General features: G+C 42.2%; 1 protein-coding gene across 1 annotated transcript; it reads left to right on the forward strand.

The window, feature by feature from the left end:
• Window positions 1-5,964: 5,964 nt before the first annotated feature.
• On the forward strand, window positions 5,965-57,501 carry ZCCHC2 (zinc finger CCHC-type containing 2). Its single transcript, XM_057699557.1, has 14 exons — window positions 5,965-7,336; window positions 21,024-21,135; window positions 23,806-23,882; window positions 26,134-26,205; window positions 28,955-29,067; window positions 35,111-35,205; window positions 37,704-37,787; window positions 39,282-39,339; window positions 41,326-41,461; window positions 42,539-42,603; window positions 42,988-43,082; window positions 47,190-47,318; window positions 53,010-54,506; window positions 55,432-57,501. Exons 1-14 carry the CDS (start codon window positions 6,392-6,394, stop codon window positions 55,497-55,499), a joined length of 3,546 nt encoding a protein of 1,181 aa, XP_057555540.1. The 5' UTR covers window positions 5,965-6,391; the 3' UTR covers window positions 55,500-57,501.
• The last annotated feature ends 14,588 nt before the right edge of the window (window positions 57,502-72,089 follow it).

Raw genomic sequence — 72,089 nt, forward strand, 5'->3', positions numbered from 1 at the left:
ACAACCTGACTCTTGAGACACCTTATGACTCTGCAACCATTTCAAGTTGATTCTCACCAGCTTCACTCTCTAATTTTTGAAAGATCACTATGTTGAGGTAACAGATTCAGAAGACCCATTCTTCATTAAGCGTCTGTGTTCCTTTTACAAATCGTATTATTCTATTTTATATACGGTTTTTTTCTTTTCTTTATATAAATTCATTCATTCATTCATTCATTCATTTATTTTATTGGCTGAGTTAGGTCTTCGTTGCTGTGTGAGGGCTTTCTCTAGTTGCGGCAAGCGGGGCTCCTCTTCATTGTGGTGCATGGGCTTCTCACTGCCATGGCCTCTCTTGTTGCAGAGCACGGGCTCTAGGCACGTGGGCTTCAGTAGTTGCAGCACATGGGCTCAACAGTTGTGGCTCACGGGCTTAGTTGCTCTGCAGCATGTGGGATCTTCCTGGGGCAGGGATCCAACCCGTGTCCCCTGCATTGGCAGGCAGATTCTTACCCACTGCACCACCTAGGAAGTCCTATATATAGTTTTAAGGGGACTTTGATTAATGGTTTGTCCCATTGACAAAACCAGTTAATTAAGCAACTTTAAATGTGCTAAACTCCATTCATAAATGTAACAGATTTTTTTTTTTTACTCATCCTGTGGATGTGTATTGTAATCACCCTTTTTTCCCAGTGCTTTTTGGAAAAAAAATCGCACCTAAAAAAAGGTGAAATTGTGCAATATTCACTCATATACCCTTCACCTAGATTTGTCTATTAATATTTTGTCACTTTTGCTTTATTTCTCTCTATATAATTTTTAAATAAAAAAATTAGGTTGTAAATCCCATGACGTTTTAATGTTCAGTACTTTGGCATGAACCAACTGAAAACATTTTTCTATACAACCACAATGTCATTATCTCATCCAAGAAAGTTAGTATTGATACGGTAACCATATCTAATAAGAAGTCTGTGTTCAAATTTACCTAATTATTCCCAAAATCTTTTAGAGTTTTTTAAACCCAGGATCCAGTCATAGATCATGAATTGCATTTGGTTGTCATGTTTCTTTGGCTTTCTTTAAGCTAGAACAGTTGCCTGCCTGTGTTTGCTTCCATGACATTGATATTTTGGATGATTCAGGCCATTGTCTTGTATAATGTCCGCCAATCCAGATTTTGTCTCATTTCCCCATGATTAGATTCAGTGTAGACATTTTTACAAGAATATTGCAAATAGTGTGTACTTGCAATGACATCCATGACATGAGGAGGAATGTTAGACTGTCTTATTTTTGGTGATGCTAATTGTGACCACATGGTTAAGGTGGTATCCATCAGATTTATCAATGTAAAAGTACCATCCCTCCCTTTTAATTAAATGAGGTGTTATTTTGAGGACCTGTTAATGTTTTGCTTCCCAACAACTTTGCATCCAGTGGTGAAAATGCCTGGATTGATTATTGCATTTGGTGGCTGCAAAATGATACTTTCCTTCTAAATTTTTCAGCTGGCATCTTCTATAAAGAAGAGCTTTCCATACACCCTCCTCCACCCCTTTTTCTTTGAGAATCCCTATGGACTTGGAGTCTTTTTTATTCACTGGCTCCATCTTACTCTTTTTATATTCAAATTCTGCTAGATTTGGACAGTGGGAGCCCCTTCATGTACCAGTTTTGTAGAGTTTATTGGCTTGTGTGCCCTTCTGACATATCCCAATCATTCTGGGTTTCTGAACCAATTGGTAAGAAATATGGGCTTTCCTGATTGGGTTACTGCTCACAATCCAAGGAGCTGGCAAAGGTATCCCCCAAGCCACGTAGGGTCTTTGGGAGAAGCCTGCATACTTGAAGAAAAAAAAATCAGGCTTCTTTATGAGTATGAAAAGGTAAGAGATTGTGATTTTAAGGTGGGTTAACAATCAGCAGCTCACCGATAATTTGATGTTTACTATATATTTAAAGAAGTACATGAATTCAGCAAATTCCACTCCAGAGAAAACTGCTGGAGCAGAGGTTATTTTTCTATATAGCAAGTCAGCCTTCCAGAACTTCAGGTCTCCCTTTCCACAGGTCCCTAGAAGGCAGTGTGGGTTTTTTTGTTTGTTTTTTGTTTTTTGGCTGGTGCAGGAGACAGCCCTTGCCTTTTTGAACGATTGGGCGAAAGGTCTATTTGCAAAGCTACCAAAGAGCCACACAAGTGCCTAAGGTCATCCAGTTCCTTAATTTCTAACACTAGTCAGTAGCCTGAGGATTTTCCAAACCAAACCACTTTAGAATCAAGTTTATTTCCGCACAGGTCACAAAGATTGGTGGATTTCAGGGTTTCTCCAAAAGTTTTGATGTACGAGTTGGAGAACTTGTACATTAAGTTGGTCAGTCTAAGTCCCTAAGAACTGTTCTGACAAGTGGAACCATAGATTCAGGGAGACTCTGAATTTTACCCAATGCTAGTCTTCCAGAAAAGTCGCCACACACCACAGTGTTGGGCACGGCCTTCCAGCTGAGCAATGAGAATACTGTCACAGCATAAATGCTGAGGATTTCTTTTTGTCTCAAATCTGTCATATTAGGTGTTTTTGTAAACCGTACAAAAACTTACCCTTTTAATTTTAAATATGCAATAATTTTTTCCCTTAAGTTGTATGTCAATGAATAATTTACCTGTGTTGTTTGCAAGACCTTTAGGCCATCTTATTAACTGTAATCTCTAAAGACAATTTAATATTTAATCTCAAAATAAATGCGTGATGTAACGAAAGGAAAACATGTGACCTAACTAAACAAAAATTTGTTCTTGAGGTACCTTAAACCCACGACAACTTAAGTGATCATAGCTATAGATTGTAAATACAATGACACTGGACACATGTTGGTTGCTTCCCCAGCATCCATGTTTCCCTTCTTTTCAACAGCCCTGGATTTCCTTTAGGGGATCAACATGGTTCTGAAGAAGCCACCTCCACTTCTCTGGCTCCAGGATCGATCAGGAACAGCATGTAACCTAAACCAGTTGTTACAATAAATCGCAGGACTAGCCTGGCAATGCTGGGACAGCAGTGTTTTCTCTTCCCTGCTAGAGGTGAAAACGGTTCAGGTGACCCCAGGAGCTGTTAGCAGTTACTTTTGGTTCCTGGAGCATTATTCATTCATTGTTTATTCAGCAAACATTTAGTAACAATTACTGTGTTCCACATGTGAAAATATGAAATTGAATAAGACATGGTCAGTGATGTTAAGATATTTATACTGTAATGGAGGAAACAGGGAGGTATAATGGGGGAGGGGGCAAATAGGTCAATGTTCACAAAGACTGAGAGAACATATTCCTGGTGTGGATCAGGTTAGCTGTTGCAGGCTTTCATCTGAGGTAGAAGTGGCCATATCTAGGCATCCTTTATGTGGAGTTGATATCGTTATCAGTCTGCCTTGAACCATCCAATTAATTGTGTGGTTTTAGTGAAATTTCTTGTAACTGAATTGCAAAAGGGTTGCAAAGCCTCCTCAATTTTCAGCCACTGGCTGGTGTCTTAATCCAAAGTATAACCTTCACTTGAAATCAGTCTTCTGGGCACATATATTTGGACAATAATGTCAGTAACACCATCTTTCATTGTTAAAGAGGCAAATAAAACAAAGTATATTGAATATGCATTAAATATCATCTAGGGACAAGACAATAGCACTGTGTGTCCTTAAAGATGTCTTTTACAGGATATGTTCCTCTGAAAGATCTGGATACAAACACATACCCACCATTACCACAGTAATACTATGTGGCCCATCTGAATGATTATATAGAAAATATATATATAATACCAGGGAATCTAGAGCAGGTGTTCCCAGTAGGTAGGCCCAGTGGGAGGAATACCTTCCTAGGGTGTCTTATTAGAATCATCGGCATAGTTTTTTTTCCCCAATAAACACACCTACACCTCATCCTGATATTTCTATCTGGGCCCCTCCCTGTTGTAGCACATTACTCTTCACTGAAGGTGTTCTTGCTCTCTCACTATAGGGTAGAAAAAAACACTGAGGCTGGGTCTAATGAATTGCATTATGGAGAGAGGAATCTGAAACAATGTACTGGGGCATAAATAGCAAATTGTCCAAATGATAGATAACAGATAACCAGAATCATTAAATCACTGTGTGTCATGTATGTGTAGGAGCTTTGATCATTGCGTTTTCTAATATGGGCCAAAGACAGAAAGACAAAAGTAATCATCATTGATTACAAATCTGAATTCAGACCCCAAATTTATGGATCAAGTATCTTGGAGAGTTCATACCAAACGACTTCTTGTTACCAAGGAAGAGGTAAAGACCATATGCCTGGGTCACTTAAAAGGAACACAAGATTTCCTGATCTAGACAGGTGACTTACTGTGGATCTGTGAATATCTAGCAAGATTATTATTGGTTGCCTAATGTATTTCACCCTAAGCTTCAGAAACATGGGAATAGATGAGATAGGACATGAGATTCCAGGGCAGTTGAGGTTGCCAGCAAAAAGGGGCAAGGATTGTAATAAAAGCCCTTGCAAAGTTTTCTCCTGATGGTAATGATTTCTACAACACACCAAAAGAACATAAGGAAATAGCAGATTACAAGAAAGAATGGCTTTTATTTTATTTTTTACCAATCTCAAGTGTTTTGAAAACAAGTGTCTCCCCATTTTATCACTCACACTGATTTAAGGTTTAGTTCAGCCTTTTACTGAATTATAATTAGACTCTTAGGGCATAAAATTGTGAGGTGAAGAGGGCTCAGGATATGCTCCCCCAATAGATGTCCAAATACTTTGAGTTTCGGAAAAAGTGATTCTTTTTTTACATACTGCCACCATATAGCTGTAATAGGACTTGCTAATTTAAAACATTAAGGATTTTTTTTAAAGCCCCACCTTTTAAAAAGTAATCCTCAAAAGATCCAGCTGGATCTTAAAAATTTAGACTCCATTGCTTTTTTTTAAAAAGCAACAAACAGTGAGAGAGAGAGTGAAAGTGAGAGAGATATTGGCGGTCTTCAAATCTTAAAAAATGAAACAAAACTTAAAAAAACAAAAAGTTGAAAGCTTGTCAGGTAGTAGCTTCAGTTCCTCGAGTCACAGGGAATTCGCACCAGCACCGGAATTCAAACTGTTAGCATCAGGCATAGAAACGGTTTGTAGCAAATAAAATAATACCCCAAAGATGGTGTCTTTGGGAGGCTTCTGCTAACTGTCGTGGAGATCATCTCCAAAGAGCGTTGCAGACCAGAGGCAACCGTTAGGCCAGGGGCGTCCACACCGGCGCGTCCCCCCTCGGCCCAGAGGCCGTGAACTCCCTCGGGTCGGGGCGCCCCCGCGGCCCCCGGGGTTGCGCCGTGCAGCCCGCCCTCCGCGTGGGCGCTCGCCCGGGTCCCCCAGCCACAGCCACAGCCCAGCTCCCCGACCCGGCTCGCCGATCCGCAGCCCCGAGAGTCGGCACACAGATCCCGGTAAAGTTGCGGCGGGAATTATCCTGTCGCCGACTTCCAGAGAGTCGGCCGGGCTGGGGCCCGAAGGGGCTCGGGTTAGCGCGCTCCCTCCAGAGCAAGCCCGGCTCCTGGGGCGCGTACCGCGCGGCCGCGAGGGGAACCCGGCAGCGCTGCGGGGCGGCGGCCCACGCGAGGAGGCAGAGCAGCGTCCGTAGTCAAAAGCTGTGCTCCGGCCCTTGGAAAAGGCGCAGTTCCCCGGTTCCCTGCTCACACGTGGGCCTCGCACGCTCCTCGCTGCGCTCCGGCACACCTAGCCGCCACCCACCGTCCCACTGCGTGCTGCCCGGAGCCGCAGGCAACCCCCGGACGTTAGGACCGCGCGGAAGCCGTCGAGAGAGAAGGCGGCTGGGGAGCAGTTGGGCGTGGCTTCTCGGAGAGAGGCGGGCCCCGGGGGCGGGGAGAGTACGCAACCATCGGCTCGGGCTGTTGATTGGCTGAAGTGCCTGCGCGGAGCCCGCAAGCGTCTCCTCTCGGCCCGGCCGTTCCTCCTCTTCTGCCAGCCGCTCGGTCCGCACCGGCTCGCGAGGGAACCGCTCGGGCACCGGCGCCCCAGCCCAGTGCGGACGACGGGAGAGAGGGAGGCGGAAGGAGGACGCGATCGCTCGCCTGCTCCCAGACGTACCCGGGCTCCCAGAGCCGGCGCGGAGCCCAGGGGGAGGAGCCGCCGCGGGCACGCCCCGCCTCCGGCCCGGGAAGACGACCCCAGCGACCCCGCCGGCTGGCCACCGCCCCCCTCGCCGGCCGAGACCCGCCCCCGGCCCCGGCCCCTCCCGGCAGCATGGAGGGGCCCAGCTCCTGACGGCCGTGCCGCCGCCTCGGCCCCCGCCCCTCCTCCCGGTCCCTCCCTCCTGTCCCCGCTCGCATGTCCGCGCCGCCTTAGCCGAGGATGCTGAGGATGAAGCTGCCGCTGAAGCCGACGCACCCCGTGGAGCCGCCGCCCGAGGCGGAGGAGCCCGAGGCGGACGCGCGGCCGGGCGCCAAGGCGCCGCCGCGCCGCCGCCGCGACTGCCGCCCCCCGCAGCCGCCGCCCTCGGGCCAGCCGCGGGGCCCCCCTCCGCCGCCGCCACCGCAGCCGCCGCCCCGGGGGCTCGGGCCGCCTGTTGCTGGCGGAGCGGCGGCGGGGGCGGGCATGCCGGGCGGCGGCGGCGGGCCCGAGGCGGCGCTGAGCGAGCAGGAGCGGGTGTATGAGTGGTTCGGGCTGGTGCTGGGCTCGGCGCAGCGCTTGGAGTTCATGTGCGGGCTGCTGGACCTGTGCAACCCGCTGGAGCTGCGCTTCCTCGGCTCGTGCCTGGAGGACCTGGCACGCAAGGACTACCACTACCTGCGCGACTCGGAGGCCAAGGCCAACGGCCTCTCGGACCCGGGGCCGCTGGCCGACTTCCGAGAGCCCGCTGTCCGCTCGCGCCTCATCGTCTACCTGGCGCTGCTGGGCTCGGAGAACCGTGAGGCCGCCGGCCGCCTGCACCGCCTCCTGCCCCAGGTGGACTCGGTGCTCAAGAGTCTGCGCGCGGCCCGGGGCGAGGGCTCGCGGGGCGGCGCGGAGGACGAGCCCGGCGAGCGCGGTGAGGACGGCGAGGAGGACGCCGAGAAGGACGGCTCCGGCCCGGAAGGCAGCGGCGCCGAGCCCCGGCCCGGCGGCGGGCTGGGCTTCAGGGCCCAGGAGGAGCTGCTGCTGCTCTTCACCATGGCCTCCCTGCACCCGGCGTTCTCCTTCCACCAGCGGGTCACCCTGAGGGGGCACCTGGAGAGGCTCCGCGCCGCGCTCCGCGGTGGCGCCGAGGACGCGGAGGTGGAGGCGGAGCCGTGCAACTTTGCCGGCCCCCGGGCCCAGGTAAGGCGCGCCAGCCTCCCCGCCCCGGCGGCCTCCCTTGTCTGGCTTTCGGACACCCCTCGGCCGAGCGTCCCCCGGCGCAGGTGGCTCGGAATCCCCAGCCCCCGGCTCCCAGCTCCGTAGTACTCATCCGCGTCGTGCTGGGCCGCTCAGTTCCGCTACCCCCCCCCCCCGCCCGCTCTCCCCCCCTCTCACAGACAGGCACCCGCCATAACAGAAAGCTCTAGAAGTCTCTTCCGTGCCGGAGTTGCCACGGAAAACCTGGAGCGTTCAGCCCGGTCCCCCTCTCGGATGAGGGGTCTCGGGACCTTCTCGGCTTTGAGCATCTCCAGGTGCTGGGAAGGGCGAAGCGCTAGGGGAGCCTGCGTGTTGGCTGCAGTCAGCCCCGGGCTGAGCCTTCCCTTTCCTGCCGCCTGGCGCTCTGCTCGCACGTTTTAAAGAAAGCTCTGCCTTGCTCCTCGGTGAGGCGTCCTGAAGCTGCGCTCCCGGCGTGTTGCCCTGTCTTTGACACAGAGGGGCTCTTTTTGCTGAGTGTATGCCTGAGTTAAAGGGGTCGTAGGGTCTTTTGGCTCCTGCTCAGAGAACTTGATGTTCCCCAAAAAAGAAAATCGGATGTGGAGACCCGCGAAATGACTCACATTAGGTAAGTCGTAGCGCAGGTTGTCTGGGTCAAGAAACCTCTCCTAGGGCGGTAGGGTATGCCCTTTACCTCTGGCGTGTCCTGCTTTCTAACGGGTTTGAGTCGTGCCTACACATTTGTTGGCCCGTTACTGAAGGCATAAATGTTTTCTAAAAAATTATTAAACGCCAAAATGTAGTAGACGAGAATTAAGTCACTTGTCGCAAACGGAAGAATTTTATGGGGCCACGAATGCAGTTTAATAATAATCTAGGCCCAATACGAAGTCCTTGAGCATGACAGTTTACTGGAGTAGTAGCTTTCACAGTAAAAAGTGTTAAATAAGTTTATTTTCGTGGTCCACAACAATTAAAAAGTACTTGGATGCCAGGTTTTTCATCTTAGGTGATCCCAGGGTGATATATAGGAATGGGGGATTTTTTTCACTCCTTGCTTGAAAGTTAATTCGGCTTATCTGTTTGTCATTCAATACCTTGGAACTAAAACTGGGCATTATATTTCTCTGATGGTTGCATGGACTCTATCCATAGAACCAAAAGAACTTGGGGGCTGGAAGGGATTTAGGGGCTCTAGGCTGAGCCCCTCCTTTTTAAAACGAGGCTTCTGTGAAGTGACTGACTCACATTTTAGGACTGACTTTATCAAATTCAGATATAGTAACGCTAGTATCCAGAATTTTCTTGGTGAGCTTGAAATATCTTCCAATGTCTATTTGCTGCTAGCGTGCAATTGTGTGTACTGATGGTATAAGCCCTTTCCACTCTTCAGCCTACTCACTAGAATAATTCCAAAAAACCTTATGTGCCCGTCATTAAATTTAGAGAAGCAGGTTTGAACTCAGAAGCAGTACTTATACATCTTTAAAATTTTTTTGTTCTTGTAATAGTATATATTGTAAAGATAACCTTAGAGTGTAGATGTAATGAAAACGTCCCACAGTGGAGCAGTTTATATTATTCCATTCGTATCATTCCAACAACCAATTTATGGTTTTAACTGCTAAGAGTTTTTTTTGCCTTTGATTTTTGCTTATAGTGCGAGTGTTGGAAGGTGACTAGACAAGGGGAGAGATGCACGCAAACCACAGTAATGAAATTTTTATCTTGACTGCAGTGTGTGGCCTTTTCTGGCTGGGAAGAGTGGACAAAGTGAGTCTGGGCATCCTGCCATTAATTTCAGTACATCGTTACTTCTCAGGCAGTGCCTTGTGCTGTGGCCATCAGTTGAAGTGGGAATAAATCAAAGGGGATACTCGCACTACAGGTTACACTGAAAGCTCTTTCTAGAGGTTGGTGGTGTGATGAACTTTTTTTTCTCCAGTAGTAGTTCAGGGTTACCGTAATAAATCATGTACGTCTTATTAAATTGTTACTGCCCCACACTTTCTGCTTGTTAGCGTGGACACCGAGGCCCACAGCTGTGGCTTGTTCTGGCCTTGAAGACATTTCCGCGGGTCTTACTGCTCCCAGGCTTTCTCTCTCGAGGCGGCTGATGAGAGTAGATTGATTTCAGTCGTGGTTCAGTGCGGTCCAACCCAGCTGTTCCGCGGTCTTGCGTCGTTGATGCTCTCCCGGGAGGGAGGGTCCACCTTGGAGTCTGCAGGGAGGTGCCCGAGGCTCGCGCCGGAGGGCCGCTCGGTTACGCGCCGCCGCCGACCGGCAGATGGCGATTGGGGGCGGGGCCTGCGGGGCTCCCCCTCCCCCGCCCGGCAAGATGGCGGCCGCGAGCCGCCACGTGACTGGCGCTGGCCCCGCCCACGGGGGGCTGTCTGAGGATGGGTTGGCTGCGCTTGGGGTCCATTTGGCCTCCGCTGGGCGAGGACGGGACGAGGGTCGAGCAAAGAACCGGTGGAGGGTGTTCTCTGGGAATGGCAAAGAGGAGTTCCTGTGGCAGACTTTTTTTTTTTTGCCCCCGGAAGTAACCTTTTAGACCCATACATGTGATTTTTTAACTGCTTAGAAGTAATTCTATTTCTTAACTACTGTCTTAAGTATCATCCATGCTAAATGGATGAAGTAGAACTAATTTTCTTTTAGAGTAATAGCATACTAGCGCAGAGTAGTGTTGCTGGCTCTTTCAAGACTTGTATCCAATACATAATATGCTGCAGCTTCTCTTTAAACAAAAAATTTTTAAAACTAATGACGTTAACGGATAGAACTTGTACTTTAATGCTAATTTTATACTAGTTATATGCCTTCAAGCAGACGAGGCTCGGCAGCTCTTTAGTGGCATACGGTGATTATGATGTTAATAGTTACGGTGACACGTCCACAAACTTACCACTGGAATATACTAAGTAGGTCATTTTAGAAAAATGAAGAAGATTCAACAACTATATTTTTATTTTTAAAAGTAACATTTCTAGAGTTTTCCTGCATGATTTGGATGTTCTTAGAGTAAATGTTACATTGGATTACAAGTTAAATGTTGGGCATTGCTTTTAGGAGCCTTGTGCATGAAGTTCATGTTCTTCACAGCTGTAGTGAACTGCCGCGCATTGGCATAAAGTTCCACAACTAGCCCAGTCGGCAGTAGTGGAAATTACTCATTAACAACGTCCTAGAAAATGTATGTGATTGATGCAGTTCTGTGTTCAGTTACCAACTGCATGTATAGCATAGCTGAAAAAACTGGTTTTAAAAATGGGCCCTTTATTATTAGGAACACAAACTAGAAACCGTGTGTTAGCAGTAGCAACAAAAAGTGAATGTATTTTTAAATTACATATTTAATAATTAAGTACTTTTAAAAGATACTAGTGTTGTATCATTGAAAAGGTGAAAGGCAGCCAAGCTTCCTACCTTCGCATGCTTATTAAAGACACTCTGTTTATGAAAATGGCTCCTCTAATTTGGGAGGCTTAATCCCCTATTAGCAACACAAAGGTGAAAAAAGTTAAAATTATTATGGTAATAGTGGTTAGTGGTTAATGTCCTTGGTATGGTCATGATTCTCTGGAGATTTCAGTATCCTCAAAACTTAGTTACTTGGCAAATAGTATTAATGTTTGAATTAAAGATAGTAACTGAAAACTTTTGATAGTGTAGTAGATAGTATTTAGTGTTATTTGAACTCACAAAGCATACTTGAACTCACAAAAGGTAAGTGGCCATGGGTCCTTTACTTAAAAAAAAAGTGAAGATACTAAAAAAGAAAGCTTTGTAAAACTGTAACTTTTTCATAGCATAGGTGCATTAGATATATTGTACTTGACAGAGCAAGTACCTCAACTCATTTTAATAACACAGATAATGTATTGGTAGTGTTGGGGCCTAAAGAAAGAAAGCTCTTTTCAAAAAAGTTTTAACATAAGTGCTCCTCTTATAGGATAACGTGAATGTGTATGTGGCAACCGGAATCCTAGTGAGAGCCCTGACTTAAAATGAGAGGGAAGGTTAGTGGTCAGGATTTCAGTTGTTAACTCTATTAGGCACTAAAAAGATGCTTTCCAAAAATGACTTTTAAAAAATTATGCTGTGCACAGCAATAAATACCTTTATTTAATTTGTTGTCCACCACTGGAAGATTTCACAGTGCATAGTATCTGTGGAGCAGCGGGCACTATCTGAGAAGGCTTTTTTTCACTCCTATCAGAGGATAATTGCAGTACTTCCATTAGATTGCAAGGATTAAATGAATGAGTACTTGTAGAATGATGTCTGATACATAGTCTTCAATAAAGGTTAGCAATTATTCGCAAAAGTTAAACCTTGTTTGGATGGTAGTGGTAGAGGTGTGTGTGTGGCATCTTACAAATTGAGAATGGGGAGTAGAACTAGCCATGACTTTTATGGGAAATTTTAGGTTGGTTTGGCTGCAGCAAGGAATAAAAGCAGTTCAGTTAATAAATGTCTTTTGGGAGAGGCTTTTAGAAGATCACAGTTAAGCAGTGATTATTTTAGTAGCAAAGGGGAGCTATTGGGTATCCTCCCGCAGTTACTTACGTTTCTCTCTGCAATGGTTTTCTTAGGTAAGAACTCAGGGAAAATCTCACTTATACCGTACGTTAATATACCATTTTTGCTGCAAGTTAACTAATGTAATATATATGCTTTAAAAAAAAAATTACCTTTTGTGGGGTTTTTTGTGAGATAGGGGACTGGAAGTGTGTTGTAAGAGGCTATCAAAGGCCTTGAAGAGGGATAGCCCTGTTTATTAGAGCACTAGAGTTGGAGGTTTAAACTCCAGCTCTGCCACTTGCTTTGTGATATTAACTAGGCCACTTAAATCCCTGAGCCTCAGTCTTATCTGTAAAATGGGAATAATAACTTCTTTTTAAGGTTATGGTGATTGAATTAAGGGGATAAAATGCAAAATAATTGTCTTGAGCACAAATTCTTTGAGAATGATGTGCAGGGCTTTTTCTTTTCCACTAAGATGCAGCCATCCAAGTTGTTACATCAGTTGTTTCCAGGAATAGGTTTTCTTTTATTTGTTTTAAACTTAATAAAAGTCTATATGGTATAATACTTTCTTATATTCTCTGTTACCATGCCTCTAAATTGATTGGTGTTCAGGACGGGTAAGTAATTAGGCTGGTGTGTGAGACACATTTGGGGCAGTTCTGTTAGTTCTTACATTGTAAAGATTCTGGTATGCTACAGATAAGCCCAAAGGAGGCATTTCTCTTGGTCACAGATCATTGAAATATGTATTTTCCCTGTATTGGATTTGCGGATGGGAATGGAGAAAATAGCTATTTTGAATTTGGGTTATCATAAACTCCCCTGCAACCATAATCTGCTTAAATCTTTTTCACATTTAGTTAAGATGATGTAAAGCTATTTTGTGGTTTTAAGTTATGTAATTTTTCATTTATTTCAGAGTACAGACTGGAATCCATGGATAATTAAACATTTTTATACCTTTTTCATAGAAGCTGTTAAATCAGCTGATGTTTAAGCCTATGTAATGTTTTTGTTCTTCTTAAGTAATATTAAGCTTAATTTTTTTTTTTTAAGAAAAGCAAAAGCCTGCACTACCTCAAAGCAGACTGAGCTCACTTTTATCAACTTTGTTTTCCATTATGGAGGACCGTGTTGTCACAGCGCTCCTTTTCCTCACAGAGAGCGCTTTGTTACACAAGCTGCCTTCATCCAGGCTGTGTAAACAGTCACTCCAGAAGGGAAGTGCCTAACCGGGTGTTTATGTTGCAGGTGGCAAAGCTGCTGGGTGCTCCGTAGTCCGTTTCCTTCTGTTCTTCCTATGCTCCAGGAAACATTTGGCTTTAGTGCCCTTCTGAATGCCTTAGTTCATTAGACATGTTTAATGCTCATTCAAGAAATAATTTGAGGTCAGATTTAGGTTTTGAAGAGGTCATTTTGGCAAGTTATTTGGTCTTTCCAAGTTTCAGACTGCTCACTATAGAACAGGGATCTCATCACCATTTATTGCGTGTAACTTCTGTGATGGTGAACGTGATAAAGTACATGAAAATGCTTGGTAAACACGAGTGAGATCGATCAACCCATCTGTCTGTCGATAGTTGCAAAAGTGAATGAACAGAAATACAGAAGCCTGAAGAGATAATAGGGGTTGGGTTACAGAGGGCCTTGAAGGTCAGATGAAAGAAAACGGGCTGCAATGGGAACAGTAAAAATTTGTGTCTCCCTGAAATGTTTACTGTCACTTTAAATTCATACCTATGGAAAGAATGCATCACTGATTTTTTTTAACAAAACTTCCAGACTCATCCAGTTTTCTCATTGGTACCATTATATTTCTAGTCACTGTGATTTGCTGATAGCCTTAATCCCCTCCTCCCTTCATATGCTGAATCCACCCTTTTCTCATCCTTGCTCACACCATTCTCTTTTGGGACTTTATCTCTGATTCCCTTGCTTTCAGCCTTCCCACCTCTTACTTGTTGGATACCACTGCCAGATACATCTTCCTAAAGCAGTGTTTAATCAAATCACGTTTTCTTGTAGTGGCTGATGGAATCTGGTCTCTAATAGGTCTTTGGACTCAGTCTTTCTCCCTCTCCTTCTCACGTCTGTTCTTTCATTCAAGGCTGACTCATGCCATCACCTCTTGCATGTTGTTCTTTAGAATTGTCCCTATGGTAATCTTCTCCTAAGAGTCTTTGCTGCCTCTGCATTCCAGTGGCCTGTATATTCTGTGTTACAGTTTTGGTGCTTATCCTATGATTCTTTTTTTTCCCTGTTTTTTTTTTTTTAATTTTACTTTGAATTATTTTTAACTTAAAATCCAGGAAGGAAGGTCAATTTTATAAGCTCCCCAAAGGCTTAGGCATCACATCCCTTTTTTTGTCAGCGTTGCATATATCATAAGTGCTCAGTCAACATTTCCTATGCTTAGGATATTTCAAAAAAATATCAAAACATAGGATATTCTGAAAAATACCATTATGATTAATTGCTATAAGACAGAGTGCATCAGGCAGTGATATTTTTTTTGGACTTGATGAATTACCAGCTACTTTATGGTTATTTGCAGCCATGTAGTATAGGCACAGTTGTTTTGGAAATAATAGCAGGAATTGTTTCATTAGGTAGAAAACATGGAACAGTATAGATTTGAACTGAAGCCTCAGTGAGTGACTGCTGAATAGTTGTGCTTATTAATTATTCTTTCAAAATCAGATCATGTGTACTCCAGTCCCTAAGTTAACTAAGCTTGTGTGTGGGGGTTGGTGTGCAAACCTATGAGTGATGTTTTGATAGGATGGAAAGAGCCACAGCTTACAAACTGTCATCTTACTGTTTGGGTAGTTGTAGTTATTGTTGTCTAGTGTTGATCTCCAGTCTGTGATTTGCTTAAGGGGTGATGGGAGCCAGATGTGGAATTGAGATAGTACCTTGCTTATGACCTGAAAGTTAAGGACTTTGGTCACTCAAGTGAGCAGTTTATAACAAGAATTGTGGGGTTTTTGTGTTTCTCGTGGGAATGTTTAAATTGGGATAGTTAAGAAACATAATGTTCCCTTAGTAAAATTGATTTTTGTGTTGGGTATCGAATGATTAAAATTGTCTAGTGGTCCTGGAAGGAACAAAATGGTTGTGTGTGAGTCAAAGTGCTGTAGTGTTTGGAGAAGACTTCCTCAGGAAAGAGGTCATCCATTTACAAGAAAGGGTGATGTTGAGTGGTTTTGTCAGTTTGGGGAAGATACCTGTTCTGCTGGGTGGTGTTAAACACAAGTCCCAATGCAGTGTGTCCCAACACTAATAATTACCAACCTGTAAATCACTTTCTGTCAAGGATGCTTCATAAGCTTTATAAGCTACAATTTCCATATGGTCCCAGGAACATTTCTCCACGGGGGGTGAAATGAAGCCTGTGGTTCAGCTAGAAATCCCTGCAGTGCCATTGGCTGTTAGGCTCCTGAGCCCAGGCTCACCTCCTACCAAGACCCTTTGGTGTCTCCTGTGGGGTGGGGCTGTGTAGGAGAGGACGGTTCGGTCGTGTACAGGCTGGGGAGGAGAGACACATCCTCTCTAGACCCTTTTATACTCATGCTCATGGGTGTTTTCTTTTCAACTCACCCAAGAACATTCTGACAAAGTGGGCATTTAAAGATCTGGGGGCTGCTAGCCAAGGGATGTAGCAGTTCTGGTTCAACCTCCTAGTTCCAGGATAAAGGAAGAGATCTTTCCCCTTCTGTGGTAGGAGAACAGAAGGTTGGTAAAGGAAACACAGATGCTGATGCTAAAGAAGGGGACACCCCAGCTTTGGTCTAGGCTGGAAGCCATTACCACTTACCCCCCCCCCCCCCCTTTGTAGCTCTGTGGTCCAATACAGTTTATATTCTTCACCAGCCCACCTGCCAACTACAGATTGCGCTATTGAGGTTCAAAGAGCAGAAACACAAAGGGTGTTTCATAAGGAAAATATCCAGGCAGGTTCTCGAGTAAAAACTGCTGCCCTCACTTCTTTCATTCTCCACTCCCCTCTTCCGCAGTAGGCTCTTATAGCAGTGTTCTTCTGCTTGATCTTCCCTGATTGTGCATCCTACAAGTTCAGTTCTGTAGAAAGATGATGACATCAACAATTTTAATGCTTTTTTATCTGTAATAAGTTGAGTTCCCCAAAATACGTACAAAGTTGCACTGAATCAAGTTTCCCACTCCCATCTTGTTTAATCCACCCAGTTCCAGGCCACGCCTAGTCTTCACAGGTTACCACTGTCAGTTCACAGATGTCATGTTAGGAAGAACTCACAGAGCCAGGTGTGGCCTATGGGCTGTGATGGCAAAGTGTATACACGGATTCAGTACATAGGTTAGCCCTTCCCCCCGCAATCAACAATTAGAGTGAATCTACCCATGGTTTAGCATAGTGCATTCTGTCACACTCGTCTTGCTGAATCACTTTATTCGCACATTTCTAGTTAAGCAGTAAATTCCATAGGTAATAAGTCCACGAACACAGCAGAAATCCATGGCATACTGTTTCTAAGCTGCTGTTCATTGGTCTCCCTCCTTTCTGCACTATTGGGTCAGTTTTGTGTTTTGTGGCATAACTTTGATACATTACCATCCATGTTTCTTCTTACACCAGAGCTTGCCTTTTATCAGATGCTATAGGTTGATTCAAGGTATTACTTTAGGTTGGGTTATACTGTTTCATTGAGTAAAGATGAGGCAAATGTCTGCTTTTCTACCACATCCTCTCAATTAAAGAGACCATAAGTAATTCTTAAATTTGTCTCAGCTTCTTCCCTCTTCTTCTACCAAAATAGATGAAATTTGACATCTCAGTGATGTTTCTAAGAATGAATCACTTTCTGACATTCAAAGGAAGACTTTCTATGAATCTTGCTTAAATAATAACATATGCTTTAGGTACCACCCTGGTTATTTAAAGAAGAGAATTTAAAATCTAGAACTGTAACAGATTACCCCAACACTTACTGGCTTAAAGCAACAACCATTTTATTATTATTTCTCATAATTCTGTGGGCCAGGAATTTAGACAGGTAACTGAGAGCAAGGGCAACTTGTCCCTACTCCAGGGTGTCTGGCGACACAGCTGAGGACTGGGGGCATCTCTCCCCACTCCTTTCTCTGCATGGTCTCTGGCATGGCCGCCTCAGGGGAATTGCATTTCTTACAGGCTGGCTCAGGACTCCAGGAGTGAGTATTCCCAGAGGCCCACTGCAAGCCTTCTTATATGGCCTGCCTTCAGGTTAGCCATCCTGGAACATCCCTTCCATCCCTTCCTACCAGTCAGGCAAGTCTCCAAAGTCAGCCCGGATGGTTGGGGAATTAGACCCACCTTTCAGTGGGAGGAGTATCAAAAGTATTTTTGGCTATCTTCAGTCTGCCACAAAAGTTTAATAGGGTGGTGGTGTCATATACTAATGTTAAATTCTAAATCTGATTTGATGAGTGTAAAAACTTCTGAAGTTAGTAGATTTAGTAAAACGCAAAGAAACTCAGTTTCTGCTTTTGTTTTTTTCTTAAAAAGAACGTCTTGGTATTTTAAAGTGTACAGCCTGTGTCAAAGGACTAGAGGAAACGTGTAGAACATTGGTAGATGAGCTAAAATAAACTCTACCTACAGTGTGACCTTTGTTAAAGTAAAATGAGACCAGTGTGATCTTTGTTCTAATGGTGTGTTTTCAGAGAAGAGTCTCTTTAGGACTGTCCAGTCACTTGACTATTTCACAAACTTTCCCCACATTTAGGAGATCTTAAGTATGTAATTGTGGTGGATCTACATATGTAAAAGTGAAATCTGAGCAGTCTCTAGAATGAACGAAATATATTACATGACACATGGATTTGAGCTAACCAGGAGCACACCATAGGTCAGAAAAAGCTTTATGTACTCAAATGAGTTCTAGAAAGGAGAAGGGCACACACATACTCATGTTCTTTTTGTTCCTGTGCATATTTTTGCCAGCTTAGAATTTTTAAACTTTGTCTTCTTAATCCAAGCAGAGAAAAATTCTCCCACTTTCCACTCGGTCCTGACAGTTTTTGTAAAATGCCAGTTGTGGCATGTCATCTGTGTTGCGTTTGCATAGGAATCTGAACTAAACAGAGAAAGTGGGCGTAATTCCTTCCTGCGTGATTCCACTAAACCAGCATTTCTCAGGTTTTATGGCTCCTTCCCGTACGCAGAGTGAAGCACACGTGAGGTGGGGAGGGTAGACGGCAGAACCGACAGTGTGTCATGCTGGGACCAGTAAATGCCGTGATTCTGATCTCTGTAGCTTGTGAGGTATTCGATTAAATTTTTGTTAAATTACTAAAGTTTAAAATTTTATAAATAGTTTCTAAACTTAGTATAAATGCTTTTATAACATTGATACATGCTGAGACTTGGTGTTGGGAGGGGGCAGAAAACTTAATTTTTAGATATTTCATGGGTTGATGAACTTAGGTCCTTGGATAGAAACTCAAATTCCATTTTTCTGCCTATGTTATTAAACCAGGAGGCTTTTTACTTGGCTGTTAAATTGTGTTCTTTAAAGTAACTTCAGACTTTAAAAATGTGATTTTGATTGTGAAGCAAATTACTTTCACATGGTTGCTTCAATATATTGGGTTGGCCAAAAACTTTTTGGCCAACCCAGTAGTATTTATGGAGGCAACATGAAATTATTATTCTTAATTTTTTTTATTGTGGTAAAATATATATAACAAAATTTAACCTTTTTTGGGCGTACAGTTCAGTAGCGTTAAGTACAGTCACCACCATCCATCTCCAGAATTGTTCTTTTATCCCAGACTGAACCTCTATATCCATTAAGCAGCTACTCACCATTCCCCTCTCTCTGAAGCCCCTGGTGACCACCATTCTACTTTCTCTCTGAATTTGACTACTCCAGCGTACCTCGTATACGTGGAATCGTACAGTATTTGTCCTTTTGTGCCTGACTTATTTCACATAGCATAATGCCCTCAAGATTCATCCATGTGTCAGTGTTATTCCTTTTCAACGCTGAGTAATATTCAGTTGTGTGTATACCACGTTTTGTTGATCTGTTCGTCAGTGAACATGTGAATTGTTTCCGCCTTCGGGCTGTTGTGCACAGTGCTGCTGTGAACGTTGGCGTGCTGGTTGTCCGAGCCTCTGCTTTCGGTTCTTTTGGGTATATACCTAGGAGTGGAATTGCTGAGTTGTGTGGTAATTTTGTTTATTTTTTTAAGGAACTGCTGTACTGTCTTCCACAGTGGCTGCACTGTTTTAGACTCCAGCCAGCAGTGCACAAGGGTTCCAATTTCTCCACATCTTCACCCATACCCGTCTGTTTTTTGGATAGTAGCCATTGTGATGGGTAGTGGTATCTCATTGTAGTTTTGCTTTTCATTTCCCTAATGAAAACTGTTGTTTCCTGTATATTTTGCGTTCATTTACATTTAAAGGTGAGTGTTATTTTTAACTTATGAACCACATATGGACAATGTGGAAAATATTCTATAAGAAATGGTTGACCTATTGAGCTAAACTTCCAGTTAACACAAATATTTGAGAGGATTAGTGCTTTATTTATATTGATTTTTGAAGTATTTACAGCAGTTTTAGGCCAATATGGTTGTGTTACTGTGTAGTGAATGATTACGTGGTTTGGGTTAGGAAATATGTGATTTTGCTATCGTTAGAAGAATTCCCATAACCACCTTTCTTTATTCAGTAATATTGAAGGTTAGTGAATGCCATTCGAAAGTTGGGTGTTGACTTAAGAAGTCTTTGCCCTCCTTCTCCTTCTCAGGTGTTTCTGTGTAGACAGTCTTTATTTCCTTGGGTTTCTAAAAGAAGACACACTGTAAGGCTGAAGCTTCACTCCCAGGAGTATCTGTCATGATGCCTCATTCCTATAAATGGAGCTGGCAGCTGGCAGCCCATGCTCATTGACAGGCCAGGATGCATGATTAGACTATAGAACAAACTATTTTAAATTAGGATTCTTGGAAAGTTTAGGGTCTTCTGTTTATTTCATTTCTTTATATAATTAAAAAGTTAGTAAAAAAAAAAAGTGTATTATTTATTGCAGATTTATAAAATTGTAATTAGTTCCTGTAACTGAGATAATTTTGGTCTAGTAATGTTTTGCAATTCTGAACATAAAGGGAAGGATAAGGTGTGAGTTGCGATAAAGAACTGTTATAAAGCTGTTTTAGTTTTTGGCTTACCCAGTGGGTCATAGTAATAATATATACATGATAGTGCTTGAATTCTGAGAGCTGTACAATTAGCATGCTCTTCATTACTCCAGGTAGTAGTTCTAGGGGTTAAGCTTACTCTAGTTCACTAACGGTAGTGACTGGCTGAGCAAACTCAGATTTAGAGCACCCAGTTGCTATTAGATGGTTTAACATTAATAGTAAACTCATTGTCCACACACATTCTTGTTTAGAATTGTGTATTGATGATACCTTTAAAAAAAAACTTTTCCTGGACTTCCCTGGTGACACAGTGGTTAAGAATCTGCCTGCCAATGCAGCGGACACGGGTTCGATCTCTGATCCGGGAAGATCCCACATGCCACGGAGCAGCTAAGCCCGTGCTCCGCGACAAAGAGTAGCCCCCACTCACTACAACTAGAGAAAGCTCGTGTGCAACAACGAAGACCCAACACAGCCAATAAATTAATTAATTTAAAAAAAGAAAAAAGAAAAAACCCTTTTTCCTAACAAAGCATCTTGTTAGACTGTCACTGAGACCAAGTAATGAATACAAATTGCATAATAATATAAAAAATACAAATGCCTTTACGTCTGGGGAATAGCATAAAGGGTACTGTCTTTTTATATGTGTTCTTTTGATACTGGTTCATTTTTGTAAAGAATTGACATCATTGGCAATTCTTAATAGCAATTTGCAGTGTGTGCCAAGAAAACTGGGACAGTAAATAATTGATAGAATATTGCTGTTAAATAGAGATAAATATTGATACTTTTATTTTCTGCTCTGACACTGTACCTTTCTGCTCTTAGAGAAAACCACCTGTTTTCTCTAAAAATTTTTATTAAAATTATTGCTATTAAAAGTTTGACCAGTCTGGTTTATTTTTGTGGTATTCACTGTTCTTAGTCTCTGGTATAGATTAATGTGTCCCTCTTTCTCCTCTAGAATGACTCTGCTCATGGTGATTATATGCGAAGTAACGAGGCCAGTTTAACAGAACAAGCCCCAATACCTCGTGATGGACTCACTGTGGCACCTCATAGAACCCAGCGAGAAGGTAGGCTATATTTTTCCTAAACTTTAAAGCATCTGTACATGAAACGATTGCAGAGTGCTGTTGACATTGATTAACTCACTCCTCTTTCCCCTTTTTGGAGTAGAGAAATCCTACAGATCCTGGGTTTGGCTCAAATGCCAGTCCTCCCACTTCCTTGAGCTGCATCTGGGATGCAGCTCTGCAGCCCCTGGCCCGTCCTAGCCCACGCTTACTTGTTTCTGCCTTGTGGTCCCTTGTCTTAAGTCTGGTTGCGTGCTTCTGGAGAGTAAAGACCTAAACCTACTCCAAAAGTATTAGTATAGTGCTTTATCTATAGAATGTACTCAGTGTCTATTGGAGATATCAGTTTTACAGAAGTTCACCGCAAGGGAGTGAAGGAATTTCTTATAAGCCCATGCTTCCTGCAATAATGCAGTTTTCAAGAGAACTGGGTGGGGGAGTGAAAGGACATTGCCACCTGAAAAGAAATGAGTTCAGATATTCTCTTCTTTTCACATCTGGGGAGTCCATTAACCTGTGTTGAGGGAAAATTTGAAATAGTAAATGTAGAAGGGGTGAAGGTTATACGGTAAGTGTCACACTCTTTGAATTGATGTCATTTTGTTTCCTTTTAGTTCCAGTGATAATCCTTTTTGTGTAATACATTTTTCTTCACAGAGAAATAGGTGTGAATGTTTACTGTTCAGAAAACGTTTACATAATTACCAGTTCTGTTCAAGACATTTTTTCAGGGCTTCCTAGGTGGCGCAGTGGTTAAGAATCCGCCTGACAATGCAGAGGTCACGGGTTCGATCCCAGCTCCAGGAAGATCCCACATGCCACGGAGCAACTAAGCCTGTGTGCCAAAATAAAAAAAATAAATAAATTAAAAAAAAAAAAAAAAAAGACATTTTTCCACCAGGCTCACTGAGCCTACCAGTAACCTAAAGCAGGGTTTGGTTTTTAAAAAAACAAAACTTAAAAAAAAAGTCTGCATCAAAATTGTAACAGTTAACTGTAAGGTGGTACTTACAGATGGTATTTCCTGTATTCTTAATTTTTAAACAAATAAATACACATAGTCCATGCTTTTCAGTTGTAATTTATGAGTGTTGGACAGTCTCCCGTTATCAGCCATTCCTCACCACATACTCTTTCGTCTTCCTCATCTTGATTCTGATAGATCACAGCAGGTACAACTTGACATCAAGGCTGAAGCCATAGCTGTGTTCCTGTACCCACACTGCCCCAGTGGTCCCCTTCCCTCAGCCCACTGATTTTCAGAAGTAAAGCTGCTTCATATTTTGGAACATTGATTAGTTCAGATTGTTTTTATTTAATAGCATCATCCTTCACATAATTTAAAAGAACAGCTTTTGGCAACTGCAGACTCTCCCTTCCCCACTTTGGCCTTTATCGTGCTGCTGCACTTGTGAGCATTTGCAGGCTTCTCACCTCGCTTCTGAGATTTTCTTTTGTCTCCATCCTCAACATTTCTCACCCACCAAGGGAAATTGGCCCTGAAGCAGGCCACCAAACACTATACATTTGGAAGGTTAACACAAAATCTTGGTAATGAATGGTATCGCCTTAGTTTATTATGAATGTCTGTTTACCAGCAAGTTTCTGTAATCTTATGTTTGCTGCTTTCTCAGTGCCTGCCTTCTGTGATCTATAGCAATCTTAATTCTTCCTGTATACTTTGTTAGTTTGTATAATTCTGCTTCGCCTATTTTAACTTCTTCCTTTAAAGCAAAGTGAGTCCTTCCCTTTTCTTCTCCATCTCCTGTCCCCTGAATCCAACAGTGACCTTCTGTTGAGTCACTTTCCTAACTTCTTCCCTGTGACTTTTATCATCTTCATTACTATTTCTTCTACTTATACCCTGAGCAGCAATCTTTTTTTTTTTCCTTAAGTCTTTATATTATGCTTAGTAGACTGGCTCTTTTCAATTAGTAGAGAGATTTATTTGCTAAGGTGATGACTTTTACTGAAGGATGTATGAAATGAGTAGTTCGGTGTTTTGCACCTCTGCTTACTTCATGAGTAAGCTGACCATCTTATCTAGTTCAATTCAGAGTAATTGTTCTTAAGCCACTAATGTAATTTATGACCATTATTTTATCTGTATAATTTGTGAAAAATTTTGCTGCAGAGAACCATCATAGTTCATTATAATGTTGTCTGTGTTACCATTATATGACATTGAGTCACATTTGAAAAAAAGTTTTTAAATTCTCAATTGGAAAGAAATTTTTATCAGTTTTATATTGCTTTTGAAGGGTTTTTTCCGCCAATTAAAAAAAAATGTTTCTAGTTTATACCTAATATTTATATATAACTGAATGACTCTAAAGTGCTGTATTTGTGGTAATCTGAATTAACAGTTTTGAAGAGTTCATCTAGAAATATAATCTTCACTGCAGGAGGCTTTTATTATTTATCTTTGGTGCTTAGCAGAGTGCTTGAAATGACTTCAGGCACTCACTCAGCATGCTCAGTGGATATAAAAAAAGAGTTACTTCGTGGATGGACAGCACATTGCTGTGCTTCTGAGTTTTTTTACTTTGTGGTTAAGGCTAGTAGTAAAAATGAAGATAAATAGCTTAATGGTTCGGCTTTGTCAGGTTGGGTGACTAAAATGTGTATCTAGTCTCTGTAGAACAAGTCAGCATGTTTTCTTTCTTTCAGCTGTACACATTGAGAAGATAATGTTGAAAGGAGTCCAGAGAAAAAGGGCTGACAAATATTGGGAGTACACCTTCAAAGTAAGCTACTCTCACCCAAACAGATATTTCATACTATGCTAAATGGTCTTTTGGAAAGGATGAAAATTGACCTTTGGAAAAACTAATGGCAGGTTTGCTAATTTAAAAAAAGCTGTACACATGTCTGTGTTTGTCTTAATTAAGGGAATGTACTGTTTTCAGTAGATACTGCATGGTTTGCCAAGTTTTAAAAATTGTGTCACATTAAGATTACTCTGATAGTTTTATTAAAAAGAAACAGAGCCTTAGATTTAAGGTCTAAGATGTATCTTTAAAAAGTGAAAGTAAACATTCACCAGTATTTTTAAAAATCAAGATCATAGGCATTGTCTTTTCCTGGCATTGTTTTCCCTGGTATTTTTCTCCTCCTCTTCTTTCTCTGAGGCTTTTAGTCCCTGGCCTTTGTTGCCTTGTCTTCTTATCTCTAATTGCTCTGCTTTCATTCTGTCCTTCACACAGCTGTCTGAGTAACTGCAGAGCCCAGCTCTTGTTAGTCTCCACAGCTCCTTTTTGCCTGTTGACTGCGTCCCCGTCTTTCTTCCTCCCTGCTTGGGCTTCACTGTCGACCCCTTCTCCTGAGGTGGGACTGCCCACTGCTTGAAGGCGCATGAAAGGACGCTGTGTTTCTATGCATCCTCACTTCACTTCCTCCCCGAACGTGTTGCTTGCCAGACTTCAGCTGTACTTGCCTCACGAAGTCATTTCTGATCCTCCAACAGAATGTCTTTTCATTCATCCCAGTGTACCATCATCATCCCTTTCCCAGATTCTTATACTTGGGTTACATGATCTTTCTTTCCAGAAGGCTGTCATCTCTTAGCGATCAGGAATCTTCATCCTCTGCATCTCACCAGATCTGACTTGCTTAGTGCATTTGTTGAATGAGTTTCAGGACTCTGGCTTCTGCCTTCTGTGAGAAATATCCTCGGTTTTCAAATTTTAAGTCCTTATCTCCACGTTTCACCTTCGTTTTGTAACACTTGACACAAGCCCCTCTGCTCTCTTCATTCAGTTAGTCCAGCTCTCCTTTTGTTGCTGGAGCTCTTAGGTCATTCCCTCCTTAAGGCCTGCATTGTCCCCTGGCTCTGCAACAATCTTCCCTCAGACCACGGCACAGCTGAAGTCCCTTCAACCCGCAGATGGGCGCGGCGCTCCCTCCCCCGAGGTCTTTCTTGGCACCTGTGTCGTGTGGTGCTCCCAGCTCCTGCTCCGTGCCCAGCTCATTTGGTTTGGAGCACTGATCAGTGATGGAACTCCTTATATATTCATTGGCTCTAATCCGACTCCTGCACTAGACTCTGACCTCAGCCAGCAGACTTTGCTGTCTTGTCCATCCTGTATCCTTTCCTAAGAACAGTGTCTGACACAGTAGCTTCTCAACAAACATCTGAGTAATTAAAAATCATTTAAAAGATGTGCCAGTTAATAAGGATACTTGTTTGAGGGTTGCTGGATAAAATTTTGTGTGTATTCTCAAGTGTCTGGTTAACTGTGGCATGATTAGTTGGTAAGGCTTACATATTAGCATAGTTCAGGTATTTACTCAGCTCAGATAATTGTAAAGTGGAAATTATTAGTGGGCCACCATCAAGTGCACTGGATTAAAAGTATCCAAGAAGTAGGTGGATAATAGATTTTAGTTCTGGCTCTTCTGCTCACTTAGAGTTTGGGTCTAAGTAAGTTAACCTTTGAGTTTTAGTTTCTCCATCTGAGCGTGGAGATAATGTCTGCCCCATCTACCCTAATAGGATTTTAAAGCATTGAGATAAAGATGAAATCTCTTCATAAGCCATAAATCCCCGTAAAAGTACCATACAGTACTACCAAAGAGGGGGACAGTAAACTCAGTGTTTCTCTGAAGAATGTATATTTAATAAGTTCCAGGAGAATATCTTTTTCCTTGGGGCATAGATCCGTACTGTCAAAGTGTCATTTTAGAGTCTGACAACTTCACCAAAAGGAATGTAAGGCATTTCCCTTTCTGAAAAATTACTAAAATATAGTCACATTTTTAGAAAACAGCTTGTTTTGAAAACCATGCGATTTGAAAGGACTTATTAAAAAAATTTGTGTCAATATACAATTAATGTGAACAATTATGAAGAAATTATGACAATACCAGATTAACTTTATATTTCTAATTGTTAATCTTGATAAAGTTTAAGTAAGATCATTTGTTTTACACATGGCTTTTTTTCCAGTCAGTTCCTGCCTAAGGAATAACTGTATAATGTGTGTTTCTTTTAATCAGGTAAATTGGTCTGATCTTTCAGTCACAACAGTAACAAAAACCCACCAAGAACTACAGGAATTTCTACTGAAGGTAACAGTATAGATTTTGTTGTTAAAATAATTTTTGCACAATATATAGAATCCAAAAACCTTAGTACCAAAACAAACACTAGAGAAATTAAAAATATGTATATAGAGGTTGGCTTACAACTCTTTATGAACATTAGCTATAGAAAATGTCATGTTATTCTAAACATAGATTTTCTTACCTTATATTACCAATATAAGCAATTGATGGTTTTCCATGTTAAAAAAAAGAAAAAGCAACCTTATTCCAAGTTCCTTGCTGAGTTGTATATTGTGACTGTGTGCCTGGCACCCGACAGGGTCTCTCTCTCCTCTGGATTCCCTAAGCTTTGGCTACTTTTTCTCTTGACAGGTTTCATTTTTCAGTCACACAATTTCTCTAAAAGCTTAGGTGTTTTTAAAAAATGCAGCCCCAAATAAATAATTTGCTGTTCAGAATCACAGTAATTAATGGTCCCACTGCTTAGCATTTGAATATAGTGTTTTTTTCCATTGGACCAATGCCTTATCAGGTTATATGAAATAATTGGCAACATAGTATACTTCTAGGAATGAATTGCCTATTAGAAAATATCCATTTAGGTTTACCATATGTCTTTTTTCCTGTTAAATCCTTTTAAAATCATCTACAATGGGTAAGAGCGTAAACTGTCCGCTTGACAACCTGTACATGGTAACAGTCTTTAACTTTTGTGGAGGCTGTTGAACTGCACTTACAGTTTGCTGTAATGTGAAAGAGTGAGCTTGATTGCGGTCAATGCTCTCCAATCCTTTTTTCTGTATAAATGTCAGCCTTTGTGCTCTACATCCTGGCCCTCTTCCCCTGCTGCTCCTTAATTAGCAGGTCTACCTGGCACCTGTGCTGTTCCTCCTTACCAGAAAGGAAGCTCCATGGAGGCAGGGTTTTTGTTTCTTCCTCACTGCCGTATCCACAGTGCCAGAAACAGTACTTAGGACAGGGTCGGAGTTTGAACTGTATGTTGACTGAATGAATGAATGCATTAATGAGAAGGGTTCCAAAAACTAAATTGTAATAAGTTTTTGTAGATGGTTATCCATGAGCCCTCAGTGTTTTTACAGAAAAGCTTGTAACAAGGTATAAATGCCTTCCAACGTACTGAGCTGGGGCTCTGGAGGTGGAGGACTGGGTATGCTGGGGCTCTGGAGGTGGGGGACTGGGTATGCGGGAACAAAGACCAGACAGCTGAGAAAGTTCGAGTGACTGGAATAGACGAGATGATTTAAAGCTATATTTTCAGCAAATATGCCTTCCTCTAGGACTGGAAATAGTCTGGAAATTGAAGATAAAAACCACTTAAATAAATCAGTTTGCAAATACCCCTGGCTACATATCTGCACGCTGCCCAGTCACATGAGCAGTCACTGACCAGGTGAAAATGTATATATATTCTCACCTTCCTGTGTTTGGAACAGCCATCAGCCATTTGGTAGTTGAAATAAATCTCTCCACTGAAGCTGGTTTTGGCCACGCACACGTATTCAGGAGAAATCGTATTTAAAATGGGTAATATGATATATGCCTAATGTTGTAAACCTGTATTAAAATAACATCAAAGTGTAAATATTGAAATGAATAGTCATTTCCTTGTTTGGAAAATGTGTAGATCCAGAATGTGTTTCTTCCTGTGAGTGGTCCAAGGACATGATCTGCATGGTGGGTGTGTGGCATACTAGCAGAGTGTTTGACCTTACCAGGTTAATCAAAGGACCAGGAGGAACTTCATTCTAACATCTTGATTCCATAGTCATAATGTGCCTAAAATAGTAAGACGCTACCTTTGTTAAATCTTCCATTTTTGAATTGTTGACTCAAAATAAAAATGCTTATTTGTCAGAAGAATACTTACTTTGGATTCTCCAATTAAAAATTAATATGTAAACTGACAAATTCATGTAGATAGTTACATTCTTGTGGCACCTTAGGTACTGTGTTAATGGTTCTACTCTTAATTTTAGTGAAAGTGCCTACAGTGCACAAGTTAATTGCAAAGACTAGTTATCAAAAGTCAAATTTAAAAGTTTGAATTCTTGAAAGACTTGGAAAATTAGTTTTATAAGGAATCAATTTATTAGGCATTTAAATAGGTAAAGTAGTTCATAAAAACAAAGTTTTAAGTCATTTAATTTAAAAATTTTCTTGGCCAGCTGATGATTCTTCTATGGTTTCTTGTACATGGCTCTGAGGCCACCTCCATCCCATTGAGGAAAAGGTTACTGAACTTTCAATTAATGTTTTTATGTAAGATTCAGAGTTTTCACCCTGTCTTTCACACCCAGGTCTTTATTTGGTGTGTGGTGTTGGCAGTCTGACATGGCCTGAAGTTCACATATAAAACAGGAGGCACAAAAGTGATAATTACAGAGACAGAGGTCACACTTTTCAGTATACTATTTGAGGATAAAAACCATACTCCCTATGTTCTGCAAAGTGCTCCATTTAACTAAAACCTTGGTGTGGGAGTCCTGGGAGCTGGGCGGGGCGGGGGGGGGGGGGCGGGGAGGCCTGGGACAGGAAGGAGGGGAGTTCCCACCCCCCACCCCCCACCCCGCGGCCCCTCCCCTCGGGACCCCACGATGCCCTGTGCGGTGCTGCTTCAGGCTGCAGCCCCTGTGTCAGGAAGATTTAGAAAAGGAACTGCTTTGGGATGATTTCTGAGCAGGAGGCATTTATCTTCCTTTTATGTTCCTGGTTTGTAACATATTTGCTAGTAAGTGCAGTTTTTCTCTCCTAGCTTCCAAAGGAGTTGTCCTCGGAGACTTTTGACAAGACCATCTTAAGAGCCCTGAATCAAGGCTCATTGAAGAGGGAAGAGCGGCGGCACCCTGACCTGGAGCCCATCCTGAGGTAATGGTTCACCAGTTTACCGCTGCTGCCCCAGCAGCGTCACAGGTTGGGTCCCATCCCAGGACTGAGGATGGAGTTCTAGGGGAGATCACGGGGATTCCTTCTCCAGAGTACTTTTCAGAGTGGACTTTTTATCCTTGTGTTATTTAGGCCTAGGCTAGTTAGAGACACCAAACTAATGTCTTATATCATTGTACGCTTCAGCTCTCTATTATCATAAAAATCTAAAAATATGCAAATATTCAGTGAAACCTCATTTTCACCATAAAATATTTATTGAAAGAGGCCCTTGTCCAAGAGCTCAACTTTGGAGATGGTTTTTTGTGTTTTTGTTTGGTTTTGTCTTTTTTTTTTTTTTAATAAATTAATTTATTTATTTATTGGCTGTGTTGGGTCTTCGTTGCTGTGTGAGGGCTTTGTCTAGTTGCTGCGAGCGGGGGCAACTCTGTTGCGTACAGGCTCCTCACTGCTGTGGCTTCTCTTGTTGTGGAACACGGGCTCTAGGTGCGTGGGCTTCAGTAGTTGCGGCACACGGACTCAATAGTTGTGGCTCACGGGCTCTAAAGCACAGGCACAATAGTTGTGGCACATGGGCTTAGTTGCTCCGTGGCATGTGGGATCTTCCCAGAGCAAGGCTCAAACCTATGTCCCCTGCATTGGCAGGTGGATTCTTAACCACTGCCCCACCTAGAAAGCCCTGGAGGTGGTTTTGAACTTAAATTATCAAGTGAGATTTAGGCTGGTGGGTGGGAAAGTGAAGGGTGGCCGAGGTGCAGGGTGAACGTGGTGGGAGAACAGACCTCACACGAGGCTTCAGGTAATTCAGCAGAAAGAACGAGTTGAGGTGAGAGGGTGGACTGTCCAGGTTGGTGGGTTTTGAGGTGATGTTAGAGGTGTGCAGTGTGGTTTCGGTAATTGTTGCACTCACCCCCCTCTGAGTGAGAACTTCTAAGAGAGTTAAAAGCTCCCCTTAGGAGAGAGAAAGTAAGGAATAATGGCCAAGGAAACACGTGCTGATTTACTGGAAACGTGCAGTTACCAATAAGTGAAATAAGTAAAAGCAGTGTTGGCGCCTGTGTGGCTTAGAGTCAAGGCTTAGGTGAGACTAGTCTGCCCTCTGAAGGTAAGCCGGCCCCATCTGGGAAGCCAGCTCGCTAGGCAGAGGTGGGGGTCATTTTGTGTAGTGACCTGCCCACTCCCAGTGAGGCCCTGAGTATTCTCAGGATGGGGTGGGGCTGGGGAGAAAACCAGAAATCCCGGAGGGAGAGTATTTTCATTGTGTAAAATGTAGGGGGTGATTGGAAGTAAACGAATGAGATCAGATAGGAGATGGAGGAAGTGAGGGACTGGCAAAAGGCAGCCGAGCAGAGAGCTGGAGGGTGCTGCGTCGAAGTTCCCATGGGGCAGCATGGGAGGTGTGGAGACTGAAGAGTGACTTGGAGGCTGGTGCCTGACGCGGGGCTGGGGTGGCAGGGTGGCAGCTTCAAGGGAGCGCCCCTCCCTTGCAGCCCGTGCATGTGGGCTGTGAGGAAAGCCAGACGGGTCTGGCAGGGTTTTAGAGTCAGGAGGCACAGGCCATGTTCACTGAAGGGCAGTTTCTCGGAGGGCACAGTGGGAGGGTCCAGAGAAAGAGGAGGAGAGATGGGAGGGGGGCTGGGTTTCTTGGGAGTGGTCGCAGAGAGAGCATTCCAGGGATGAGATGGGGTGAGGATGGTGAGGGAGCGTTGGATGAATTCCTGAGTCCCCTGTGCTGCTCAGACATTGGTGGCCCTATGCATCCCTGGGGAGCCTGTTAAAGGGCAGGTTCTCACTCCAGAGTGCTGGGCTGAGCACAGTTCTGGGATTCTAGGCTGCGGGAGGCGCGTGGTCCACAGAGCAAGCCTTCGAGGGTGGCGAGCACTCAGACCACCACATCGACAAGTGGGTCAGGAGGGGCTTCTGCAGCTGTGATGTGGGATGGGGGCGGGGGGAGGTGGCAGCAGGAGCCTGGTGTCTGTGCTGGGTGACAGCTTCTGGGGAAGGAAGTCATTCACCCACGAGTGATGGTGGTGGGAGGCCTGGCACAATGTTTCAGAGGGTGTACACGTGAGGGGTGGCCTGACAGGGCATGGAGCCCAGATGAGTCAGGAGGGTATAGGCACAGGGCTTGGAAGGGAGCTGCAATGACAGTGGGAGGTAGAGATTAGCTACCTGCAGGGAGATGGGCCTAATCAGTAAATGTGTTAAGCATGGTGAGCACCAGGTTTCTCTCTGTTAGAGAAGGGAGTTATGGTATGGAAAGGAGAAAGCCGGAGTGAGCCCTGGAGTGTCTCATTGGAAGTGAAGGTTATCTTTGCAGACTCGTGGTTTTAGGTATGTATAGGCAGATACAGAAATAAATCTGGTTGTGTGTCTACACATATGTTCCCTGGCTCTGGTCCTTGAGCGGAAGCAGCCACACCCCAGGAGCTGTGGGCACCCCTGGTGTCCAGAGCTTGGCTTGTAACTCCATTCTCCACTGCCCCGCACTGGGGCTCCTTGGAGGAGAAGCTGATTGTAGGGCTGGAGGAGGAAAAATACAGGATGAGCCCATTGTGTCAGAGAGCAAGGAAGTGCCCAAAGAATGTGTGGCTTGGTCACAAGGACAGAGCCAGCTCGAAGGGGCTGCTAGTGGTCAAATCTAGGGCAAATCGAACATCAAAGTATATGATAATAGTAACACTGGATAAAATAGGCAACTGTGGGTTTATGTTGAAATAAATGATGAATAGAACGTTTGAGGAATAGGATATTTACAGTATCAAAGTCATTTCCCAATGCTTATTACTTATAAAGGAGGGAGAGCTACTCTGGGTGGAGATGTCTGGCAGATGCCGCTTGGATCCAGTAGCGTGAACCTGACTCAGGATTGCCCACCACAAGATAGGCTGCAGCGGGGAGCACCTCCTCGCTCCTGTGATATTCCTGCTGTGAACCTAGTCACAAGGAGACCGCAGACAAATCTGAATTGTGACCGTTCCACAAAATATCTGGGCTGCCCTCTTAGAGCCAGGACCGTCGAGGGAGGCCTGAGAAGCTAGCACGGCAGATGGACGCAGCGCAGGAGCTGAACTGGGTCTTTGTGATACAAAGGGACATTTTGGGATCAATTGATATCAGTGTTAACATCCTGATTTTGATTGTAGGGGAATGTCTTTGTAGGGAAACTCGTGTCTCACCCAGTGTAGGGGCATCAGAGATCAGGTGTTTATGGTTTAGAAGGAAAATTCTCTTCATTTGCAACTTTTCTAATAAGTTCGAGGTTTTCAGGGGAGGAAAATATTTCCACAAGGAGCCACTTCCAGAAATTTGGCTCTTGGCCAACACCACAGTTAAGAAGTGTGTGTCTGACTCCTTGTTATAGCTCTTAGGATTCTCCTCAGCTCTTCAGTGATGATTGTGTGTGTGTGTGTGTGTGTGTGTGTGGTGTTAGGATAGGCTCTTTATTCAAGCTATTTGTGGAGAATGCAAAGGAAGGTGTACTGTGAAAAGTCCCTAATTTCCCTTTCTTCACATCTAGTCATAGGGGTAGCCTTCATTAAAAACTTACATGCCTTTCCAGAAATTCTGTGCATGTACACAGCCTTGAATTTGTGTATTTGTATATATTTCCTTTGCACAAATGAATTCTCCTGTGCACACTTCTTTGCCATTTAGTCTTTTCATTAAATGTGTTGGACGTGGTAGCACATCAGCACATATGAAAAGATTGCTGCTTCGTTTTTTGCTACATACCGTTCCATTTTTAGTTGTACCATAATTAAATTAACCAGTGTATTTTATGGCCATTTTGTTTCTTCCTAAATATTTTAAAGCTACAACAATATTACAGTGAGTGTTCACATATATGTTTCTTAACACATTTATCTGTAAGAGAAAATGTCTGGAGTTGAAATTTTTGGTCAGAAGTACAGCAGTATGCATTTTTTAATATTCAGTACTTGCAAATTACTCCTCAGGAGGTAATAGCACTTTATACCCTCAGAAGCCTTGTTTTTGTATCTCCTCCACACCTCAGCAGACATAAATACTTTCAGTTTCTCATCTTTGCCGATCTCAGAAAGGAAGACTGTATCTCACTTTAATCTGTATTTGAGTGGCCATTTGTACTTCTCTGTGAATGAATTTTCCAGTCCTATTCACGTTTTATTGGTCTTACTGATTTATGAGTTGTTACATAAAAGAAAGGAGCTCTGTTTGTCATTATTTATTGACCACGCAGAAGGTTTAAATTTTTATGTAGTTAGTTTTATCAATCTTTTCTCTTACGGGTTCAGGGTTTTGTGTCCAGCTTGAAAAGACTTTTTCTCTTCAAAAATTGTATTTTTAAAATGTGTTTTCCTAATACTTCCCTTTAAAAGTATCTTTGATTCTTTTATTGTGGCTAGCCCGTGGTCTCAAGACTATAAATAGGATTTTGGGACACTTACTCTCAGTTTGTGAATTTTAGATTAGTGTCACTGTCATTCATGTCATTTAAGAAATGTAGCAATTATAAAGGAGGGGGAGAAATGAAAGTGAGAGGAAATGAGTTTATAAGTGTAGTCTAGATTGGGTTGGTACACAGGACATACTTACTGCATTTATTTCCAAGTACACAGTAAATTAGGAAAATGCAGATATGGCACTGAGATGTACATTTGGATTTGAATGACTTATGTCAAAATGTAATCCTGTTTCTCTTGTTTGGTTGCTTGAGTAGTTTATGGCCACTTTGTGTTCTCATTGGGTATAATTGCCATCTCGTGGTTATGCAGCAGTGAACCCTGAGTTGAGTCTGTGTGCTGATTCCAGCCAAGCCCCTGCCTTTATCTCCAGTGTGATTTTCCTATACTAGATATGCCTGTGCTTTTGACCAGTTAATTGGTTTGTTAACGTAATTGGGTAATAGATGCCTTTGGATTTTAATCCCCAGTCTTAGGTAATGTGTTCAGACCTGGAAATTTAGATTACCTCCCTACTTTGTGTCTCAGTTTTCCTTCCATCTCTTCATTTCCTCCGTTTGTCTTCCTGTTGAATACTTACCTCCATGTTTAAGTACCAAGAAGCAACTTTGGTCCATAAGGGTCATCTCTCAGTATAGTATTTGATGATTTTATAAGTAATCTGCATGATAGGTCCAAAACCTCAGAGAGACATTAAGAATTAAATTTTTAAATGAGCATTTAAAGTGTTCAAAAGTAATGGAAGGGGATTTGTATGTTGAGCAGGGTGACAGTTTAGTATGTGTATACTCTTTGAGTGTCGTAACCTTGAAGAATGTTAGTATTCTCTAAGAAGAAATTGGAGCTGAAAGGCCAGGTAACTTGTTTAGGGTGGTTCAGCTTTTAAGTGATTGAGCTGGTATTCAGGTCCCAAGTGAACTTTCCATTAGACTGTGCTGTAACTGTGCTCCTTTTTGCAGAGTCCCTTTTGTAGCGAAGACCTCCAGTTGGAATCTTTTAATGATATTAATAAAACATGAGGAAAGCTATTTTTTAAAGATAACAGCGTAGAATCGTGGTATGAGACATACTGAGGTAAATCATGAGTTAGTCATGCCTTAGTCTGTAGTAATACCTGTGGCTAACCTGGCTGCTGTGTTCGTAGTTTCCAGAACTCCTGCATCCTGAATTTCCCAACCTCTTATTCTCAGAGTATGGGAAGGTTCCTTCACGATGCAGCCAAATGATGAAAAGTAGTATCTATGGAGGAGGGCAAAGAAACGGCAGTTATTTCTCCGAACAGAAAGGCTAATTGGACCACTTGGGTAAAAGGCTGAAATAATACATATTTGGTCAGAATTGAAACTTTACCACTAGAGTATATAAAATTAAAAATAAGCCTGTTTATTAGATTCTTGTAAATAAGTGTCAACTTTTATTCACTTCCTCCTATAGGAAATACATTAGAAAATAATATTCTTTTCCTTAGGGAAACAGTTTTTTATACCTGAATTAAACTGCCACTTGGTTTGTTTACAATCTAAACTATCTTGTGGATTTATTACATGAAATTAACAAATCTATTTTCTTTTTATATGCAGGCAGCTATTTTCAACTTCATCACAAGCTTTTCTACAGAGTCAGAAAGTACACAGCTTTTTTCAGTCCATATCATCAGACCCTCTACACAGCCTCAGTAAGTGTCTCTCTGCTCCTCTGTAGAAATCTGGCATTTTTCTTGCTTGGATCTCTTGCTTTACCATACCATCTTGTATGGGATTGTCATTTTAGTTAAGGTCAAGGAATAGTAGTGTACAAATTAGGAACATTTGTAGTTTTTAGTGAATTTTACATTGCAGTTTTAAAGGAAATAGCTTATAAAAGCTCATATCACGAAACAGTAATGACCTGTATGGGAAAAGAATCTAAAAAAGAGTGGATATATGTAGAACTGATTCACTTTGCTATACAGCAGAAACTAACAACATTGTAAATCAACTATATTAAAAAATTAAAAAAAAAAAAAAAAAGCTACTGTCACAAAGCAGACTTTCCAAGGCAAGGGCCAAGTATCTCAAACTCGTGAGCATTCTGGATCCTCAAGTTCCATGATAGACCTGGCTTCCAGGTTGCAGAGATGCGTCAGTGCTGCTTGCGTGATGAATAACCTCTTACTATCTGCTCCTGTTCCCATAATGACCTCCTCTGCCTCCCAGGCTGGAAACTCAGCCTTATTCTTTTCACTTTTCCTCTCCGCATTCAGTCACTTAAAGGTCAAGCCATGCCAGACAAAGGACATCTTCCTTTTTATCCCTCCTCACCAATCCCATTGTTAGGCCTTTTTTTTTTCATGCATAGACTGTGAAAAGCCTTGCTTCTCTCGATTCTGGTTTCTCATTGTACTATAACCTGTCCTGGGATTCTCTTGGGGATCAGTTTGTTAATCCTCTATTCAGAACTTTAAACGTCTGCTGTGAAATTCAAGCCCTGCCACGAGCTCCTTGAGCCTCCTTGCTCGCAGGCTCAGCCGCCACTCGGGACACCCTGCTGTTTCGTGTCCCATGGTCTTGGCTTGTTCTGCACCCTTTCTTTTGTCACAGTCTGTTAAAATCACACCTGTTTTAGGATCATCCTCCCAAGGCTTTCCTGGCTTTCTGTTACATTGCTGTGGTTTGGTTTTGCCCTCATGTTTCAGTGTTCATCACAGTCTGCCTTGTGTTTAGTTTTTTTTTTTTTTTTTTTTTTTTTTATTATTTATTTATTTTTTTTTTGGGGGGTACACCAGGTTCAATCATCTGTTTTTATACACATATCCCCGTATTCCCTCCCTTCCTTGACTCCCCCCCCTTGTGTTTAGTTTTATACACATCTATCTCAGCTGCCTTTTTTAACAAATATTTTGCCAGTAACGTAGAAACAATTAGTGCTTTCTGCTTGAACCAAGTGTGATTTTTAATGAATATCTATAAATAGCATCTGTTTGATTCTAAAAAAGCATTGAAGCACAAAGTAAACCTTTAATTCAGATTTTAGCATGCTGCCTAGGAAAATGTGCCCAAGTGAGTAGTACGCATATAAATAACAGAAAACTTGTCTGGAGAGTTTGGCAGTATCTAAATTACATGAGCAAAGCTAGAGAGGCTGGTAGATTTTAAGATATCAAATTGTTGTGAACTCAAAATAGTGTATTAAAGCAGCAGTCCCTAACCTTTTTGGCACTGAGGACTGGTTTCATGGAAGACAGTTTTTCCACAGATGGCGGGGGGATGGTTCAGGTGGTAAATCTGGCAGTTGGAGGGCCTGGTTGGACAGTAGCGTGCGCGATGGGGAGTGGCGGGTGCAGCTTCACTTGCTGCCTGCTGCGCCCCTCTTGCTCTGTGGCCCGGTTCCTAACAGGCCGTGGACTGATACCAGTCTGCGGCCTGGGGGTCGGAGACCCGAGTATTAAGGGACATGTTTTGAGACCGGAAAATCTGGTCAGGATGTTTAAGTTATTTCACCAAAGACCACGTCGTTGGCAAAATTCATTTGCACTTAACTCTTTTAAGAAATGGCAGCTCTACCCCTCCCCCCCACCCCCACAATAGAGCAATATTCTGTATCCTGACATCGGAGAAAACAAATGTTAAACTTCTGAATGACTTAAAATGTTGACCTCCAGAAGCCTGGAGGTCTATATTTTGATGGAGATGTATCCAGTGCATAAAAGTGGGCTCCGTGGGCCAGTGCTGGTCCATGCTTGCTAATCACTGGTCTGTAGTAGAACAGGGACAGAGAGGGGATGCTGGGAGTCAGTAGCAGTTGGACTTCGCCGTATTATACTGTCTTTCGTAAAAGGAGTGGTCCACACCAAGTAGAAATTCTAAAAGCCTCACACAGCACAGGTGGTTGAGAAGCACCAATCTAGTCCATCTCATTTTGCACAGGAGCACACGGGCCAGGCAGATGGGAAGCAGCTTTCTCCAGGCCTGTGGCTTTTATGGGGAGAGCTGGCTGCATGGTGCGGGGTCCCTACTCCCAGTCCAGGATTTTGCGCTATGTCCTCTTGCTTTTCTTCAGAGTCCTAACTGCTAGAAATGTTCTCTCTACCGTTAACTCTCCACTCTCATCCTCCGTGGGAGAAAAGTAATCATTGTATTTGTTTATCTATTATAATTTTCCCTAAAAGTTAATGGTATTTAATACTTCCCACAGATAACTTACAGTCCTCTCTGAAGACTTCTAAGGTATTAGAACACTTAAAAGAAGACAGCTCAGAAGCTTCAAGTCAAGAAGAAGGTAAATGTTGATTCACTGGCATAAGTCATCCTGCCTGATATTGTCACAAGGATAGGTAAACAGACCATTAGAACAGATTAAGGAACCGAGAAACAGACATATGGGAACTTGCAATGTGACAGGTGGCATTACAGAAAAGTGGGGAAAGAATATGCAATAAATGATATTGGCTGGCTTTCCAGTTAAAAAAATATTATATAATTAGATCCCTACTTCTATCGTGCACAGAAAAATTATATGTAACATGTATAAACGTAATGTAATATGTAAAATGTAAAACTTAAGTTTTTAAATGTTAATAATCTGGGATGAGAAGGCTTTCTTGACAAGACAGCATGACCATAGTAGAGCTCTTTCTAATCTAAATTAAAGCTTAACATGCGACAAGAAACCATACAGAAGGCATTTGCAGGATATTTACAGGTAAAGACAACATCCAGACTATAGATTCTTCTAAAAATCATGAGAAAATCGGTCTGGTCAACAATATGGGGACAGAGAAAGACAGGCGATTCATAGAAGAACCTTGAATGGTTCAGCCTCACCAGTAGTCCAGAAAATGCAGATTGAAAGTAATGAGAGATTATTTCACACTCATCAGATTGGCAAAACATTTTCAAGTTTTACATTATCAAGAATATGACGTAATGGGAATTCTCATCCACTGTCGATGGGAATTTAAATTGGTACAAAATTTTGGGCAGAAATTTGACACTGTCGTGAAGTTGGAGGTGATTAATGCTGCTACCCAGCAGTTCTGTTTCTATGAAAATTATGTGCTCAGGGGACAGGAACTCAGGCTCTCCCAGCAGCTTATGGGTAACAGCAAGTGTGTGGATGTTACCCGCATGTTTCAAATGTTAATAAAGTTGTGAATAGATTGTGGCACATTCATGCTAGGTGGCAGTTGAAATAAAGGATATTTACAGTATATTCAAACATGTACCTCTGTGTGTGGTGAATACACACATGAGTAGATACAATAAAAAACATGCATTAGGTTATTTCAACTAGTTGACCTCCGCAGAGGAAAGGGAGCTGCATGGAATGGAGGGAGGCTTTTGGTTGTTTCTGGGATATTTCCTTTCTTAATAAAAAGAGGCAAATATAGAGATATCTGGGAGGTAGGTACGTGGGTGTTGGTTTTATTAATATGTGTTTTTTTGGTATTTGAGACACTTCATTTTTTTAATGGTTAAAAAAAGAGCCTGAAATTGAATGTTGTGGTTTTGCAGTTTAGTGCTCATAGTCAGCTTGCATAGTTTTGGGCAAAATCAATTTTGTATTAGGTGGAACATATTTGAGAGGATATTTAAGGAAATTCAATCACTTATTGTGTCTTTGAAAAAAATTTTTTAAGGAATTTTCTGTGAAAAATACTTGGAAGTGCTCTACGTGGTCTGCCAGCACTTACAGTCACATATATTAGTTGCATCTTCTTGTTGGATTTTGCAGAAGCACTTGGTGTAACAGGTTGTTTTCCCTCCACTCTAGATGTGTTACAGCACACCATAATCCACAAGAAGCATGCCGGGAAGAGTCCCCTTGTGAAGTAGGTACCTCGTTCCTAAAACAGATCAGCATCGCATTTCCTTATTGATGCATTTGGCTATAATTCTGCCGTTTTGCTATTTGCTTACTACTTGTCTCACCTTTTCTGTGTTCCCTTTCTCTCCTTTCTTGCTTTTGGGTGGTTTTCTAATTCAGTTTTTCTCTTCTGTTAGCCTTGATAGTTTATGTACATTGTTTTTTGATTCTTCTAGTGGTCACCTGGAGGTTTTATCCTGCACCTTTGACGTGTGAAGGTTTGATATTAATTGTGCTTGTACCACTTACCACGTGAGGATCTTGGTTCACTGTGACTTATACACTGTAGTTGTCATGTATCTTAATTCTGTTTTAAACCTCATGAAACTTTTTTTTTATTAATCATTTAGATTTTGCCATCCCATTGTTCTTCATTCCTTCCAGTGTGTCTGAACATCCTTCTAACTGAAGAACACTTGAGAATTTCCTGTCATCATATCTGCTAGTAATGAATTCGCTTCGTTTTTATCTGGAAAAAGTGTTATTTTGCCTTCATTTTTGCTGATAGGACCTAGGACTCCAGGCTAGCAGTTACTTTCTGTTGGTGCTCAGAGCCTCCAGAGTCTGGAACGTCTGACTCAATTCATATCTTCTCAGCCCATCTTGGTTTCTGCTGCAAAGCACATGAAATCATTTCTGTGACTTCTGACTCCCCTCACACTGCTACTCCACAGGCCCCTGGCTGTCCGTCTCCTGCCTCAGGGCCTGCACTGATTCTCTGGGCCTGCTTAGCCCTGGAACCAGCACGGTTCAGAGCTGCATGGTTACTTTGCTCCAGGGGTCAACCCTCAACTGGTGGGGAGCTCCTGCTTTCTGCCCTTTGGGGCAACAGTTCTGGGAGGTCCCAGCCAGTTTGAGGTGCATTGCTCACAGCAGCAGCCTCAGTAATGAACCTGCACGCTGTTTTCTTCTCCTTTCCTATTTCATGACCTCCCCATTCCTTGCTCCTGCTTCCTGGATCACCTCCCCAATAGACTGTGTCATCCCGGATTCTGCTTTTAGGGAGAACTCACAACAGCAGGTATCCATTGTCTCAATTTTATTGTTGCTCTTTGAAAGTCAGTTTGCTTTTCCAGACTCTGATTGTGTTTCTGGATTTTTCCATTGACTGGTTTTCAGCAGTTTCCTGTAGTATGTTTGTAGCTTTCTTTGAGTGAGCTCTGTTTCTTGAGTCTGAAGCTTGATATAATTTTGTTTTAGAGAAGCCTAAGCCATTCTCTCTTCACATCTTGCTTCCACCTCTTCTCTTGTTCCCTCTTCTGAGGCTCAGGGTGCTTACAGGTTAGACTTCTCACTGTGTCCCACGTGTTCTCTCAAACTTTTTTTGTTTGCCACATTTTTTTCCTCTCAGTGCTCTGATCTATTTTCTCATGACAAAATTTCCTCTTCACTGATTTTTTTTCACGTTTCCATCCATTGAGTTCTTAATTTCAATTTATTTTACAGTTCTAGAATTTAATTTGGTTCTTTTTTATATATACAGACGAATTCCCTGTCGTCTTGTCCTTTGCCAGTGTGGAGCACTGTTAATTCAGAGTCCGTGTCCATAACTTGATTCTCTGAGTTCTCTTTTGAGTTCTCTGTTGTCTGTTTCTCTTGGTTTTCAGGCACATTATCCTGTCCCTTCACTTACCTTAGACACACACAGTACATAGTGATTCTCTCACCATTGGGCTGAATACCCCAGCTATGAGCGGTGCAGGATGAGTCTAAAGACAGCCTATACCTTTGTTATCAACCTCCTCAGAGACAGGTACTAATTATTAAATGGTAAAGAGAGCTATGTACTGGTTTATTATCATTGTACTTTTTTTTTCTTATAGCTATTGCTAGGCATTCTATAAAAAACTAATCTACTGAAGAAGGGGTTGCTATAGCTTCTTCAAGATGTGATTTGTAGGTTAGATTATTGAAGACAGTTTCATACTTGGGTGAACTCTTCTTTTGATAGCGCTCTTGGTACAAGTTGTTCTCCATTGGATGGGCTCACCATGCAGTATTCTGAACAGAATGGAATTGTGGATTGGAGGAAGCAAACCTGTACCACTGTTCAGCACCCGGAGCACTGTGCGGCCTTAGCTGACCAGGTACCAGGGCTCTGTTTTGTCTTTGTGCCGTACTGTGCAAGCATTGTTACTGCATGAAAGTCGAGTTCTGTAAGCATTATAAGGTCAGATAGTTTATCTGGTAAGAAATGAAGGCATGTTTGAATGTAAGACATTAAAGTTAATTGGTATACATGATCTACGCTCTTCTGAGACCTGAAGAAGTGTATTTATATTACTTTTACTGCTCAAAAATATTAGTACATTTTATTGTGATGCCTAAAATGTTTCCTTAGGGATACATTGTTGGGCCAAGCTTTTTGCTTTTGACAGAATTATCCACACTTCAATCACTGTCTTGCTATTGGTGATGTGAATTTTGAAACAAACCTTCCCTCATGAGTTGTTGGGCCAGTTTACCAGCACTCCTGATTGTAATTAGGAAATATTTGATTTTTAGGAGCTGGTGTAATCAGAGAGCAGAATGCTCTCCAAGTGTGTTTAGGTAACGTGGCACCACAGATACGGGGAAGGTGCTTACTGGTCCAGCCATGGAGCGAACCACCTTCTCTCTAGAAAATAGATTTTCATTATTGGCCAACCACTCAGATCCAAATGTTAACCTTTACTGGAATGTGTTTTTACGAACTAAAACATTAAAATATACTTTGAGAAATTGTGTGTCATCATAGTCATACTTAACGGCCAATTTTCAGGTCCATTTGATTATCCTTTTTCTTCCTCGATTTCAGTGCCTGCACCTTTTCTTAAGAGTTGACACAATTATGTGTTGCAGTTTTACCAACCTGAACTTTACAAGAATACTAGTAAACCTGTAGCAAATACCAGTTACTTGATTGTTTTGTGTTAAGAAAAAAATACATATCCATATTAAAAGCAAAACACAAAATAGCTACTTTTCTCATGATTACCATTAAGTATTTGTCAGAAAATGTGCAAATTTTAGTGGATCAAATAGGTAACTTCAAAAAAGAGGTTGGAAATAAAAGTGTGTTAGAGTATACAGCTGAGACTGCATCATTTTAATGTGTTGCATCAGAATAAGAGGATACCTACATGAGTGTGGTCTTGCTTGTCTGATTTTTTTCTTTTCGCTAGCAATCAACTGAAAAACGAAGTTTATCTTCAATAAATAAGAAGAAAGGAAAGCCACAAATAGAAAAGTAGGTTCAATTTAATGTTTCCAGTAATAGAAATTGGTAAGAAAAGACAACATTTGGTAACGGGCATGTTTAATTTATGTAGTATAAATAGTACTTTTCCATTAGTTTTCTTTATATTTTTACTCTGGACTTTATTTTTTTAGCTCTAAATAATCAACACATGCAGGTTATAAAAATAAAGCTATTGTCAAATATTATATTCAGTTGAGGGGCCAGAATTCTCAGCCCTGTACACTAAAGGGTGAATCTTGCAGTTACATTGTACCTTACTAAACATTTTTAATTATAAGAAAATTTTGAAGGGAATTGTATTAATACTATACTTAATATGTTCTCTAGGGACTCTTATAAAAAATGTTGGTAACCTGTATACTTTTGACTTAGGGAGAAAATGAAGAAAACTGAAAACAGATTGCATAGTAGAATAAATGGCATTCGAATCTCCGCTCCTCAGCACGCCCACAGTGGTTCTGTGAAACGTAAGGACGTTTTTCTTTCACATATGTGTCACCTACATGTATTTAGCAGGATATCCATTAGAGTAGATATTGGGCTGTTGTGTCCAAGGCTAATATACTTTTTTCCTGCATTGATGCAAATAGTGATTGCTGAATTAACTCCATTAATACTCCAGAATTGTTTAATGCAGGAAGTGTGATTCAGCCACAGAGGTAAACATCTTCTTTGCCACAGTTACACTCTGGCCCCTTTTCCTTCCCCTGGTAGCAGCGGTCTCCTCACTTGTTTCCTTCCCAGCCAATCCCTACTCCAGAGCAGAGGCCACAGGACCTGGGGGGGTCTTCCTACCCTCCTGGAAGCCTGTACTCATTCTTGTGTAAAGTCACTTAAAAATCTTGTTGACTTTTTCATGTTTTAATGACTGTCCTTTATGGAGTTTTATGGGACTTTAGGGAAATTCAGACCCTCAGATTTTTGTTGTACTAGATTTGTGTGGTTTCCATTTACCCACCATTATTTGAAGGTCCCTTTATTTTTAGGTGAAAGATGTTATGTTCATTTGACTGAGATATATCCCTTGTGCCAGTTCATTGATAACTTTTCTGTGTTACATATACCTTCAGTACTTTAAAAAAAAAAAAAGAATAAAACCCACAGACCTCTAGGAGAGTGTTTTGTCCATATGTGTACCTAACACATATATTGATAACTGCCTCTACAGTTAAGATTTTTTTAATTTAAATTTTATTCAAATATTAGTATATTCAGTTGTGATGCAACATAAATAACCAGAAAATAGCCATTTTTAAATGCAGTATATATATATATTTTTTAAGCTCTTTATTGGCGTATAATTACTTTACACTGTTATGCCAGTTTCTGCTGTACAACAGAGTGAATCAGCTGTATTTATACATATACCCCCATATCCCCTCCCTCCCACGACTCCTTCCCACCCTCCTTATCCCACCCCTCTAAGTCATCACCAGTCATCGAGTTGATCTCCCTGTGTTACGCAGCAGCTTCCCACTAGCTGTTTTACATTTGGTAGTGTATATATGTCAATGCCACTCTCTCACTTCATCCCAGCTTCCCCTTCGCCCCCCACCCTGTGTCAAGTCCATTCTCTACATCTGCATCTCTATTTTTGCCCTGCCACTAGGTTCATCAGTACCATTTTTTTAGACTCTGTATATGTGATTTAGCATACAATATTTGTTTTTCTCTTTCTGGCTTATTTCACTCTGTATGACAGACTCTAGGTCCATCCATCTCACTAGAAATAACTCAGTTTCATTAATGGAGTATATTTTTAAGCTAGATATTTGTTTAGAGAGATTTAATATTGATAAGGAAATATAGTTACATTTTGACTCTAAAATGATCTGGCCAACTCATTGAATTAATTAACTGAGCTGTCTTTGGAAAAGGAAATGACATGGGGAAAAAAACCACGTGTATGAGTAACACTTCGGTATCTTTGAGGTTTCCTTTGGTGATGGCAGCTAAAAGGAGGGGGAGAAGCTAAAATAAGGAGGACATGAATTCTCTGTCAGTGGATGATTGGAAATAGCTTCTGCTGGGCCTGCCTGTCTGTTTCCTCCTTCTGGTTCATTTTCTGCACTGTCTTCTAAAGCACACACTAAATCGGGTCATTCTCTAGTTGAAATTCTCGTCAAATATACCATCCTCATAACATCACTCTGGTCTCTCACATGATTTGGGAACTACACCAGAAAAGTTTGTAACAGTTCTTTCCCTTTTAGCTTCATATTTTCAGAGAAGTGTATGGACTTTGATCTCAGACAGATGTGGGCTTGAATCTTTACTCCACCAGTTTCTTAAATTTGTAAAAGAAGGGTAATACCTTCCTCACCAGATTGTAAGGCTTTTCATATGTTACCACATTTAGCTAGTATCAAGCACAGAGGTGTTCAATAATTTAGTTCCTTTTCCTTTTTCTATAAGTTAGAAGAAAACATACAGTGTATAGGTTATTAAGAACTTTCAGTAACATCTCAGGCTCTAATTCCTTTATTTATTTTCAAATATTATGAAAGTACAACCTCAGGATTTTTTTTTTTTTTTATCGAGAATACTTTTTATTATACAGGTTTCATATACCCAACAATTATTTAGGGAACATTTACAGGCAAGGAGTTCGATGCTAAAACTCCCATTTTCACCCACACACACTGTACCTCACACTCATCTTCAGGGTCAGCCCGACAAGAATGAGGCAAAGTTATTGCTTTGTGAAAACAACCTCAGGATTTTTGATTCAAGATTACCCTTATTCTATCTATTGTGTTCTTTGTAGGTGTCACTGATTCATATATATTTACATTTATAGAGTGCAAGTATAAAATGTACAACTTATTGTCAAGGGTAGCCCCCGTGTGTGCCGACTCCAGCTTAAAGGGAATACCCCCTGTTTTTTAATTTCCCTTTCAAATACTGAGGAATTACCTTTAAGAAGGTAGTTACCTTTAAGCATTCAGTAAACTTGAGATACAGTTGAGATTTTTTAATAGAACAATCATGCATATTGTAAATGTAGGTACTGTATTGAAGCGGAAAATATTGGGTCCTTCTGATCCATGGATTCTCCAGATTTCTAAGTAACTCAGTTTAAGATAAGTTACTTCTTTTTAATTTAAAATTTAACTTCTATTTTGAGTGAAATACATTTATGTAATTCAAAATTCTGAAGGTGCAAAAGGGAACAGAATAAATCCCTCACTGCCTCCCTCCCCTCTGTGTTGTCTTTTCCCCAAAGCAGTCAGTGCAGTTCATGACCTATATTTTTGCAGTGTATTTGCTTTTAAAATCTCAAGCTTTAAATTGTTCTACTAAAGAGATGCATGTATTAATGTCACTTACAGTATTAACTCTTTCCCAGTGCATCACCCACGTTTCTTCCACCCCACTCTTCTGTTACTGATCGTGGCACCAAAAAGTTTGGGGTTGACCTCTCAATTTCTTTGGAAAGAGTACAATGATTTAAAGGTCTTCATCTCCTTTAATAACCCATTGTGATTCTGTCATCTGATGAATCTAAATGGTTAAGTCTCTCTGACTTCTGTTTGTTCATAAATACTAATAACCAGATTTTTATTGTTAGAATAATGGCTAATGCAAGTTTTTTGTTCTTTGTCATCTTAATAACATGCATGACCTCTTATCCTTTGAGACATGATAAATAAAAAAGTTTATACTTGCATTTACAAGGGCAATTAGAGAATAACCTTTGGCATAGTTGTTTCATCCTCACTTTCCATTCACACCTTCTGACTCCAGAGGATCACACATTTTTTTTATTATAAAAATTCCAAAGACTCTACCCAATCTGAAGCACCTGGATTGACAAAAAGAGAAAATTATGTTCAGTATAGATTTAGGTTTGTGTATTTAGTTCTTTGAAAGTTGCAAATTAATATATGACAATTTGGTGATTAGAGTATTTACTAGCTATATAATCTAAAGAAAGTCATTTAACAAATTATTTCATCTTGAGAAATAGCTGCCTTTTTTTTTTTTTTTAACATTCAGAAGCTTACTCCTGGAAGTTTCAAACGCTTCACTGTGTTTTAGTGAACAGATCTAGACTCACTCTACCCCAGTGGGTTGTTTTTTTTTTTTAGTCCATCATTTCTGGTTAGAACTCAAAGGGCCACTCAGTCTATCTGATGGGAAGCAATTTACTCTTTTTAAATACCCAGGCATAGGAAATTTTAACTAAATAGGCATTTTTGGCAGTCCGTTCTATTCTTGAGTTCTTTTAAAGAAATAATTTTACAACATGTTCTGAGGAGGGAAAGTATATAGACCTAAGAAATGGCTCAATGTGCTAATATTGGACGGACCCTGCAAAGAACCTTAATTATGATTTTTTGAAGTTGGTAAGATTGACTTTTTCCTCTGCTTTTGTTTTAAGAATGTATTTGTCAATTATTTTCAGTTAAAATTGTGCTTCTGAAATGAATTTTTACATAGGTCAAGGGCCAGCTTTTTAGGCAATTATAGAAAAACTGAAAAAAAAATTTACAGCTGTTACTAATTTCTAATGGTTCAATTCAAAAATTTATTTAAACAATTCTGTTCTTTAAAAATCATGTTATTTTTAGATGTGAATTTGGACATTGGATCTGGACATGACACATGTGGAGAAACATCTTCAGAGAGTTACAGTTCTCCGTCAAGCCCACGACATGATGGAAGAGAAAGTTTTGAAAGTGAAGAAGAAAAAGACAGAGGTTTGCTCTTGGTGGGGGGTGTGGGGGTGGCAGAGGAAATGTGTGCTCTCACAGTCAGTCAAACATAAGTGTTTTTGTGGTACTGTAAATGTCGTTATTGACTTTAAAGTTAATTGATATAAAGGGCATCTTGTAGACTATTAGCAGTTTGTAGTAATGTTGATTTTTTTAAACCTATTTTACTGCATATGAAATTAGAGAAGACAGTCATAACAAAATATAGTTAGTGTAGAAAGATTGAAAATTTGCGTATTGTTAGATGTACATATGTTAATAATTTTTATATCTTCCTGATGGATTGACCCTTTTTATCATTATAAATATCCTTCTTTGTCTCTAATGACAATATTTGTCTTAAAGTCTATTTTATCTGATAGTAATCTAGCCACTTTAGCTCTCTTTTGGGTATTTGCAGGGTACCTCTTTTTCCATCCTTTTACGTTAAGCCTATTTGTGTCTTTGACCCTAAAGTGTGTCTCTTAAAGACACCTTATAGTTGGATTATGGTTTTTTAGCCATTCTGCCCATCTCTGCCATTTGACTGGAGTGTTTATTTAAATTTACTGTAATTATTGATAAAGTAGGATTTATGTCTGCCATTTTGCGTTTTGTTTTCTGTATGTACTGTGTCTTCAGTTCCTCCTCAAATGGAGGCTTAGAGCCAGAAGTAAGAGTTTAGAGCCTTCTTAGGTCTTTCCTGGGCTTGCATACAACCGTAGAGAAGAGCATGGCCTTTTAGATTCCCAGGACTGTATCAAAGCTTTTCAGAGCTCCCTGGGGACATCTCATTCTTCAGTGATTCCTTCTGAGTTTTTTGGTCAGACTCTTGTTAGCCTCAACTGGTAATGCTACCTCAGGCAGCCAAATTGTTAAACAGTTGCCACAGGTTGATCACGACAAGTGCCCTGCAGGTAAGCACCTGTTAAAACAGAGTGAACTCAAGCTGCCACACAGTCAAATAGTAACAGTTCTTTGGAAAGGGGCTTTTATAGAGCTCCAAGCCCATGTTTCTTAGAGTAGCTGCTTGCCTGCTGGTTTTCATAGCTACTCTGGCTGCACGACTGTTAGTTTACAAGGCTACTTCAGAGCTAGAGAATGCGAGCAAGAACTAGGGCAAGGTGAAATACCACAGCGGTTGCTATTCTTAAAATATTCAGCTGTGTTTCTTTAATAAACACCCTTCATATAGCTGCAAGCCTTTAATTGATTTCCAGAGTTCTGAAAAAGGTGACTTTGATAGTTTTTGCCAGGACTCTTGTTGCTTTTGTGGGGGAGTTGGAGTATCAGAGGTCCTTATTCTGCCCTTCCAGAAATGAGGTATCAAAAAGTGTATGTTGAATCAGGATGTCTTTCTTTGCACGTGATAATGACATCTGATCGATAACATCTTGGTTATGAACATCTGAGTAATGCTGTCTTGGTTATAAGGCGTGTCCATGCTGGTGGGCAATAATAAATGATTTCTCTTGGGCCACTTAAAGATCATAAAGATCCTTAGACCACAGCATTTCAGACGTGTGGCTTTTTCCTGCACAGTCCACAGCTCTTCGAGACCTTAGGCTCTGTGTTACAGCGTCAGGTCATGTCTTAGGGAGCTATGACAATGCTGTTGCTGCATCACATACAATTAAAGCCAGCCTTCACTTTGAGATTATTTTGCAGTCATAGCAAATGTAGCATGCAAGGACTACTAGTTCCACTAATCTGAGGCAGCACTGAGCTTCTGATCTGTAGTTTCCTCATGGAAGAAAAAACTGCTCAGAGCTGTTATGAAGGTTAAGTGAGAGAATTTTTATGCTTATCCAGAGTAAAGAAGCTTTTAGTATATTAAACTTGATTCTGTAGGATGTACAAGTAATCCATGGCTCTGTAAGCTAACAGTGCAGATTTGGCCTTTGTCAAAATTAAGGGTACATCTGCATGCCCAGATGACTCTGCAGCAGCCCTTTCCTTTCATCAGATAGGATGAGTTGTTGGCAGGCCTGCATAGAGGAACTTGCCCTTTTTCAGATAGGCTCCATTATCAAGTGAATAAATGAGCCTTCCCTAAATGAAGTGTCATTAAGGGCTCTCTGAAACCAACTGAGGGGGGAAATATCCACTGTGATAAAAAGTGTTGATCATTTTCAGAGTTTCAAGTGCATGAAAAGGTTGCTTGGAAAAGCATGTGGCTTTGTTGTTCTTGTGGGTCATGATGCGGTTTTGTTGAAAGACTTTATAGTTTTCAAAGTCAGCACAGAAAAGGAGGACCTGTCTCTAAACTGCTGGGTGAATCCTTATAATGCTCAGAAAACCATTTGGGACCATTTAAAATCATGGGGCCATTTGTTACGACTTAAGAAGATTTAAACAAAGTCCAATTCATACAGAAATTTAATTGATCATCTGAAAAATATTACAGCTTCTTTTGAACTTGAATGTTTATTTTTAACTCTGTACTTGTGTGAGGGCATAGATATAGATATAATGACTGAAATAAGTTACTAATTTTGGGGTACTTTTTGTTTTGCAAAGTTTAACAGGAAACTCCTCAGTTATTAAGGGGAGTTTATGTTAGAGCCATTTACTCATAAGTTGAATCTCTTCTCTCTAATGTAAATTATTGTTGTTATAACATTGTTGACATTCTGTGTCACTAAGTAGGTTCTATTTAACCTTTCTCCAGGAAGACTAGTATGATTTGTTTTTAGTATTGTTTCAAAAAGTTTTAGCATCTTAGCTGAATGTAACTAGTTATTACCTTAATAAATATAAGCATTTTAAGTACATAATGCACTTCTGCTTGTATTTGTGAGCAGAAAGATGTTCAGTTAGGCACTACATTTAATTGAATGGTGTCTCTACATAGTACCACAGTATCTGAGTTTATGATATTTAAACACTGTGAATTAGATTTTGTCTTTTGCCCCCTTTATACCAAAAGTCAAGAAATCCGGGGGAAGTCTAGATTGAAGTTATTTCTGTTTACAAGCGTAAAGAGTGATACAGTAATAAAAAAGAAATACAGTTCAATTTTGTATCTGCCACTTTGCTTTTGTTTTTTTTTTTTTGTTTGGTTTTTTTTTTTTAAGAATTGTTTATTGACTGCCTTGGGTCTTTGTTGCTGTGTGCGGGCTTTCTCTAGTTGCAGTGAGCCAGGGCTACTCTTTGTTGCAGTGCGCCAGCTTCTCATTGTGGTGGCTTCTCTTGTTGCAGAGTGTGGGCTCTGGGCGCGCGGGCTTCAGTAGTTGTGGCTCTGGGCGTGCGGGCTTCAGTAGTTGTGGCTTGCAGGCTCTAGAGTGCAGGCTCAGTAGTTGTTGTGGCGCACGGGCTTAGTTGCTCTGTAGCATGTGGGATCTTCCCGGTCCAGGAATTGAACCTGTGTCCCCTGTATTGGCAGGTGGATTCTTAACCATTGTACCACCGGGGAAGTCCCCACTTTGCTCTTTTGTTATAGGAGAAATGGCAGTGCTCTCACATTTGCTCTGCTTCTTGAGTTCTAGCACATTTATTTTATGACTGTAGTGGTAGCTCTAAATTTTCTTTCCCCCACTGGAATATTTAAAAGTAAGAATCTTTATTCCATTCTAAAAGAACTCTGTTCCCTTCTCTGTCTCTAGATAGTTGAGTTAAATACAGTCTTGACTGAACTCCTTTAATTTGTATCATTTATGTGAGACAAATGTGAAGACCTTGGGTTTGACAGTACAGAATATATTGGGTTGGCCAAAAGGTTCGTTTGGTTTTTATCCATAAGATGGCTCTAGTAGCGTTTAAGTTGTCTTTAACTTAATTGAAAACAATTTTGTTAGATTGTATGTGACAGCTGTCATATCAGCATGCATTTAAAAAAAGACTTAACCAAATTTGGTGAATTTTTGTGTAGCCATTTTAATATTGAATATGGCAGAAAAACATTTTTGGCGTATTATGCTTTATTTCAAGAAAGGTAAAAACGCAACTAAAATGCAGAAGATTTGTGCAGTGTATGGAGAAGGTTCTGTGACTGAACATGTCAAAAGTGGTTTGCAAAGTTTTTTCTTGCTGGACGATGCTGCACGGTTGGGTAGACTGGTTGAAGTTGATAGCGCTCAAATCAAGTCATTAATTGAGAACAGTCAATGTTATACCATGCAGGAGATAGCCGACATACTCAAAATATCCAAATCAAGCGTTGAAGAGCATTTGCCCCAGCTTGGTTATGTTAGTTTTTCTGATATTTGGGTTCCACATTAGTTAATCGAAAAAAATCTTCTTGACTGTATTTCTGCATGCGATTCTCTACTTAAACATAATGAAAATGTTTCTTTTTTAAAACAATTTGTGACGGGCAATGAAAAGTGGATACTGTACAATAATGTGGAATGGAAGAGATCGTGGGGCAAGCAAAATGAACCACCACCAACCACACCAAAGTCCAGTCTTCATCCGAGGAAGGTGATGTTGTGTATATGGTGGGATCGGAAAGGAGTTCTCTGTTAATGAGCTCCTTCCAGAAAACCAAATGATTCATTCCAACAAGTACTGCCTCCAGTTAGACCAACTTGAAAGCAGCATGCAACGAAAAGTGTCCGGAATTAGTCAATAGAAAACGCATAATCTTCCATCAGGATAACGCAAGACCACGTGTTTCTTTGATGACCAGGCAAAAACTGTGACAGCTTGACTGGGGAGTTCTGATTCATCCACCATGTTCACCAGACACTGCACCTTCGGATTTCCATTTATTTCGGTCTTTCCGAAATTCTCTTAATGGAAAAAATTTCATTTCCCTGGAAGAGGCTGTAAAAGGGACCTGGAACAGCAGTTCTTTGCTCAAAAAGATAAAAAGTTTTGGCAAGATGGAAGTGTGCAGTTGCCTGAAAAATGGCAGAAGGTAGTAGAACAAAAGGGGGAATACGTTGTTCAATGAAGTTCTTGATGAAAATGAAAAATGGGTCTTTTATTTTTACTCAAAAACCGAAGGCACTTTTTAGCCAACCCAATAAATCAAGTGAATTGCCTAAAATTGACTAAGGTTAAAAATATCTGATCCCTTTCTCTGTGATAAAGGTCTATATTTTATACTGTGCTTCATTCAGTCTCCATTAACCTTTTGTTTCTTATCTGTCCATGGATTTTTTTTAATTTAAGATTTAATTTTTTTAGAGCAGTTTTGGATTTATAATAAAATTGAAAGATAGAGAAATTTCCCATGTATTCCCTGCTCTCACACGTGTATGGTCTCCCCCGTTCCCAACATTGCTCACTAGAATGGCACGTTTTGTTACCAAGGATGAACCTACTCTGACACACCATTATCACCCAAAGTCCATAGTTTATCTGAGGGTTCCCTCTTGGTGTGGCACCTTCAGTGGCTTTGGACAAATGTATAATGATACACACCCATCATTAAAACATCATACAGAATATTTTCGCTGCCCTGAAAATCCCCTGTGCTCTGCGTATTCATCTGTCCCTACCGAGCCCCCATCCCGGCAACCAGTCATCTTGTTATTGTCCCCATAGTCTTGCCTTTTCCAGAATCTTTAAAATAAAGTCCATAGAAAGCCAAAAATTGAAAGAAGGTCAGCTTCGTAGTCAGGAAGCTGAGGGATACATTTATTAGTTCCAAACTTCAGAGTTTATTTTCGATATACTTAAAATTTATTTCTAGTGAGAAGGATGGGAGATTATGCTGTGTTAACATCTATTTGTGTTTGTTTTCATCAGACACAGACAGCAATTCTGAGGATTCCGGAAATCCGTCAACGGCCAGGTTTACAGGTTATGGTTCTGTCAACCAGACTGTCACTGTCAAGCCACCCGTTCAGATCGCTTCACTAGGAACTGACAGTGCAAACCTCTTAGAAGATCCCTTAAACTCACCTAAGTATCAGCATATTTCTTTTGTGCCCACTTTGCACTGTGTCATGCACAATGGTGCCCAGAAGTCTGAGGTGGTCGTTCCTCCGCCCAAATCTGCTGATGGCAAAACAGTCGGGATGCTTGTCCCTAGTCCTGTTGCTGCTTCTGCAATAAGGGAGTCCACGAACTCAACCCCTGTCGGAATACTGGGGCCGGCAGCTTCTACTGGAGAGTCAGAAAAGCACCTTGAATTACTGGCGTCCCCTTTACCTATTCCATCAACGTTCCTTCCACATAACAGTGCACCTGCTTTGCACCTCACAATTCAGAGGCTAAAAGTGCCGCCGCCGCAGCAGGGATCTTCCGAGAGTTGCACAGTGAACCTCCCACAGCAAGCAACCGGGAGTCTGAGCATCGGATCACCAAACACTGCCTTTATTCCTGTCCATAACCCAGGTAGTTTTCCAGGATCTCCTGTTGGTACCACGGACCCCATCACAAAATCTGCATCCCAAGTGGTAGGACTAAATCAAATGGTGCCTCAAATTGAGGGAAACACAGGGACCATCCCTCAGCCTGCCAATGTGAAGGTAGTTCTTTCAGCAGCCGGCCTCTCGGCCACACAGCCACCAGCTTCCTACCCCTTGCCAGGCTCTCCCCTCCCTGCCGGGGTGTTACCCAGCCAGACTTCCAGCGTGCTCAGTACGGCGGCCACATCTGCCCAGTCAGCGGGTGCAGGCATCAGCCAGGCCCAGTCGACGGTCCCTCCCGCGGTTCCTACCCACACCCCCGGCCCCGCCCCAAGCCCGAGCCCTGCTTTGACACACAGCACCGCACAGAGCGACAGCACGTCTTACATCAGTGCTGTGGGCAACACGAACGCTAATGGGACAGTATTGCCACCACAGCAGATGGGCTCAGGTCCTTGCGGTTCTTGTGGGCGAAGGTGCAGCTGTGGGACCAATGGAAGCCTTCAGCTGAGCAGTTACTATTATCCTAATCCAATGCCCGGACCAATGTACCGCGTCCCGTCGTTCTTCACTCTGCCATCCATCTGCAATGGCAGCTACCTCAACCAAGCACATCAGAGCAATGGAAACCAACTTCCTTTTTTTCTGCCTCAGACTCCATATGCAAACGGACTGGTGCATGACCCCGTCATGGGGAGCCAGGCCAACTACGGCATGCAGCAGATGGCGGGGTTCGGGAGGTTCTACCCCATGTATCCAGCACATAACGTGGTTGCCAACACGAGCGGGTCGGGGCCCAAGAAGAATGGGAACGTTTCATGTTACAACTGTGGTGTAAGCGGACACTATGCGCAGGAGTGCAAGCAGTCGTCCATGGAGGCCAGTCCACAAGGTAATCACGAGAGCTCCCAGAGGACTTGTTTTTGAGTGTGCCCGTTCCTCCCTCCCTGTTGATCGCGGTGATTCTGTTGGAGCAGAAAGAGCTGTTGTGTGTCCGTTTACAGAGGTCGCGCTTCCGGTGACAAATCGTAAAATGCAAGCGGCAAAACCTAGTGTAGACACAGGTCACGTGGCACAAGCACGTTCAGAGGCGTTCGTTCCCAGCTTAGGCATAAACCAGAAAGGCACTTCTTGAGGAATATAATGGGGATTTGCAGATCTCTTGCGAGCAGCACTTTTTTTTTTAAGCTGCAATCCCATTGCATAGAGTAAGCAAAATTTTTAAATGCTGAAAAACTAGGAAGTGATAGTCATCTGACATGGAAGATCTTTAGTTGCTTGGGTCTATCTATGCACAACCGGCTAGCCTCATGCGTTTTCCCCAGGCTACACACCCTTCCTCCCCAGCAGACATTTTTTTTTTCAATGCTATTGCATTTTAAAAAGGAACAGAATACTTAAGCACTGGTTTTTGGAGTAAGGAAATTGAAACTAAGTTTAATATTATTATCACCAGAATAAAGAAATTATTCTGAAATAATTACGAGTACGATACCACATTCAGTGTAGACCTCAGACTGTTACCTTTCACTCACATTTGGCTTTTGTCATTTTGCCAAATCTCACACAGAAAAAAAAGTCTTGAATTGGGAGTATGTGCTTGGCATTTTTAAGGGAAAATTGAGTTTGATAGCTTTAGGTTGAACTAAAGCACAAACTTCGTATTACTTTTTAAAAGTCATCTTAGGGACCGATTTGGGGTCATAGTGGCGCGAAAGGCGCCGCATCTGAGGAGCATGTCCATTGGTGTCTTGTAGTGGTTTGTGATGCATTGCCTTGTACGCAGTGACTTAGCAGTTCTGTCTTTCCCGTTTTAGGCACTTACAGACTGAGATACGCACCTCCCCTCCCCCCTTCTAATGATACGTTGGATTCTGCAGACTGAAACAAGTAAAGCTTGCCTACTTAATACACTGAAGTGTGGGGAGTCATGGTTGGGGTGTGGAGGGGAGGAAAGGAAAGGTATTTTGTTTGTGTTTCTTTGTTTATACATTTCCTAGATTTCTATGCAGTTGGGATTTTTCCTTTCTCTTGTACCAATGTCCAAAACAAAAAAGAATGCATTGCTTTTGAGCCTCTGGTCTCCTGGTTCAACAACAGGCTTATCTATGTGATAACATGTAATTTAAACATCCAAACAAACTATCAAAAAGAAAATGTTGATGCGTGCTTTTTTTTTTTTACACTGAATACTTGCTGTGTGCAATGTTTACTGAATCTTTAAAACTGTGTATTTGACCTTTTTTAGTAACACTGGTGACAGTCATATGGTTTTGCAAAAAAAACTTTGCTTCTTCCCCAGCTTTTCTCACTTTCGTCTCAAACTCTGCTTTTCTCCCGCACCCTCACTCTTTCCAGTGGCTGCAGGAGTGCACTGTTCACACTTTGTAAACTGCTCTGCATATAAATCGAGGGTAAAATGTTTCACCTTAATCATAAAGGAGAATCAGACTTCCAAAATAGTGTGTATATATGTAATAAACAGCACCACGTAAATACATATATGCAGCGCTTGTCCAAATAAAAATTAAAATAAGTGGAAGAGAGAGGAAAAAGTAAAACCATATGCAACTGAAAATATGACATATGAAGTGGACAAAGAGCTTTTTCTTTAAAAAAAACAAAAAACAAAAACAACTTTTTACTTCATCATACTTTTTTAGCCTGTTGCTTCAGAGAGACATAAAGTGAACAAACTATTGTGAGTGTGGTTCTTCTGTGTTTGTGTTTGTACTGAAAGTCAACAGCCAACTTTATGTGTAGTCTACCACTGTGTCATGTAAAAGAGACACTTGAGTCAAGATTTCTTCTCCTACACCAACTGTTACAGTGTTTGTTGTGTTTAAAATGTGTATGGTTTATTGCAATCTGAACAGAAGCCCTGCGTTTCTACAAAAGTCAGGTATTTGTTCCCTAACCTGTCTCTCGTAGCAAGTCACTTTTTATAACAGTTTTACCACTATGCTTGATTATAATGTGAAAGACTGAATTCTGAGTGTGTTAAGATGGTATTAATCATGTCAGTGTCACATCACTAAGTTTAATGCTGCTGTTTAAAACAAAAAGTTTTTTTTAAGCCAATCTATGTACTAAATTGCTTCCAGGTAATTTTTGATTTCCTAAAGTGCACTGAGGTTATCTGGAAGACGGGGTGCAGGTTTGGGCTGCTGCCTTCCAACAGCAACGAGCAACTACCACTGTAGAGTCGCAGGTTCAGGGCTTGGGCTTGGGTTTGTTGCCCCAGCCTCAGCACAGAGCAGAAACGACAGATGTTGGTTGTGTGGGGTCACGTTGGTGTGCAGCAGGGGAACTTAAATATTTGTCTTGTTCAGAAGCCGAACAGATTGCCAGACAAAAGGAAACACTTGAAGAAAGAAGCTTCATGTAATGCTTCATAGGTAGAATTTATATTTATAGCACCATTGTACATTTTTAAACCTTCTTTCAGGGGTGGGAGATGAAGGGGAAGGGGGGGTGTGAAGGGGAAGGGGGGGTGTGAAGGGGTAGATGAAAGCTTTAATTTAAAAAAAAAGTTCGAGTAAAGGAAATTATTTTGATTAAATATATTTTATTTGATCTGGGTATTTTTGGACCACATTATTAAATTAATTGTTAAGCTGCAGTTGAGTTGTTCAAGTGAGAGTTTCGATAAGCCCCATACAGACCGCATTGTGAATCACTTGCCAGTTGTACTTTATGGAGCTTATTTTATGATTTAAAGACTGTACTGTACATAGGAGGTATGTTACCTTCTCCTTATTTGTATGTTTACCATATACTTTGATATTTGAAATGTTATGTACTGGAAAGGCCACTTATATTTCTAGAACAGATTGGATTTTATGCAAACTTTTTTCCTTGAATTAACAGCAATAAAAAAAATGAAAAACGGCTTAAGAATTGTGCTTTATTGCAAATTTTGTGAAAGTGAAAGATAGGAAGACATCACACCTGCTGGGTTTTGGGGGGTTTTTTTCCTTGTTAAAGGATCAACCCATTATTTCCCTGCAGTGTGGGCGGTGAATCCCGCAGTTACTTACCACCTGGAAAGTTCTCCCACGAGCACCCACACTGTACGGCTCACCTGCGTGAGCCCTGAAAGGAGAGCCTGCCCTCCTTTGCCTCCTGCGCGCACGCTGGTGCCAGAGGGCAGGTGGCGGCTCGGAGTCCTCGTCACCTGAGAGTGGTGTTTCTGGTTCAGGCCCTCCTTCACCAAAAGCATAGAGGACCTAACCTACGTCCCCAAATTTATTAATACCATTCTGTTCTCCAGGCAACTCTCCCAATACAGTACCTTTGATTTCACTCGCTCTGTCTTCTGTAATCCAGTCTCAAGTCAGTCTTTACACAGCCAGTAATGTATAAGAGGTTGTGGGGAGGCGCTTTCCAAGTGTCCGTACATCCCTCGTTGTTCTCTGGTGACGACTGACATCCTGTCACTCGGCCCAGCCCCTCACATGGTCCCCAACGTTCTGTGCAGCGATGGACACTCAGAGTGATTGTCCTGACCCACCTAATGAATGTTCCCTCTGTGCCCAGTTGGGCAGCGGGTTTGAAAAGATCACAGGACCTCTGATGGTTCTCAATGCACTGCTTTCCCGTTCGCCAGCAAAGAGGCACCTGCAGGTAACCCACGGCAGTTATGGGCCCACCTTGAGTTAACTCACACATCTCCAGTGTCATCACCTGTGTCCCTTAACCGTCCCTTCTCCTTCCTCCCCCCACTACGCCAGGTCACCACGACTCTCCATTTCTCTATTCCTCTTGCCCTCACATTTTACGTCCTCCTTCCCCAAATACACACCGTATTTTTGCTTTTCTTGAGCTCTATAGATAGGATACCCTTTACCTCGTCTTCTGTGATTGTCTCTACTCATCTGGTTTTACAGTCCTGATGCTGCATTCCTGCAGTTTACTCATTTTCACTAACTTTACGATATTGCATTGCATTGCATTGGGGGAGAACACTACGCACGCACACACACACACACACACACACACACATATCCATTCTGCCAACAGACATTTGGGCGGTTTTCACTTGTTTGCTGTTGTAACAGGAGCATTTTTATACTAGTCTCCTGGTTTGTATGTGTGTGAGTTCCCTAGGATATACATCTAGGAATGCAAGTGCTGCGTTGTAGTTTTCCCAGGTTCAAGTGATTTACACTCTTACCAGCAGCAGGCATGCCTCTCAGTCCATATCCCGACACCCTCCTGAGATGCCATGATAGTGCCCTGGGTGGCTTGGGGAGGGAGAAGTAATGTAGGCTGGAGGGATTTGTGTGAGGCTTCATGGAGGAAAGCCTGACATGACAGTAGGGCAGGGCTTGGACAGTCCCAGCGTTGGGCTAAGGGACATGCTGTAGGCAGAAGGTGTGCGTAAAGGCACAGGACCCGAGGTTGCGGGGTGTGCGGTCAGGAGGCAGGAGGCCGGCGGCACAGGTAGCTGTCAGAGGGAACATCTTGAAAGAGTTACGAGATTTGTGGTTTGGTAGGTAAAACAGAGCCAGACTGGAGAATTTGGAGATGACTGAATGAAAAATTGGAAGTCGCCAAGTTTTAAATAGAGAAAAAGTATGTTGACGATAGTTCTTGAAACTGTCAGATGCTTGAAAGGAGGCTTGGAAGTTGAGAGACCGGTTAGGGTAAGGCAACAGGAGGGAGGAGGATGGAAGGAACGCCGGGCTTCAGCGCTGCGTTTTCCCCGGATAGAAGGTGAGCTTGTTTAAAGTCACAGCTGTGAGGATTAAACAATACATGGGAAAGGTCCAACATGATGAAATAGCACCAAGGAGGCACTCAAATGTTCATTGAATTCTGTTTCAGTGGACAGGAGAATTGTGACTGTTTTCAGAGATGAGGAAGATGTGGAAGAGATTTCAGCCTGTCTGAGCCTGTGGTTCATTGGGTGGTGAGGAGCCTAGCACGTAGTCCTTCATTACGTTAAGCTTAGTTGTTTCGGCTCTGTTCATGGATAAAAGACAAAATATTCCTTGTCCTCAAAAGTTAAATCTGTTTGGAGGCAGCTGTGGGCTATATATCCATGGACTGAATCTTGCAGTACCGAAGTAGAGCAAGGTCTTACAAGGCAAATCCACATTCAATTTTTTTTTAATTTTATTTATTTATTATTTTTGGGGGGGTACACCAAGTTCAATCATCTGTTTTTATATACATATCCCTGCATTCCCTCCCTCCCTTGACTCCCCCCCCCTCGAGTCCCCCCCACCCTCCCCGCCCCAGTCCTCTAAGGCATCTTCCATCCTCGAGTTGAACTCCCTTTGTCATACAACAACTTCCCACTGGCTGTTTTACAGTTGGTAGTATATATATGTCTGTGCTACTCTCTTGCTTCGTCTCAGCTTCCCCTTCACCCCCCGTAAGTGCTAAACATCTAATTTTTCTGAGAAGGTTCCAAAAAGATTAAAGCATAGTGTAAATTAATCTCTCTCTTTTTTTTAACAGGTACCATCTAGTACTTCAGGAGCACCATGCAATTGAGCTTGGAAGACACCTTTTTTCAATTCTTCATACTGATCACAAAAGCAATTAAGGTTAAGGCAGTGAAATCAAATGGAGGCAAGCTGTGACAGTAGTTAACCCCATAACCCATCTTTCATCTCAAAGGAATAAAGAAAAATGCTGACTCCCCGCCTCTCCCCCCTCCCCGCCCCCCCAAAAGGGCCCATTTATTTCCAGAAGTGAGTTGAGGTCTGGGGGATGAATAAAGAGAGGGGTACCCTGACTGTAAACATGGTCACTGCATCTCTGGACCTTTTCTTGAGGATGGAAGAAAATCTGAAGTGGGGTCCCATTAAAAGAATGAAGGGCTCTGGGGTCCGAGGTTGAGAGGCAGATGTAAACTCGCGTGAGGGTGCATTTTCACTGCAGTGCCCTAGACTGCCTGCAGAGGGCAGCACCATCCTTTCTGAGAGCACACCCAACTGCTTGCACGGTTCGAATACCTAAAGTCAATCTAACATCAGTATTTTAGTTTAGCACTGCTTGTGAATCACAGCTATTGTGCTCATGTATGCAGAAATAACTTTTCTTTGCCACATCTCAAGAGAAATTGACCAAATTCTTAAATGTCCTCTTGAAAACTGAGCCTCTAGATTGGAGCATGGGTACACATGACGTGAACTGTGTGTATGCAGATGTCAGCCCATGGCTTTAAGGCTCCCTCTTTCCTCCTGTGGGAAATGGGATACATCACAGGTGGGGGCATCAAAAACCCTTCCTTCCTGCAGTCACACCTCTTCTTCAGTGACTGCTGGCCTCAGTCTCCAGAGCTCTTAATCCCCAAATCCTGATTTGCTCCTGATTTTGGGGTAGGGGTGAGATGAGGGCCGGGTAGTTCTTCATCGTCTGTCTTTTTCCTCTTGCAGCTCCAACTTGATCCACTGTAAAAGGTCTCAGCCAGCGTGTCACCAAAAGAAATTGCTAATTGGGACGCAGCGCCACCTAGTGGGAGACGAGGACAATGCACGCAAGCAGCCCTTTGTTGCCCACTGATCTAATATAGAGAAAACTGAACGCAGGACAGAAAACATTTGAGATTGTAAGCCTATGCTCAGAACCTTAAAGAATGCAGGCAACTGGCCATAAAAGTAATTTTAGCAGTCTCCTCTTTCAGTCATTGCAATCTCAGTTTGTTATAGATATCTTAAATGCATTGATGGTACTTCAGAGTTTCCTTTGCACTTTTCTCTGTGCTCATTGGCCAGTACAACTGTGAAGGGTATGGGATCGTCCGCCTCCCTGTTTTACAGATTAGGAACTCAGGGTTCAGAGGAGTTAAGTGCCACAGACACGCCGCCAGTGAGGAAGGCCAGGCCCCAACTTCAGATTAGTGCTTACCTCCTGCCCCGCTTCCTGGCCTGCAAGTGCTTCTCCGCGGAACACAGGGCAGTGACCTTTTTTTTTTTATTTTTTGGCATACGGGCTTAGTTGCTCCGCGGCATGTGGGATCTTCCTGGAGCTGGGATCGAACCCGTGACCTCTGCATTGGCAGGCGGATTCTTAACCACTGCGCCACCTAGGAAGCCCCAGGGCAGTGACCTTTTAAACCATATAAAACAATAGGCACCCATGGTCGTACGAGCCATGGGCCTCAGGATTCCTGAGAGAGAAGTGGGCCAGGTCCTGGTCCGTCAGGATGTCTCTTTTCTGTATCTCTGTTGAAGGGTTTGAAGGATTTGAAAGGCGACGGAAAGATTGCCGAGCTGGGTAACCTCAGGACTTTTAGAACTAGGCTTTGGGCGTTTGCCTGTCTCCGATGAATTCAAGGAGCAGCAGTTCTCGCCTACATCCAAGGTTTTAAACATGCACCAATATCCTCTGTTGGTTGGAACACTGAGTTTTGCTCTGCAAAGGTTTTTATTATCCCCAGATGTCTTGGTAAATTGAGCATTTGGTGAATATTCCATTAATTTTAAGACTTTAGAACTTAAGAAATGCAGCAGCAGGGCACACAGAAAAGACACTTCACTGCTGATACTTGAAAAGCTCCGACAGCTATATGTAAATTGTCCCAAGCACTCTCTCTACCAGCCACTGCCACTCAAAGATACTCCAAAGGCCAAAAACGACAGCGGCAAAGTCGCCTTGAAGCAGGAACATTGACAGTCACACCCACCCCAAAAGCCTTTCTGGATGTCAGGAATGCCACCAGGTCACCCACTGCGTGCTCATTCTTGCTAGCATACCAGGGTTGGGTCAACTTTGTAACATGGTAACTCGTGCAGTGGACACCTTTATCAGATGAACTTGTACAAGAGGTGGCACCAATAAAGCCTTATTCTCAGCACCCACCCACAGTACACGTGACCTTTCTCAGACTCATTTACAAAGTGGAGATAACATTCACTTTGTTAGAATAGTTACAAGGATTAAATCGGGCAAAATACACAAAGCACTCAATGTCTGACACACAGTAGGTGCTCAGTGTATCTGTGATGGCGGTGAACGCCTTAATGCCCATCAAGGCCAGACACACTTCAGCCTCACAGCAGCCCTATGAGGTGGGTCCTCCGCTCCATTTTACAGTTGGGGAAATTGAGGCACGAAGGCTACCCAAGTATCTCAGGGGACAGAGCAGTTCAGCGACAGGGCTGGGATTGGAACCCGCCCCTCTTAGCCCCCAGACTCTGCTTCTTGGTGCCTGGGTCACAGGATGCTACAGGCGTGGTGAGACGGTGCAGGACGCCCCGCACGGGGATCCAGCAGGCGGGACTCGGGCTGGCTCTGCCGTAAACTCTGTTGTCTTGAACACCTGGGCCTCCTGGGCCTTCATTTTTCTTACCCAAAAGCTGAGTGTTGCTTGGAAAAGAGTGGTAGAAACTGAGCTAAATGACCTTAGAATTCTGTGACTTGAGGCTTGCTTTTTCACTTTAAGTGATTTATCAATTCTTTATAATTCTTCACATTTATACTTACTTTTGGTTTAACTGATTTGAAGTCCTTTTTGGGAGTGGTCGGGAACACAACCCCCAGCTGTCACCATGAGCTTACAGGCCTGGAAATGTTTCCAGGTCCTCAGAGAACAGTAAACGAAAAGACCCCACGTGGGGCTGGCCGGGCACCAGGTGGCAGCACCGGGTTCTGACTGCCTGGTTCAGCTGAGAAGCAGGTGCTCTGTCCTCGGTCATCAAGTTCCTAGGCTCTTCTCTACTTGTATTGATAAAGGTTTCACTTGGGGGACCTTCCAGTCAAAAAACGAAGCTCACATACCGAATCCTGTGCTGAAGGACACAGAGTTAGCCATGGCTCACAGCTTGGCAACACGTACGGATGGGCAAACGACCAACCCACAGGTAAAAATGGCTTTTTACATCTTCAAATGGTTGAAAAGAATAATTTTTCATGACACATAAAAATTATATGAAATTCACATTTCAGTGTTCACAAATAAATGTTTCTTAGAACCCAGCCACTCTCGTGTGTCTTGTTACGGCTGCTTTCGTTGGAAATAGCCAAGTGGAGCAGTTATGACAGAGACCACGTAGCCCTCAGAGCCTGAGATGCTATCTGTGCCTTTATGGAAAAAGCTTGCCGACCTCTGACACGTAACCTTCCCTGAGTAAAGATGCCCCTCCGGTGTCTTTAAGGTCCTGTGTGTGAGTGTAGGAATTTCACTCTCCCCTTTTTGCTGCAGGATCTTCATAGCACAATGAAATCACCTCTGGTGCACACATTCCATCAGCCATGTAGCAACCTCCTCTTGCCCAGGAGCTGAGTGTCTCAAGGGGCGTAACTGGCTACAACCTGGTCACGAGCCGTGGGGTCCCAGGGCTGGGCGAGCGAACTCTGCCTGCTGAGAACTGGGGAAGGATTTTCAAAGGACGCAACGTTTCCTTGGGGCCAGAAAGGAAGATGTGAGATATTCTCAGTGAAGAGGTAGAGGATGGCAAAGAAAGTATCATGGAGGATGGACTTGAGAAGAAGCCCTGCCTTGGAGTGTTGGATAGGAAGGTGAGAGGGCGGGAGGAGCGGGCAAGGGCAGGTGCAGGGCACAGAGACAGGTGAGTGCAGGTCGGTCTTTTACCCAGAAGGAGCCAGGACAAGAAGGAGGTTTGGAAGAAGAAAACATGGGTTCTTTTGCTCTTGCTGAATTTGTGGTGCTTGAGTGCCACCTGGTCATCCAGTGTTTTCCTCAAAGTGTGGCCTTGGGTCGCTTGCAGCAGAGTCACCTGAAGGGCTTAACTAAATGCACAGACTCCTTTGTGGGGAGGGCAAAGCAGATCCGTCAAAGAATGCTGAGAAGGAGAATGAGATACTGGAGAATGTGCCCTAAGGACTAGAAGATAAACCTCAAGGTTATTGCCACATACAGTAGAGATCAGGAGTTGGGCCATGAGCTTGGCACTCATGAGGTCACTGGTGACTTTAAGAGGACAGTTACAGAGGGATGGTGGGGAGCAGGGCAGGGTATTGAGAGCAGAGCCAGAGGAAGACGGACAGAAGGAAGTGAGGATGGACAACTAACCTCACTCTAGTTGCTACTTATTTTTGAAGGCAGTATAATGTGCTTTGAATCCCAAGGCTGTCACTTGAGCTGGGGCCTCTGAGCAAGTTCCCTTATTTATAAACAAAGATTACAAGAGTGTCCACCTGCTAGGGTTTTTGTGAGGGTTAAAACGTTCCAACGTGGTGCCAGGCATACAGGGAGCACTACCACAGTGTTATGTTTCCTTTAAAAATACTTTCTTATTCAGAACCTGCCTTCCCAGTTTAGGGCCTGTCAGAATTAGGAATGCCTCCTTTCTTTGAATTATGACTGTGCTTTGTTCGTGTTAGCTACTATTTTTGTTTTACATGATTGCAGTCATCCTATACATGCATTTTATATTTCTTTTTTTTTATAATTGATGAGCCAGTATCAATACTTTTTTACTAGCTGAAGTCCACAGTTTACATCAGGGTTCACTCTTGGTGTTGTACATTCTGTGGGTTTTTTTTTCAAGCTCTTTATTGGAATACAATTGCTTTACATTGTTGTGCCAGTTTTTTGCTGTGCAACAAAGTGAATCAGCTGTATTTATGCATATATCTCCATATCCCCTCCCTCCCGCAACTCCTTCCCACCCTCCCTATCCCAGCCCTCTAAGTCATCACCCATCATGGAGTTGATCTCCCTGTGTTATGCAGCAGCTTCCAGCGAGCTATCTATTTTACATTTGGTAGTGTGTATATGTCAGTGCTACTCTCTCCCTTTGCCACTCCCCCCACCCCCAGCCCTGTGTCCTCCAGTCCATTCTCTACATCTGCATCTTTATTCTTGCCCTGTCACTGGGTTCATCTGTACCATTTTTTTAGATTTCATATATATGAGTTAGCATCCAGTATTTGTTTTTCTCTTTCTGGCTTACTTCACTCTGTATCACAGACTCTAGGTCCATCCACCTCACTACAAATAACTAAATTTCATTCCTTCTTATGGCTGAGTAATATTCCATTGTATATATGTGCCACATCTTCTTTATCCATTCATCTGTTGATGGGCATTTAGGTTGCTTCCATGTCCTGGCTGTTGTAAATAGTGTTGCAGTGAACATTGTGGTACATGTTTCTTTTTGGATTATGGTTTTCTCAGGGTATATGCCCAGGAGTGGGGTTGCTGGGTCATATTGTAGTTCTATTTTTAGTTTTTTGAGGAACCTCCATACTGTTTCATTCTCTGGGTTTTGAAAAATGTGTAATGACATGTATCCAGCACGGTAGTACCATACAGAATAGTTTCACTGCCCCCCAAAATCCTGTGCTCGGCCTTTTCATCCCTCCCTCCCACCCCGGCACCCACTGATCTTTTTTACTGTCTCTATAGTTTTGCCTTTTCCAGACTGTCCTATAGTTGGAATCACACAGTATGTAGCCTTTTCAAATTGGCTTCTTTCACTTACTAATATGCATGTAAGTTTCCTCCATCTCTTTTCATGGCTCAATAGCTCTTGTTTTTTTCCCCCTGAATAATCCACTGTGCCAGTTTGTTTATCCACTCACCTACTGAAGGACATCTCGGTTGCTCCCAGGTTTTGGCCATTATGAATAAAGCTGCTCTAAACATCCGTGTGCGGGTTTTTGTGTGGATATAAGTTTTTATCTCACTTGGGTAAATACCAAAGAGTGCAATTGCTGGGTCATATGGTAAGATATGTTTAGTCTTATAAGAATCTGCCAAACTATCTTCCAAAATGGCTGCCCCATTCTCATTCCCGCCAGCAGGGAAGGGGAGTTCTTGTTGTTCCACATCCTCACCAGCATTTGGTGGCATCCTTATGTTGGATTTTAGCCATGACAAGAAGTACATAGTAGTACCTTATCGTGTGAATTTGCAATTCTCTAATCACATGGGGCGTTTTTCATGTGTTTGTCATTTTTTTTGGTGAGGTGTCTGCTCAGATCTTTCACTGATTTTTTGAATGGGTTGTTTGTTTTCACAGTGTTAAGTTTTAAGCACTCCTTCTATATTTTGGATACCTTTGTGCTTTGCAAATATTTTCTTTTTTATTGCGATGAAATGGGAATGTGGGGACACCAAGGGACAGAGACCAGTGAGAGGGTCCCCCTCTGTCTTTTATCAGATGCAACACCAGGCATCTCCAGCGTGTATCTGGCAATGTGTCAGAAGTGGGATTCCCCCAGTGGTTGCCAAGTCCTCAAGCCAGAACTGGGGGCTCACTCGGCAGCTGGGGTGGGACCCTGGAGGCTTCCAAGTCCCTCCTCTGTAGGGACAGCCGGGCAAGATTAGGCAGCTGGGCCAATGCTGGTCCTTTTTATTACTTGCCCAGAGGAGAGAAACTGTGGCCCTACAGCGACATCCCCTTGTAACGTCTTCAACCTTATTTGGGACACAAAGGACCAAGTTCCTCCCCGGTGTGTTTACAGGGACATGCACAGCAAAGGAAACAAGCTGTTTCCACACTGGGCTTCAAGCAGGGCTGCCAGCATTGCCTGTGCTCCTCGGATGCAACCTCCTTTCTGCAAGACACACGCAGACCTTGGTGGGGTCTCGGGGGAACAAAAGACAATAGCGCTTCCCCCAGGATGAAAAGTCATCACCCCGCAGGGGACAGGAAGTTCAGCTCCATGGAGTGGCTTTGCCTGTGGGTCTTCAGATCACTCCTCCCATCCCACCCACCTCATGATAAATTGATGCAATGTCCTAATGCTCCCAAAGAGCTGAGTATCTTCTCCGGAGCTCAGTATCAAAATAGACATATTTCTGGTAACACAGAAAAACCCAGCAAGCAGGAGGCCAACTACTCTAGAGTGTCTGTGGTACCAATGGAAATAAACCATTGTGCCCAGCTCCTTCTGAAGCCCAGTTTCCTTTTTAAACCAGACTTTCCACCTAATGGAAAGTGGAGGTGTGTTTACTCTGGCAAACATGGCCATAATTCTTGATTGAAAACAGTTGGAGAAAAAACAGATGGCGGCGAAGCAGAGGGAGGTGGAGTGCATCCCTCTCCACAGAGGCATTGGGAATGCACCGAAGGACGCCATGATTCCCACAGAGAACCAGCTGAACACCAGCAGACGGCCTTGGACGCCGGAAAGGACAGCAAGGAGCCCGACATGACCGGTAGGGAGGCATCTACGAGGGCTCAAAGAGGGTGAAGCGGCGGAGCTGTGGCAGACGGGAGGGAGTGAGAAACATACGGAGGGTCCGTAGCGCAGCTCAGCGTTCCCGGACCGAGACATCGATCCGCGGCTGAACAGAGGGTCCGGGAGCGGGAGCGTGGGAACCGGAGAGCTGGTTCAGGGTGAGAAACATTGTTGCCGGTAGGGGGACGGACCGAGAGGACAGGAGGGAGGAGGTCCGCGGAGAGGAGTGCCCGTCCCTGAGAGCTGCCCGGCCATGATGGCGGCTGGAGGCTGCAGGCTCACGGGCGGGGGGGGAGGAGCCGCGCGCGTAGCCTCTCCCTCTCTTTCCGGTGCCTCTGCAACAGGCAGAGGAGAGACGCCCTGCAGGCCACCTAAGGCTCTCAGGGATAACAAGCACCCTCAGGCGCTCGGGCGGGGCTAGATTAAAACCCCTTGCAACGCCAGCAGCAGGGAGGCTGCTGAGAAAACAAACAACAAACAAAAAAAACCCCTAGAGAGGCCCAAATCTAAGACTTTCTGTGTACTCCTGAGCCACCAGCGTTCCTCTGCAACAGGCACCTCCAAGCCCAACTGAAACAACAGTGCGCCTCTGCTCACTCACTCCCAGGGGAAGGAGCCACTATTGTACCCTCTCCCTCCCCACACACCGTCGCTTACAGACAAACAATAAAGTAACCTCTGCTGCTCACAGAATAATGCAAAAAAAACCCAAGGTGAGGAGAAGGACACTTACAGCTGAGACGCTAAGGAAACAGAAATATTAGTATCAGTTCCTATTGAACTGGTCCATTCTGGGATCAGTTCTGGATTTTTTTTTTCCTTTTTTTTCTTTCTTTCTTTCTCTCTCTCTCTCTCTCTCTTTTTTTTTTCTTTATTAAATACGATCTTAGCCCTAAGGGATCTACAAGTTTTATAACATAATTTTTTAATGATATTTTTTATTCTTTTTTTTGTGTGTGTCTTTTTATATACTTCTATATCTAGCTGAGTTTTTGGTAGAGTGGACAATATATCTCTCATACTTTCCTTTCATCCCTATCTTTTATACATTTCTATTCCTTTCTTTTTATTTGCATATTTCCAACCACCCTACGCTCTTCTGTTCCCCTTTCTTCCAGCCATTTTAAGTGTATTTTATCTTAACATACTTATAAGCAACACTATTGATCTGCTCAGACTCCTTGCTCTATTCTCCAGATGATGCACCGGCTTGGTATTTAATATTAGGTTTTTGTCTTTATCTTAGTTCTTAGTACACTTGTCTGATTTCATTCTGAGAATCTCCATTCTCTCTGGTGGTACTCTGGCTCTTTTCTATGTTTGATCCTAGCTTACAAAACCTCCCTGGATTAATGTTTGTATGTGTAAGGTGTTATTTGTTTGTTTGCTTGCTTTTGCTTTTGTCTCTGATTTGTTCTGTTTCAGTTGTCAATTTCTGTTGGGTTTCTCTTTGAATATCTGATAGCACACTGGGGTTCTGTCAGCTCTTTCTAGAGCCTTATGTCCTAATGGATTCAGTAATCATGTGTCTTATACATGTATGTGTTTCCTAGACTTAATATTTGTTTAATCCAATACTTGGACATTAGTCTGAGGCTTGGACAGTCTTCTATAAACACCTCTATTGCCAGGACAAGCAACCCCAAAAGTTTGCACAACCATGAGGAAACAAAGAAACACCATGCAGGCAAAGGAGCAGGAAAAAAACCTACAAGACCAAATAAATGAGGAGGAAATAGGAAAAATGCCTGAAAAAGAATTTAGAGTAATGATAGTAAAAATGATACAAAATCTCGATAACAAAATAGAGAAAGTACAAGAAACAGTTCATAAGAACTCAGAAAAACAAACAGCAATGGATAACAAAATAACTGAAATTAAAAATACTCTAGATGCTATAACCAGCAGAATGACTGAGGCAGAAGAATGAATAAGTGAGTTGGAAGATAGAATGGGGGAAATAAACACCACAGAGCAGGAAAAAGAAAAAAGAATAAAAAGAATAGAAGACAGTCTCAGAGACCTCACTGATAACATTAAGCATACCAACATTTGAATTATAGGCATCCCAGAAGAAGAAGAAAACAAGAAAGGGTCTGAGAAAATATTTGAAGAGGTTATACTGGAAAACTTCCCCAACATGGGAAAGGAAATAATGAACCAAGTCCAAGAAGCACAGAGAGTCCCATACAGAATAAACCCAAGGAGAAATACACCAAGACACATATTAATCAAACTAACAACAATTAAACACAAAGAAAAAATATTAAAAGCAGCAAGAGAAAAGCAACAAACAACATATAAGGGAAAACCCATAAGGATAACAGCTGACCTTTCTACAGAAACTCTGCAGGCCAGAAGGGAATGGCAGGATATACTGAAAGTCCTGAAAGAGAGAAACCTACAGCCAAGAATACTCTACCCAGCAAGAATCTCATTCAGATTTGAGGGAGAAATCAAAATCTTTCCAGACAAGCAAAAGTGAAGAGAATTCAGCACCACCACACCAGCCTTACAACAAGTGCTAAAGGAACTTCTCTAAGTAGGAAACACAAGAAAAGGAAAACACCTACAAAGACAAACCCAAAACAATTAAGAAAATGGTAATTGGAACACACATGTCCATAATCACTTTAAATGTAAATGGATTAAATGCTCCAACCAAAAGACACAGACTGGCTGAATGGATACAAAAACAAGACCCTTCTATATGCTGCCTACAAGAAACCCACTTCAGACCAAGGGATACATATAGACTGAAAGTAAAGGGATGGAAAAAGATATTCCATGCAAATGGAAGTCAAAGAAAGCTGGAGTAGCAATACTCATATCAGACAAATTAGACCTGAAAGTAAAGACTATTACAAGAGACAAGGAAGGACACTACATATTGATCAAGGGATCCATTCAAGAAGAACATATCACAATGGTAAATATCTATGCCCCCAATATAGGAGCACCTCAATACATAAGGCAAATGCTAACAGCTGTAAAAGGGGACATCGACAGTAACACAATAATAGTGGGAGACTTGAACACCCCACTTACATCAATGGACAGATCATCCAAACAGAAAATAAAGACACACAAGCTTTAAATGACACATTAGACCATCTTGACTTAATTGATATTTATAGGACATTCCATCCAAAAATGACAGACTACACTTTCTTCTCAAGTGCACGTGGAACATTTTCCAGGATAGATCACATTGGGTCACAAATCAAACCTCAGCAAATTCAAGAAAATTGAAATCATATCAAGCATCTTCTCAGACCACAATGCCATGAGACTAGATATCAATTACAGGAAAAAAACTGCAAAAAATACAAACACATGGAGGCTAAACTATTCACTCTTAAACAACCAAGAAATCACTAAAGAAATCAAAGAGGAAATAAAAAAATATCTAGAAACAAACGACAACAAAAACACAACAACCCAAAACCTATGGGACACAGCAAAAGCAGTTCTAAGAGGGAAGTTTATAGCAATACAGTCCTACCTTAAGAAACAAGAAAATGATCGAATAAACAACCTAACCTTACACCTAAAACAACTAGAGAAAGAAGAACAAAGAAACCCCAAAGTGAGCAGAAGGAAAGAAATCATAAAGATCAGACCAGAAATAAATGAAAAAGAAAGGAAGGAAACCATAGCAAAAATAAATAAAACTAAAAGCTGGTTCTTTGAGAAGATTAACAAAATTGATAAACCATTAGCCAGACTCATCAAGAAAAAAAGGGAGAAGATGCAAATCAACAGAATTAGAAATGAAAAAGGAGAAGTAACAACGGACACCTCAGAAATACAAAATATCATGAGAGACTACTACAATGACTACTACATGAGAGACTATGCCAATCAATTGGATAACCTGGAAGAAATGGATAAATTCTTAGAAAAATACAATCTTCCAAGACTGAACCAGGAAGAAATAGAAACCATGAACAGACCAATCACAAGTACGGAAATTGAGGCAGTGATTAAAAATCTCCCAACACACAAAAGCCCAGGACCAGATGGGTTCACGGGCGAATTCTATCAAACATTTCGAGAAGAGTTAACACCTATCCTTCTCAAACTCTTCCAAAATATTGCAGAAGGCGGAACACTCCCAAACTCATTCTACGAGGCCACCATCACCCTGATACCAAAACCAGGCAAAGATGTCACAAAAAAAGAAAACTACAGACCAATATCACTGATGAATATAGATGCAAAAATTCTCAACAAAATACTAGTTAACAGACTCCAACAACACATTAAAACAATCATACACCATGATCAAGTGGGGTTTATCCCTGGGATGCAAGGATTCTTCAATATACGCAAATCAATCAATGTGATACATCATATCAACAAC

Source organism: Hippopotamus amphibius, chromosome 11 (genome assembly GCF_030028045.1).
Source record: "Hippopotamus amphibius kiboko isolate mHipAmp2 chromosome 11, mHipAmp2.hap2, whole genome shotgun sequence".
Lineage (NCBI taxonomy): Eukaryota > Metazoa > Chordata > Mammalia > Artiodactyla > Hippopotamidae > Hippopotamus > Hippopotamus amphibius.

Bases quoted from the DNA above. Each gene is read 5' to 3' on its own strand.
- ZCCHC2 (XM_057699557.1), top strand. From the start codon at position 6,392: ATGCTGAGGATGAAGCTGCCGCTGAAGCCGACGCACCCCGTGGAGCCG. The intron at 26,206-28,954 runs GTAACAGTATAG...TTTCTCTCCTAG, and splicing joins TACAGGAATTTCTACTGAAG to CTTCCAAAGGAGTTGTCCTC. The intron at 35,206-37,703 runs GTAAGTGTCTCT...TACTTCCCACAG, and splicing joins AGACCCTCTACACAGCCTCA to ATAACTTACAGTCCTCTCTG.